This window comes from Triturus cristatus, chromosome 2_2 (genome assembly GCF_964204655.1).
Source record: "Triturus cristatus chromosome 2_2, aTriCri1.1, whole genome shotgun sequence".
Taxonomy (NCBI): Eukaryota; Metazoa; Chordata; class Amphibia; order Caudata; family Salamandridae; genus Triturus; species Triturus cristatus.
Genome location: NC_140582.1, coordinates 162,040,265 through 162,112,353, shown reverse-complemented (window position 1 = coordinate 162,112,353; position 72,089 = coordinate 162,040,265).

Sequence of the window (72,089 nt, the reverse complement as noted above, 5' to 3'; positions counted from 1 at the left end):
ACTTACAATGGGAAGTGTGGTGCACTGAAAATATATTTGTAAGTGCCCCCCAGAACTGGTTTGGACTGGGCTCAGAGCTCTGGGCCAGGGGAGGACAAAGAAACCTACTGACATAAGTACTGGGGCTGTGACCCCATGTTTTTGGACCTTGTTGAGAACTGGAAGAAGAGGACTGCTGGGCACCAGGAGGAACCACCGTAGTACTAGGATCCCTCTAAACTATGGAGTTATTGCCCTGCTCTGAGGACCCCACTTGCTGGCCTGCCTGCACTTGGTTGGTGTAACCCAGAACTCTACGCACAGCACGTGGTGAAGCACTCTGGGCTCTGGTGGGATGCTCCACTTTGGAGGAGCCCTGGGACGTTTGTTTATTGCTCGCAGTGATTTCCTGAAGGAGCGTGTGCAGTGTGGTACTTTTACCCACAGGGATTGAGCAACGCGAGGGGAGAGCCACAGCAACAAAGGCGCTCTCCCTCATGTGTTCCAGGCTCCCCTATTACTCTGCGGCAGCCGGGGTGCTGCTATGTGGCCCCGGGCTACCAAACCCTGCAGAGTATGGTGTCTGCACACCAGAACCGCATGGAAGGCGCTTCTAATTTTATTTTTCTGAACCCAAGGAGTGGGCCCCTACAGCAGGCGCGGAAGGTGTCTGTGCCGTGAGGAGGAGCAAAGATTGGAGGACCGACGGAGAAGCTGCCGGAAGTCAGGCAAAGACTACACTACACCTGGTTGTGGGCTAAGCCCACTGCCACAAGAGGAGTGAGGCAGACGGAGACTTCACTCCATGGAGAAAGGCCAGCCCCTTTCCCCAGCGAGGGAGTGAGGTTCTGTAGCGATCCGAACCCGTGTATTCGGTATCGTAGTACTGACACGATTTTGGTACCAATGAACCGTAAATGATCCATTATATGCATGACAGTGTTTTCGCTGCGCAACTAGCATGAATTCACTGAGAAATAGGGCATTCTGTTGTTAAGTCATGGCATCCATTTTAGTTACGGCATCCATTTTGTTTCTTGCCCTCACATAGTCAATGAACGAGCGATGACCCCGGCAGAATCACCTTGTTAAGGACACGTAAGCTCGATCCCCGAGAAAGGCTGACGCTGCATGACTAGGCAAAATCAAGCTGCCTCCCTTGCCTGAGGCCAGTCCTGCTATACTGGTTCTCGTGTCCATTGTCCTGAATGAGAGGCCGAAGACGGTAGCCATGCCCGTTTATGAGCCATAAACACCTCTTATCCTACTTTTCAATCCTTTGCACCTGGCTCTGCTCCTCTCCTTCTGGGCTTTTACAATGGGGAGGTTACGATTTTTATGATGGGGAGGATCGGGCAAAGAATGGAAAACTGACAAGGGGACCTGATCGAATACCGAAAACCTACGACTAATTATTGTTTGATGTCTATTTATTGTTTGTTTGGGATACCGGGTTGGGCATGAGAAATATTCGTGTAATGTTGCCTAAAGACATTTTTCGTGTATTTAAGGAACAACCCACTTAATGCAATTTGAACAGTCTCGTAGATTCTGCCTTGGTGTGGTTCCTATGACTTCTGTGTCCCTGCAGTAAATAAACCTTGGTCTTTGACGCCACCATCGAGAAGCCCGCGTCTCTGTTTATTTGTGCACCGAGACAGGAGGAACTCAGGGGTCTTTGGGTGTTGTTTCCCTGACACCTCTGACCTTTTAAAAGTCCAGAACCTCAAATTGGCGCCCAACGTGGGGCGACGTCATCCGGTACCGGTCCAAAGCCTGAAAAGTTCGAGGAGTTTCGTGTGAAGATTCCGGAGGGAGGTACCCCCCTTCATCGATCCCTGTATGTCGTAAAAGTGGCCCGACGATCTCTTCCACGAGGGTTCCCGTTCCTAGACGGCTGCAGAGGACCGCTGCCCTGACTGTCGCCCTGTCTTGGACCCGAGGTGCAGACCTTAGTACGGCGAGACATAGACGGGTTCTCCTTGGTGACGTCTTCCACATCTCAGTTAAGTATTAAGTGGGTTACGCTCAGTTTGGTTGTTCTCTTGTTGCTCTGGTTTAATTCGTAGATTATCATTGGTTGCTCTTGTTTAGATAATCTTTGTTTTGGTATTGGTTCATTTTGATAGGCCTAAGTTCTCTGCGCATTTTGGTTGGAATTTGTCTTTGTTTGTCATGACTAACAGTAGTAATTGTTTCCTGTCCTGGTTACGTTGCAACGGGGATTCCCGGTTGGAGGATTCATGTTCGGTTCCTCCGATTGGAACTCCTACACATGAGCTCTATTGTAAACATGGTGTAGGTCCTATCGCCTATAATGAAGTATGGGTCCGTTATACCAGAAAAGATGGTGTCCTTAGTTGGCCACCGCATGGTAGCTTCGAAAGCGAAATTCTAGACAATCTAGAAATGAAGTTGTTTAAAAGAAAAGCCCGGCCGGCAATGTTTGATTCTTTTCGCGTATGGCGTAAAGAAGCCAAACAGAGAGAAATTAGGAAGACGAAGAAAGAACAGAAAGAGAAAGGGTTGACTTTAATGGAGTCCGCTAGGCAGCTGCATGTCAACGAGACTGAGAAAGCAATGGAGATGGCGAATAGAAAATATAATTTGGCGATTGATAAATGTTACCCTGTCTTGCCATCTTGCCCTGCTAAGCCGATAGAGGACCCTGAAAAGGATCCTCTGTTGTCTTATCTGTTGAGATCACCTCCACCGTATGCACAGGGTATTACAGCACCACAGTTACTACCTGTTGTACAGCCAGCTGCTGGTCAGCCTGGAATAGTAGCTCCTGTCCTCCTTCCCGTGGTTAATGTTCCATCGGCACCCCCTCTTCCTGGGTCGCCTGTTCCGCCTTTGCCTGCCGTTTCGCAAACTGCTTTACCTGCTACTCCCACCCTTACTATTTCATCTGCTAACATTCTAACTCCGCTTTCCGTTCGTCGGAAAATCACCGACTCTGTAACTAATATCTTAACTCCTCTCTACAGATCTTCAATTGGGACCCCCGTTTCTGACTCTATACAGAGACGTAGCCAGCTTCCTGGTCCCCAGGAACGAGAAATGTTAGATTCGACAGCTCTTAGGTGGATGTCGAAAGCTGCGAAGTATGATGCACAAAGAGTGTTAGATACCTTTATGCAATGGAATGAACCAACTCAACGTTATGTTTTTGACGTGATGTGTTCTCTTGTGCGTGAGGAATGCGATGATGATGACTCAGATTCTGTCCGCTCTGATCTGATAGATGTTCAGCAGAAATTTGCCGCATGAATGGTGATAGGTTCAGAAGTAAGGGAAGCGATAGAACTGGTTTTAGCCCATAGGGATGATTCCCCTCTTCGAGCACCAAGGGACCCTGATGGTTCACCGATTACTAGGAAAAGACGAGGTCAATATCCGATGAGGGAAGTTCCACCGATATGGCGTGATGCAGTTCAAGCTGATGCGGTTAATGGTATTGCAGCTGCTCCGCCACAATTCCAGAGAGTGTGGATACACATCCCTTGGAAGCGGGCCGAAGTATTAGCAGTAAAACAGGCGCTGCCGGACCCGCGTAAAAATCCTGCTGGTTATTATAAAGAGTTAACGCAGACAGTTCAAGCGTGTGTCATGAATTTGGCAGACATTGAAATGCTATTTGGCAATGTAGTGCCACAGCCTATATGGGCCAAGATTCGGCAAGAGAACCACCCAGTCGCCCTAGGAGGTGATTGGCCAGCTATTGTAGCGGCAGATGCGCAACAAGTTGGCGGTGCTAAACCTGAACCTCTGATTGCTGCCTTACCTGGCAGAATAATTAATCTAATGAAAACGCTGATGCCAGCGTTACGGGTAAATTGGGACTTTTTCACTAGATTTGAAGAGACCTTCGTAGACCACAGTGGGCAAGATATGAGTACTGAGGGAGGTCAGAGGTTGTTTGTCGACAGGTTCGTGTTTAATTTACTACCTGAGCTTAGTAACAAGTTAAAAGATTCTGAAAGTGCATGGGCAGTGTTGACGACAGCACAGATACTTGCAACTGCTCAGTATTACGAGAATAGAGAGAAAGAAGAGAAGGAAAAGTCAGAAAAGAAGACAAAAGATTTGAAGACTAAAGTTCTTTTGCAACAGGCGTATCCGCCTCGCTCGAATCAGTCAGATCCACAGCAGCGACCCCAGTTTCAGCAACAGCCACAATTCCAGAAAGGGACGTCCCAAAGATTTAATTATGGTTTTTCCCAACAACAGTTAGCATGGAATCAGTGTGCCTATTGTAAAAAGGAGGGTCACTATAAGAACGAGTGTCCAGTACTGCACGCACAGACCAGTGGTGTCCCAGCTCAGAGAGGTAGTGGTGGGTTTATGCAAGCTCCTAGAGGTAGAGGACGTGGTACTATGACACCACAGGCCGATCGCCATCAAATTATTTCGATCAGCGAAATGTACAACCTACACAACCAGGTAGATCTCCACAGTATCATGTTGAAGATTACTATGAACATAATGAAGAGATTCAGAGAAGCGAGTACTAGGACAGCCACAGGCAAAGAGAGGGAGTAGTATCAGTTCCAGTTGATCAGAATGGACCTTATGTCGCAGTAGTTACATCAGGCGTGGTCGAACCGTTTCTGTTGGATACTGGTGCGGCAAAAAGTTCAATTATGCATGCGAAACTCCCTGGCGCACCTTTGTCTGGCTTAACGAACACTTCAGTAGGTTTCTCAGGCGCCCCTGTTCACAATCCTGTTTCTAGTCCTTTGTCAATTTCTGTTGGGCCATGCGAACTAGAAGCACCCCTTATCCTAACAACCGGTTGTAATGAGAATCTGCTTGGTTTAGATCTGTTGAAACGCCTGCATGCGACACTGTACTGTTCTCCTTCGGGAGTACAGCTCACATTAGGCAAAAGAGTCATCTCTCCAATGTATATGTCGATGGATAAGCTCCCACCGGAGCTGCGTTCTCTCCCTGATACTCTTTGGGCGACTGGTCCTAATGATGTAGGTCTTTTGGAAATTCCCCCTTATGTGGTAAGCCTGAAAGCAAATGTTAGATTCCCACGAATCCCACAGTATCGGATTTCGAATGAAGGTGAACGTGCACTTTTGCTGATTGTGAAAGACTTAATACAGAAAGATGTGATAGAGGAAACTAGAGGAAATGTCTGCAATAGTCCTGTTCTGCCGATTTTGAAACGCACTGACCCTTCCAAACCTCCAGTCTACAGATTTGTGATTGACCTCAGAGAGGTTAACAAAATAGTGATTCCACAGTTTCCTGTGGTACCAGATATCACTGCATTATTGACGTTGATTCCTGCCTCAGCCTCATGGTTTACAGTGATCGACTTGAAGAATGCCCTTTTCAGCATTCCGATAGCCGAAGAAAGTAGAGACATTTTTGGTTTCTCCTTAGGAGGTCGCAGTTTCAGATTCAAACGTGCTCCAAAAGGTTATTGTGAGAGCCCTTCAATTTACAGCCAAGCATTAAAGAGTCAATTAGATGCTCTTGTACTTCCTCCTGGTGTTGCTCTGATCCAATATGTAGATGATCTTTTATTGGCCGCTGATGACAAGGAAACTTGCAAAACAGCTACAATTTCTTTATTACGTCATTTGTCAGACTTACACCACAAGGTTTCACCTTCTAAACTGCAATATTGTTGCCAAGAAGTGACCTACTTAGGTCATCTTTTGTCAAAGGAGGGAAGAAGGTTGACCCCAGAGAGAATCAAAGCAATTTCGCAGATGACTGTACCAAGCACACAGAGAGAAGTACGTGCGTTTTTGGGTATTACGTCATACTGCAGGCAATGGATCCCAAATTTTTCTCTCATGGCAAAACCATTGGTAGCCCTGACTGGAAAAGGTGTTCCGAGCCCTTTGCCATGGTCTGATGAATGTCAACAGAGTTTCTCCGACTTGCGTGATGCACTGTGTTCAGCTCCTGTGTTGGGTACTCCTGACTACAGTAAACCGTTTACTTTATATGTCCATGAAAGAGAAGGTTGTGCGTTGAGTGTTTTAACGCAACAATTTGGTGACAAACAGCGGCCTTGTGCATATTTCTCATCCACATTAGATCCGGTAGCCAGAGCGTTGCCAAGTTGTTTGAGAGCTACAGCAGCAGCTGCAGTGTCTATTCGACAGTCTGCTGGACTAGTCATGAACAATATGCTAGTAGTCATGGTTCCACATGCTGTGGATACACTCATGAATCGAACGAAAACTCAGCACCTCACCAGTGCTAGACTATCAGGCTATGAGCTGACGCTTTTGGCAAGTCACATTCAGATCAAGCGATGCAGCATATTGAATCCAGCAACGCTGTTGCCGACTACTCAGGAGTCGAGTGATTCAGAGCCCCATGACTGTTGTTTCAAAACTGAGGAAGAGACAAAAGGTAGGATTGATTTAAAAGATACTCCGTTACTAGATCCAGATGGCACTTTGTACGTCGATGGGTCATGTTTTAAACTACAGAATGGTGATGTGACGGCCGCGTATGAAGTTACGACTTTGAGTACGATTGTTGAGACCGCAAGAGTAAGTCAGAATTCTGCCCAAGCTGCAGAATTAATTGCACTAACAAGAGCGTGCGTTTTAGCTGAGGGAAAGAGAGTGAATGTGTTTACTGATAGCCAATACGCTTTCGGTGTAGCACATAGCTTTGGACGTCTGTGGAAAGAAAGAGGTTTTCTCACGTCCCATGGGAGTAAGATCCAACATGGACAGTTAGTGAGTGATCTGTTGGAATCTCTGATCCTACCGAATGAAGTTGCGATTGTGAAGTGCAGTGCACATCGAAAGATTACGGATGATGTTGGCCATGGGAATGTGTTCGCTGATGAGGTCGCCAAAGAGACGGCCAAGAACATGAGGAGCCGAATGTACGTTGCAACGTCTGCAAGATGGATTGCTGAATCAGGAATGTGTGAGAATACGATTGAAAGTGTGAAGGCAATCCAGAATGAAGCAACTGAAAATGAGAAGGATGAATGGAAGGAGAAAACGGGTAAAATGGATTCAAGTGGATGTTGGGTTGATTTGTCTGAACAGCAGCATTGGATGTTACCTGATGCGTATGTGCTTGCAGTAGTCACGATGGCGCATGGAGCGGCGCAAATCAGTTCGAAAGGGATTTGTAAAATGTTAGCTCCAGTATGGAAGAATGATGGAATTACTAAGTGTGCGGAAAGAGTGGTGAAAAATTGCATGATATGCCTGATGCATAATCCTGGCAAGGGAACCCCAACCCCAACTGGTCATTTTGCTCCCTTTGAAGTGATTCAGTTGGATTTTATCCACATGGATAGGTGTAACAATCTTAAGTATGTCCTAGGGGTAGTCTGTGCTTTTTCAAGATGGATTGAGGCATATCCATTAAAGGATAACACTGCTATGTCCACTGCCAAAATCCTCCTCAAAGAGTACTTCCCCAGGTATGGTATGCCACGGATTGTTTGGTCCGACAATGGAAGTGAGTTTGTAGGGAAAGTTATGAAGAGTGTGTGTGCGGGTCTGGGTATCACCCAGAAATTCCACAGTGCGAATCACCCACAGTCAGCAGGTTTGGTTGAAGGGTACAATGGTACCTTGAAGATAAAACTTGCTAAAATTCAAGCTTCCACCGGTCTATCTTGGCCAGATGCACTGCCTTTAGCTCTACTGTCCACCAGAGCGACTGTACACTCTCGAGTAGGGCTTAGCCCATATGAGATTGTGTTCTCTCGTCCTGCTAATGTTTGGGGGGTCCCTAGGCCAAAGGAATTCAAACAGATCGAATATCCAATGTTGATTGATTATCTTTATGACCTGACTGCTAAACTAAGCCTTATTCATCAACAGGTATTCGAAACCTTGCCTAAACTGCCAGAGAGTCCAGGCCACACGTTGAAACCCGGTGATCAAGTGGTGGTGCGGAATTTTGAACGAACCCGGAACCTCCAGCCAAGATTCGTGGGCCCGTTCCAGGTGCTCTTGACAACGAGAACTGCTGTACGCCTAGCTGGAAGGAAGAATTGGGTGCACGCTAGCCATACGAAGCGTGTCCCTCTCCCACTCCCCTATGACAACTGGGTTAGACAGGGATTTGGTGTATCCGAGACAGAACCTGTTCCTAGGCTCATCCCTTTCAGTGATGCAGAGTACATAACGTACCCACGAACTGAAACGCAGAACTCTGACACCTCAGCAGGAACCGCTCCTTTGAACCCTGGACAGAGTGTTGTACAAAGTGAAACTTTGTCACCTATGGAGTCGAACATTTCTGCACCTGTAGACCAGCTATTTCAAGATCAGACAAGACCCGGGAAGTACAGATATAATCTACGTTCTCATGCTATGAACTAATGATATTGCATAATTACCTTTCTGTTTGAAAACTGTCTTGATCTTATCACATTCTATTCAGTCAGGAAGTTTGCTCTAATTTTTTATCTTTTTTTCGTTTTTGTTGTTTTCTCACCTTGCCATCTGGGTTACCGTAGGGTCGTAACGTGTGCCTTGTTTTAATTTGCAGGGAACCAGACACAAGGTCGGTTTCTTCTGTTTATTTTGGGAACTCCCAGGGTAGGCAGAGGCAATTTTTAGCAGGTACAAACCATCCGTTGCGAACGGTTGTAGAAGATGGAGCTTCCTGAACTACGACGGGCTAACGTCATTAATGCTCGCAAGACAAAACTATATGACATATTGTATAGCAAATGTTTTCTAATGCAATGTGCTCTGACACTTCTGATTGTTTTAATAACTTTGGTAGGCGGAATTATTTTTGGTATTCAATTGATCTTTACACCTGTTACATCTACAGTATCTCCCCATGTTCCCGTTTCTCCGACTGTTGTTTTTCTTCATTCTTTCCATCCTTTTCCTGCCCACGAGCAAGCTCGACGCTCCGAGTTTATAAATAACACTTTCATTCAGCTCTTGCACCAACATCAACTAGTGGTTAACACAACGAACTGCTGGGTGTGTGGCTTGATACCACATACCATGGATAAGGGCATCCCTTATCTGGTTCTGCCCTTTAGTTATAATGGATCATTCTGGGCATTTCAGACCATGTTCGCTTATGCCCTAGAGACCTATCCCCCACGACCTCCGCGTTCCACTAGGTATAACTCCGCTAATAGATCCTTGGTAAAATGAATTACTGACATGGTTAGAGACGTCAATAACACTCCGTTCATTCCCAAGGATGAATTGCGAGTTTACATGGGTTGGAACGTTACGGAATATGGCATTACTTTGGGTGAGAACAAACGTAAAAGCTCGACTCTGATCTGGGTCGTACCCCACCAAGGTCAGGTCTGTTTGCAAGGAAATGGGAGGAATCCAAAAGCTCGACTAGGGAAGAGTGACTGTATCGAAACATACGTTTTCCCGTCACAGTCTTCCCCTGCATTTTTAGCTGCTAAGGGCACCTATTTTGTTTGCAAAGACAGAGCATATACATGGCTGCCTGCTGATTTTTCAGGCTCATGTTATATCGCTCAACTGTTACCTCCGACATACACTGCTGCACCGGATTATCACAAAACAAGAGTTGTGAGAGGTGTTTTCAGTGAGGAGGATACTGCTGGCCAAGAAGCAGGAGACTTCTTCAAAGGTTTCCTTCCGTTCTGGGGGCCTATGGCCAACAGTAGAAACTTACGTCAACTAACACGGGTAGTTGAATCCACTATTACCGAAACTGCGGGTGCCCTTAGTAACCTGACAGCTGAGCTTCAAGCGGATCGCCTCATGACATTACAGAACCGTATGGTCCTTGATGTGTTACTTGCAGATCGAGGTGGGGTATGTAAGATGATCCAATCGAGTTGCTGTGTTTTTATCCCAGATAATGCGCCAACGGTATACAAGGCCATCTCTAAGTTACACAAAATCTCTGACTCTATTCATGTAGAGGAAGGTGACTGGTCATTAATGGGATGGTTCTGGAGTCTGTTATCTGCGTGGGGATGAAAGGTTCTGATAGTCACTGGTGTTGCGTTGGTATTTTTATTTTCGTGCTGTCTCATTGTTCAGTGTGGTCCTGCCTTATGTAGCCTTTGTGTTTCGACATGCGTAAGAAGACCACCTGTTTTTGGAGATACGCCACGAGATAGAGTAATGCTCCAGCAACATATCAGTGACCTGATGAACATAGAAATGGACTCTGACATAGAGTAAGTTATTGCCTATGTAAGGGCAAAAGGACGGTCTGAGGTTCTGTAGCGATCCGAACCCGTGTATTCGGTATCGTAGTACTGACACGATTTTGGTACCAATGAACCGTAAATGATCCATTATATGCATGACAGTGTTTTCGCTGCGCAACTAGCATGAATTCACTGAGAAATAGGGCAGTCTGTTGTTAAGTCATGGCATCCATTTTAGTTACGGCATCCATTTTGTTTCTTGCCCTCACATAGTCAATGAACGAGCGATGACCCCGGCAGAATCACCTTGTTAAGGACACGTAAGCTCGAGCCCCGAGAAAGGCTGACGCTGCATGACTAGGCAAAATCAACCTGCCTCCCTTGCCTGAGGCCAGTCCTGCTATACTGGTTCTCGTGTCCATTGTCCTGACTGAGAGGCCGAAGACGGTAGCCATGCCCGTTTATGAGCCTTAAACACCTCTTATCCTACTTTTCAATCCTTTGCACCTGGCTCTGCTCCTCTCCTTCTGGGCTTTTACAATGGGGAGGTTACGATTTTTATGATGGGGAGGATCGGGCAAAGAATGGAAAACTGACAAGGGGACCTGATCGAATACCGAAAACCTACGACTAATTATTGTTTGATGTCTATTTATTGTTTGTTTGGGATACCGGGTTGGGCATGAGAAATATTTGTGTAATGTTGCCTAAAGACATTTTTCGTGTATTTAAGGAACAACCCACTTAATGCAATTTGAACAGTCTCGTAGATTCTGCCTTGGTGTGGTTCCTATGACTTCTGTGTCCCTGCAGTAAATAAACCTTGGTCTTTGACGCCACCATCGAGAAGCCCGCGTCTCTGTTTATTTGTGCACCGAGACAGGAGGAACTCAGGGGTCTTTGGGTGTTGTTTCCCTGACACCTCTGGACTTTTAAAAGTCCAGAACCTCAGGAGGTTCAGTCGTCCCCAAGAAGGCCAGAGAGGAACAAGGAGACCAGAGAGGCCCAGGTGAGTAGGGCCTGCGAGGAACACTGTTTTCATAGTATTGTCACCGCTGCACCGCAGGGTCGCAGGCAGCTGCATTCCTTCTACAACATTGGGGGCATTCTCCATTTATGGAGACAGGGTGAGCTTCACCCGCCCCCTTGCTTGGCATGTTGGGCTCCAGGGCAGAGTGAGGTCTCAACGTAGGCCCCTAAATGAAGCATGCTGCATTCCTTATGGTAGGCGGGCAGGAGCCCAGGAGCCTACGCAGGGGAAATCAGTGACAGTGGGCATACAGTCACTAAGGTGTGCACCAGGCCAGTGGTTATTCTAGCGCAGAGTGGACTATGGTTATACAGGGCTGTGTTAGTCCCGGATGTAATTAGGCTGTGGATATGACATCACCTGCGAGGCATACAAAGAGTAGCATGCTTCAAGTGTTTACTGAAGTGCACTGCTAACCACGTGTTGCATAATGTGTTGCACTCAGTAAAAGCCTACCAGTAGTTACTGGTCAGCCTGATGATGTTATGGCAGTGGCCCGATTGGCCTAGTGATTTATGTAATCCCTGAGAGGTCACTACAAGTGCCTGGTGGCACAGTGTATATATGTGATTAGTTTCTAATGTGTTTATGGATAATACAAAAGGCTATTTTTATAGAACCTTGTGTGGAGTTTCTTTTGTGGTGTGCCCAGTGTGTGGCTGCTCTGTGAGTGTGTTGCACAAACGTTTTACATATTGCCTCTGGGATAAGCCTGACTACCCTGCCTTGGGGTGAGCAGGTGTTATCTTCAGCGTGTAACTCCCTTTCCCTGACTAGAGTGGGGGTTTCTGCCTGGCTTAGGCGCATGCCCTAGCCAACCAGAAATCCCATTTCTAACAAAGTCAATATGCAGAGTGAAACTTGCAGGAAAAGTGTGTAGGGCTTTGCTGGCCAAAATGGGAGATGTATGAGATAACAGAGAAATAACAGAAATCCAATTCCAGAATTATTCGATGCAGGAAAAGTATCAGAAGAAAGAGATATACTGAAAAACGAATTGCAGCATGTGGGAAGACTGGGATGAACAAAATGGTAAATGATTGGTTGATGAGGCAACAAGATTGATTAGCAAGAAGAAATAAAGTAAAATAAATGGAAATGCAAAAGGTGATCAGATGGAGAGAAATAATTATCATTAATTTAGAGAAATAGCACAACGTAATGAAGTAAACAGCTAAACAGTGCAGAAACTCTAAAAAATATCAAGGAATCTTATAGCAGATTTGCCAGTTGAAGGTTACATAATGTCCTTTCACACTGTTACTTACTACTACACTACAAATGTTTACCATCAAAAAGTATCAAACTTTGAAGTTTCCTACTTCTTAGTATTCACAAATGTAAGTTGTTACTAGTAACTCTACTGCTAGTAATTCTACTATTAGTAACTGTACTATTAATAACTTCACTACTAGTAAAGTTAGTAGTAGTAACTTACCCTTTCAAATGCTCAAAATCATCTGCAGTTGCTGGGAACAGCAATGTTTTGTCTTCTCGGAAAATATAAACAACCTGGCAGTTTTGAGCTGTGGGAACTTTTTTATTCAGGTATGATTTTAAACATAACAAATTGAATTTAAAATTTGCTCCACTTTTTACATTTCCTTTTAAATTAGTTTTTTTATTTTTTTTATTTGGCTTTCTGAATGTTTTACTGTTCAAACTAGCATAGTGCCTTTTTTACTTTTAGGGTTTTATGCTTTTACGTATATGTTAAGCATTGTATTTAGATAGCTTTTTATTCATCTCACGTCCAAGGAGCGGGTGTCAAATGGTTACAACTCGGCCCGGTTCAGGAAGGCCATTTAATATGCTTACGTTCTTCAGTTGCCTGATCTTCCTAAACATGCTAACATTTGATACACATTCATTTGCATGGATAAAATTCTTCAAACTCAGTATTGCTTACACTGCCACTTTGTGGGCACTCAATCAAATACTTTAAACATTCTGTACAAGGGCTAAGTTCATCATGCAAGATGTTCTTATTTGTTTTGGCCACTCTGCCACAGTTCTAACACAATAGAATAAAATAATAGTGGCCTGAGGTGGCTTCAGCACTGTAATTTGGGTGAGGTTATTTTATATAAGATATCAAGCATTTGTTTAGACAGAGGAGTATGTTGCTGGGACTGAGAGGTGGATACATGCTGGAATTCCAGCTCAGCTTATTCCTCATGTGAGGGATGCTGTCCAGCTCTACCCCAAGACCGGCAGCCTGATGATATAACCCATAGGTAATGGGGAGTTAGATCACCCTACACGGATTTGGCAGATTCACTCACCCTAGACATGATAGGCTAGGATGTGCCAGGTAGGAGTACAATATATTACAGTACCTGTATGCAAGCATATATTGTCTGCAATCAGCAAAATGGTTGAACTGTTTATTTTGTCACCATTATTGTTCATCACAATATTCTGTTTTCTTCTACTGATTATTGCAGTGCAATTATTTTACTCAAGAATCACAATGCTTCAATACATGTTGAGATGCTTTACTGTGTGTTTCTGTTGTACCTCTTTGGTTATGCATAAGTTACTAAGTGAAAGGCTTCTAGATCTGACACTACAATTATCTTGGGGAGTCAGGGTTGTTATCTTCGGAGGTTGCTTATCTATTTGACACCCTGTAAAGTTAGGGGTAGAGATGGTGCTGTGTGAGCTAGCATGTCTTCAGCCAGAATATCCAGACAGTGTGCGGGGAAGCAATCTTGCACATTCTGATGGGTATGTTGTCCAAATGATATACAGTTTTACTTGGAATAGTATAAGCCGTGCTAAAGTAGTTCCATCCATACTCTTTCAGTAATGACCTTCATTTCATTTGTCTGAAACCACACATATACATATTACACACATGAGCAGGCCAGGTGTTGAGAACTAAAGCACCTGATGTGTCATTGCTTAAAGTCCAATCAAATCTAATCTATATATGTAATGTGCAGGGAATCAGACATAAGCAAAAGGCTGGACATTTCATAATATATCAGTGTGTTTAAATGTAGTAGAGTAAGTTCATACTAGTGTATCATTTGTTCACAACTCTGTGACGGATTTGGTATTTTTTCCAGTCTGATTCGAAATATAGGAAATCTAAGATGCTCTCTGAAGAATAAGCCAAAACTGTCACTAAGGAAAGTGATGTTGATTACAGCTACTGCTCAAGAGTAGCATTTCATTATTAAAAACATATTACTTTTACATGCCTTAGTAGCGACATTATATATAGATGAGTGACATTCATTCATATATATAAACAACACTTTTAACACTTTAGTTTAATTACATTTTTTAAAGCAGGGGTGGACAGCCTTCATAAATACAGTGGATTTGACATTAAACCAATATGAATTCCTTCTTATCTTATGTCTGCACAGGAGGGAGCATAAAGTAATTTATATCATATATTAGTTAATTGTATTCAAGGGACACATTCAATACTGCATATAGTTTATTAATATTCAATAGCTAAAGCTTACTTTGTCTGATTAAACCTTTTCTGGAAAAAAGTTCAAGGAGTCAAATTTTACAACATCTCGAGCCCCATGCCACTGATTTGCCCTGATTACATCTTTGAATTGATCCCAGAGCATACATGAAGTGTTCTGTGTTAATGTCTTTTTCTCTGGAAGGTACACCGATTAGGTTGTAACCACAATGCTCTTTTATTACAAAGGCGTTTCTCCTATCAGATGCAAATGATAGGTGACACCTGGATAGGAAGCAGCTTTAGAGCTTTAGACTTCCCAGTCATGCAGACATGAAACACATTAGGAGTACTTTTGTAAAAAAAACAGTTATTGAGTAAGCACAGAGGAGGGGACTGCTCATGACCCTGCCCACCCCCGGTAAATGGGAAACAATCTTTACTTCACGGATTTTACACCCCAATACAATCACAACGCGGACGTTACAACGACTGTGTTGTTACCATGCAGTGCCATTACAACGGAAGTCGTTACAATGACGTGCGCTAGATGGCGCTCTAGACTAAGGACTAGTATGATTTACTATTCCAACACCTTCCCTACTGTTGCACACACTGGAGTTGGAATAATAGATCATACTATTCCTAAGTCCAGCACGCAATCTAGCTTCGTAGGAACGACTTACGTTTTAATGGCACTGCGCGGTAACAACGGAGTCGTTGTAACGACTGTGTTGTGATTGTATTGCGGTGTAAAATACGCATATTAAAGATATATATTCCTGGTGAACAGGCCCTGCACAAGGGGCTAAGGGATTCCCCATGTCGATTATTGAGAGTGGGGGGCTTGTTGTGATTGTTTCCAGTAAACATCAATTGCTGCAAAAAGTGTGTAGGTTTACCCTTATAAGCTTTAGGTTTTCTTTTACTAGGGATAGACCAGGAATAGACATAGACCAGGAGTTACATTACATAATATCTACTGGCAGACATAAAAGTACCATCCTGAGGAACCATGTTCAGTACACTTTCAGAACTGGTGGAGAAACAGAAATAACTCTGAAGAACTGGACATAGCCCCACTTGCAGCTAGGACAAAGAACTGAAGTTCAACTGTAAGTTAGCTGATCCCGTGTGTAGCTACATTCTGAGGCATTATAGAGTAAGTACTTTAACTAAATAGTGTTTGTGACAGGATCTGACCTCTAACCTGAAGGTATCTTCTCCAGAACATATTTCTACACCCAAGCGCTGTTTCTAAGGTCCAGGCTTTAAATGCTACCCCTGAAAAATTAGGAATCTGCTAAATATTGGCTTTTTACACCTCTGTAGTATCTTGAGAAAACTCAACTGAATATCTGTGCAAAATTCAACCTTCACGCTCCAAGAAATCTTCCTTATTTTGCAGAGCGATTATTCCCACAATAAAAACAGGCTAAGCCAGTGATCTTTCAAAAGGAATGTTGACTAATGGAAGACATTGTTGAATACAGCCGGTTGCCTTGGCACGGTGGAGGGTTTGAAAACATTAATGATATTTTTTGGGAAAATGTGGAGCAGAAAATGGTGGCAAAAATATGTGGGTGGATAGAGGACTACTGTTGTAATTTGTAAACACTTGCTCAGGTACAACTAGCTTTCTTGCAGCACAGGAGGCTTCTGACTCCATTGTTGCTGAACGCTCTGACTGACTCTTACATGGTGTGTGCATTTAACTGCATTTCATCATGTTGGTGCAGTCATTGTAGCTAGTTTCTGGTGTTTGACAATCAATGTCTGACCTTGTCCATTTCTTCTAGTTTGCACCTTTTACACCATTAAATTATAAAGACTCATATTTGATTATTTGAAATACATTCTAATTCGATTTTGTTGTCATTCTGTTTTAGGCCTTAACTCTATTAGTTTCATGAAAAATAATTTGTTTAATATACCTTATTACTGCTTAATTTTTGGCAATATAATATAACAATTTCAAAACATTGAGACATTGTGTCATGCGGCATAGCTAACAGGCATTTCTTGGCGGCATACATTTTTATAATGTGGGTTTTTGCTGACATGATTTTTGAATATCACTTTTTTAGGGTGGTCAGCCACCACAAAACAAATATATAAATATATATATATTTAACAATCTTTATTTTTTTGTAAGAAATGTATCTTATAATGTCTGTATTCTGATTTGTACATATTATTTATGAATCTTATGAAAAATCAGTAGTATTAATTGTGTAACATTTAAAAAAATATCAAGTTAATGTATTGTTTATTGTAAATTGTATAGTAACATTCAAATGCAATAAGTTCATTTTTTCTTCATCTGCGGTGTGACAATTCTCACATTGATTGACACTGGGATACATAGCTGAAGCTGTGAGTTATGATTTAATATGGCACATGCTTCCATATTCAAAACCACAGTTGTGTTGACTGTGTCATGAGGTACAGATTTCGAATTTCTCACCATATATTAAGAATGTGAGTTGGATGTTGACATCCACAGGGAACCATAACAAAGATAGTGAATAGGAAGGGTGAAAAAGATTCAAGTTATATTCATAAAGTATAGTACATGCAGACAAAAAAATAAGCTATGTTTGGGCACTCATTTATGAAATTCAGAGTAACTTTGCATGGTGGTTGGAGTGATGAAAGTATTCACACATATTCATATGTATATGACATGTATCGTCAGCAGGAGAGACTATTTCAGTTGCATTAAGTGTGCTACATCTACAGGGTCATGTGGAGAAAGTTGCATCAAAGACAGAACAGTATACCATGCAATGACTGTGGGTGCCTATGATGTCTACAGGACACTGGCAGTAAAGCTATACTTCCTATAATTGTAGAAAGGTCGTTGCCTAATGCCTGCCACATAGTGCAGGGAAATGCACAGTATGACATTTTGACATCGCGTACGGTGTTGCAGCCAGCAGCACCGTCTGTAATGTTAAATGCCCTGGATGCGCCCGCCAGTGTGGTGGGCGCATCGTAATTGCAGTGGTGGGACCTCCACATGTCTAGCGAGTGGTCAGAAACACCGCAACGATGGTGGGCGGATGCAGGTCCACCTGCCATCGTAATGAGCCCCTAGGTTTTTTGTCCAATAACAAAACAAGGAATATGTTGTAGTCACTCATTGTTATACTGATAACAGTTTTCTTGCTTTCTAAACCATCACTTATACATTTTACCTAGTAAGCCTTATATTGTATAGGTTGTTTGACCAAACTTTCTCAAAGAATGTAGCTGTGCTCAGTGGACTGGTGCATTAATATGTTAACATGTTATTTAAACTTATACATTTGTTATAAAACTAGAAAAAAAAGGTAATAACTCAGGCTTCACAAAGATCATTCTCTAAGTTGCAATTATAAGATTTAGAAGAAACTCATCAAAAGTGATTCAAATATTCTAAACTAAATATGTTGTAGTTTAATTATAACTGAATTCTTTGTTGCATGTAATAAATACAATTAGTAAGTTTAAAGTTTAATATCTTTGTTGTTGAAATAATAATGATTTTAAGTTAACAACTTTTATGTACCTTACCTAAATGTAACATAGATCTATCTGCAAAACGCAAGAGGTATGAAAGGAAACAAAGATTGTTCCACTTGGAGGAAGTGAGCAGACATTTTATGAGGATAAGATCTCATCTGAGTGAAAGATGAGGATAAAACTAGAAAGAACATGAAAGTATAACTATGAAAGCAAACACCATGAAAGAAGAAGTTGGGACAAAAGGATCATGTAGAAGGAAGCTTGAATGCCAAAATGCAACCCACTTCCACAAAATATTCAAGTGCAGCAAATCAGTCTGAAACAAATGAACAGAAAGTTATTTTAGAGAAACGTTTGAAAGCACTTGGACTCCTCTGAATGGATATATGAAAACTACAGAAGAGAAACCATATTTAGTAAAACAATTACTGTTTTTAGAAGGACATGATTGTTTCGGATTTGGAAATGTACATACTACATATGCATCCTGGTTAAGATAAAATAGTAAAGTATTGCATTTTGATGTGCATACACATAACTCATAGATAGCTTTAAATGTATTTAAATATCCCCATTGCATTAAAATGTTGTAAAGCTAATGGTGGTTTTGTCTTCATTTTGAAATGATTTCACAGCATGTGTGTTTTATGAACTTTTATTTACTAATATAATATTGATTAAGCATTTAGGCAAAATATGTAGCTCACAGTACACACACTATTTTAAAGGAGTATATAGTACTTGAAACAAATTACTATAAAAAAGACAAAAAATATGAGTTAATTGTCTACACAATTTAAGCACAATAAAACCCTGCACTTATACTTATTATAAAACTGTGTGGAAAAGGAATTACATAAAACAATACTAAAATTCATGTTATCTATATGTGTTATTTGTAACATGATTTCAATCTATCTTGGTTTTAGTTTGCCTAGGTTAATGAGACAATTATGATACATGGAAAAAATACAGCTGATTTATAAAATTCTGAACATTTTATTTGGTCAATGATGCCAAATATTTTCCATTATGAGCTTAACATGACACTTGACATATTACATATGTATAAGATTGTCAAATCTTTGCTTGATCCAATATTGGTAGTCCATCCCTACTTGTTATCCCAGGGACCATTTGAAAATGAAACTACATAATAGAAAAAAATATTTTATTGAGCCAACCTATTGACAGTGAGTGAGAATAACTAATAAATATAAACCACCAAAGTTTAAATTAAACATACTAAAAATAAGACCTCCGTATTCGGGGGCATGATTTGCAAATACAATAGAGTCAACTCTGCCTATATATAATACTAATTGGATGGTGTTAATTTAAGCTATATCCTCATAGGTTACACTTTGTAGGTGGACATATTAGAATTCAATGAAGCTTCCTTAATATAATTTGCAAGGAGTTCATTCATATTGTATGAAGAGTCTTTGTGCATGAAATAGTGTAAATCATAGTGCCCTTGGTGGGTGTATGATCTAAATGTTCACTTATGGATAAACAAACATAAAAGACATCAGCTTCATTTAGAATATTTGCATTATTCTGAAAATGTGTTTGGCAAGCAATACTTAACAAAGTACATAGAAAATGCTATTTAGTTTAAAGAACAAGCAAAGCTAGCTCTTTGGTTCATAATAGTTGTTTTTAAATATATATGTAAACTATTTTTAGCAGCCTTTATTTAAATATTATATATCTCATATGACCTGCATGGAAAAATTGAATTCCCCCTAATATAAAACAGCATATCCCAGACCACAAGGTCAACGGCCTTTTCAACATAGAGCATCAAAATCATGGATCTGTATGATTTTCAAAAACATTCAAAGTTTCAATTAAGGAATTTCTTATAGTATACAGTAGTCTCTTAGGAATAAAACTGTATCAAAATGAATAAATCTGTAAATAACCTTGTTGAACCTACTGGTAAATATTTTAATGAATATTTTACACTCTGGGGCTGATTCTGATCCGTGTCGGACAGCTCTCCGAGAGCTGTTTGTAGCCTTGCCTTGCGACCGACTCGTACCCGACTCGTACCCGTAGCCGGTCCGTCTGGGCGAGGAAGAACGATGCGCATAACTGACAAAAATCCGACTGACACGTAGGCTGTGATTTAAGCTTCATTCTCCGTCCAAGCTGTATCTCCGAACACCGAACCGAGTCGCCCGGAAGCAGTTTCCACAGCAGTTTCCGGCCGGACAAGTATAATGTGCAAATCATATGCGCTGGACGGGTCGCCACGTTCAGTACGTCACAGCATCCGGAAAAGAAGCATATCAGGTACGATTCGTGCCAGAACACAATCCACGGCTACGAGACGGACCAGCTTGCAATGGGTACGAGACGGAGCAACAAGCAGCGTGTATGAGACTAACACATCATGAATCCCATCGCGCAGGTCATACCAGTACTGTACATCTATGACCGGATCAGGAACAGACACGGAAGGCGCAGACGGTAAGTCAGACACCCACCACACAAAAAAAATGACACGGACCCGCAAAATGTCACACACACCCAGGGGATCCATATCCTGACCACTAGCAACAGGCCACCATAGGGGTTGCATGGCCAGCACCACTACCACCCCCACTCATAGGGCTTATGTTGCCCATCACTCCTGCTACCCCTACCCATAGGGGACCTGTTGCCCATCACTCTTGCCACCCCCACCCATAGCAGGAAATTAGCCTTATATGCAGATGATCTCGTTGTGTGCTCTTCTAATGTGGATACTACCTTATATGAACTTATACTTGAAACTCAAAACTATGGGAAACTATCGGGCTATGAAATAAATAAAGATAAGACTGAGGTTATGGCTTGGAACACTGTTAACCATCTGCGACAGAAGTCAGATATCTCGGAATTACAATAACGTATGATCCCACGAAAATTACAAAGGTTAATCTTGATAGAGTTTCAAAGGAAGTTGACTCTTTGTTAAAAAGATGGCAGAACATCCCTTTATCCCACTATGGCCGGGTCAATTTGGTTAAAATGTGTATTCTACCGAAGTACGCCTATCTCTTTAATAATATCCCTTTAGAATTCCCAAGAGCCGAGATTCTTAAAATTCAGAGTAGGATTTCGTCTTTTATTTGGTCAGGAAAAGGGATTAGGCTGTCCTGGATAAAACTTAGGCGCAAACTAAAATAGGGTGGTATGGGTTTACCAGACTTTCAGCTTTACTGTTGGGCCTATCAGCTGAAAAATGTCAGGATGCTTCTGCACTCACCGGATACTTCAATGATGGGTAAAATGTTTAAAGCTATGCTGGTAGGTTCAGAGGAACATGGTTTCATGTATAAATTTGGTTCGCCAAAATTCTATAAAAAGGTCCGGTTGAAGATGCTACGTATGGCGGCCAAGCTTTGGTCAGATTGTCGAACATGTTTGGGGCTTTCTTATTACAGCGAATGGGCTCCGGTGTGGGACTCACCGGGAACTCCCGAGTGCCTCTCGGATGCTTTAGCTCAGCCCCTGATAGCAGCAGGAGTCCTCCATTGGGAAGAATTGGTAGTGGATAGTGAATGTCTCCCCTGGGAGGGCTGGCATCATATCACAAAAGGAACGCTGTCTAGATTCAAATATTACCAGCTCTCCTCTTGGTGTAGTTCTCAAAACTGGTTGTTTTGTGAGGAAAACTCCATGGAGAGTGATCTGCAAACTCAGAGTCCAAGGAAGAAAGAAGTTGCTTTATGGTACAACTATTTTCTGGCTGCAGTACAACGGGGGTCGGAAAAGCCTTTCCAGGTCTGGGGGAATTACTTGCCAAGCGAGGATTGGAAAGAGCTATGGCAAGTATCTAATGATCTGCTTTATTCCGTGGTTAAATCTTCTGCACTCAGAAGGAATCATTTTTTCACACTCCACAGGATATACTGGACCCCTTTTAAAATTTCTAAATTGAAGGATGGAGGAGAAGCTAACTGCTGGAGGTGTGGATTTCAGAAGGCGGATGATGTACACATTTTTGCATCCTGCCCTAAGATATTTGAATTCTGGTCAGATGTGGGTAAGACTATTTCCAGGGTCATGGGGGCGGAAGTGAAGGTAAGCCCAATTCTTTTTCTTTTTGGTTTTGTGCCTAAGTTGGGTGACTCTCGAGATTACCTTCAACCCCAACATAAATTGATATTCTATTTGAGATGTGTTTGCTGTGGCGTCAGGAATCCCCTCCTAGCTGGAATGCTTGGTGGAACTCTGTCAAGTATTACCGAGCTATAGATCAGATCTTTTTGGAACTGTTTGGATGGCCTCTCCTGAGTGCTTCTGGGTCAACTAAGGTCTGTACTTTCTATTGGTATTTTCCAATGATTAACACCTCTGGGTCAGCTCAAGTTGAGTATAAACGGGTACCCCCCTGTTTGGAATACTCCAGCCGAAGACTAAGTACCACCAAATAGTCATCTGTGCCAGTGGTGGGACAGGTCGAGAGGCGACAGTTGCTATGGAGGTCATATGAGGAAAAAAAAAACAACAGTATCCTCTGAGTCACAATCGTAGCTCATGGGTAAAGCAAACTTTGCAGCTGACAAGTGCACTTGTCCATCCCCTGCAAACAACATATCCCGGACCCAAGAAGACCCCACATCATACAAATCAGACATATGAGTCTCTGCGAACACAACTCCCTGTACATGAGCACATCACAGTCTGCTGTGCATGAAACACAGCTGCCTGAAGTTCACAGTTGCATACACCATTGTGCACTGTCAAGTAATCACACACCAATATGTCACACAGATCTTGTCTCTCATAGTCACATCTCAGATGTCCTGCTGACCCTCAAACTCATGAACACCCCCGTTGTCCAGAAAAGGAAGCCACACCACAATGACACAGAGGCAGACACCTGAAGGCACATGTCACTAAGCACAACCTTTAAGTTCATACACAGGAGTGGGATTACAGAATGTTTCTAACTGACCTTGAGTAGGCATGACTTCCCAGGTCTACGTGAAACAGTGTTTAGCCCTGGACAGTAGTCAGGTGGCTAAGCAAGTGTGACACACTTGATATACATACTCCTGAGGCACACAAATTGGAGTTCCCTCTGCATGGGTGTGTTTGAAATACCCCAGGCACATGTGGCGAGTCAGACCAGCAATTGTAACACATATCAAGGGCACACACAGATCACATGTCAGATCTCAGGCATTGTGTAAACATTTGACCCACCCATGAAACCCACAACAGAGTCACGGTAACAGATGCTGTCCGGAAGCTGAAGCATAGCTGACTGCAGGGAAACAGTGTCGTAGTGACACAAGCAACCGACTGTAGGGTCCACAGCTGTGGATCAGATGAGGAGGGTGCATCACACAATTGAGGGACATGAGTACTGGACTACAAGACCTATGTAATGTGGAAGTGTGACCAGGCCAAAAGACTGCAAATTGCATGTCAAATATAGTACACAGATTAGGCATGGACTTAACCACTCCTTGCTGCTATCTGGCCTTCAGCTGCCCATCCAAGTCCGGGAAGACCACCGTCAGGATCCTGAGCATGTGGGGGGGTCAGGGTCCTGTGTCCGCCCCTCCTGCGAGGAGCCGAAAGCTTCAGCTGGACCCTTGCGATCCTCCGTGTCAAGCCCCGAAGGTCCTGCCACCTCTTCTGGCAGTTGCGGATCCGGCGCTTGTATACTCCCACCGATCGAACTGCCTGGGCGATGGTCAGCCATATCACCTGCTTCTGGTGGGCATCAACCTGTGAGGATGAAAGAGCAAAAAGTCCATTAACACACATGGCCCATATTTGTGCTGCACATAGTTGGATATACATGTCGTCATCAGAAATGAAAATGAGTTACACAGGTAGTGTACCCCTGGAAATGGACAAATGCCCTGCATGTCTGACATGTTAACACTGCCTGGGAAGTTTAAGCTTGCACAAATGCACTTTAGCTGCAGAACACCTGTTCATTACATGTACCTACACACTTTGGGGGATGAAAGTACTCAGTGAGTACGCTTGCCACTGGTGTACACACTGCTAGTACTGCTAGTCAGACAACATGCACAATTAGAAAGGCAGTGGACTGCATACTCACCTGTTCCCCTGGCTTCCCATACAGCTTGCTGTACTGTGGAAGGAGCCCGTCCAGCAGGGCCTGGTTCTCCTCCTCAGTGAAGTCTGGGGCCCTCTCCAGAGTACCTGCCATAGCAGTAGCCAGAGGATGCAGAGACAGCAGCAGTGGTATCAGAGATGTGGTCCAGTAGCATGTAGTGCAGGCAAGTGAGCTCCCTGGGGGCCAGCCTGCCTTATATATGTGCTGCAGAGGCAGAATCTGTGCCATGTGTCCCAAGTGATTGGTCCAACACGGTTGCATTCTATGAATCTGGCCAATCCATGGAAATGTACGACTTGTACACATCTTCCACATCTTTCAAATCTTCACTTTCATTAAACCCTAGGAATTGCAACATTGTTGTGGGCATCCAACTGAATTTCCAGCGCAAGACTCGTACAAGTTTTGAATCCGCATCCCTCTCCATGACAGTCCAGAGCCAATGGGTGCGCACGGCTCGGTCAACTGACTGTACAACGCATAGTTTGAAAATACATAGGCTCCCGTCTCCATACGATTCAATGGCCAAGGCGTACGCCGGTCTTGGTCCATGCCTGCCCGACGCGTATGCATGATAGTCACCTGCGTCGGTTCTCATTGCAGTCAATGGCTAAGCGTACGCACGGCTCGGTCCTGAACTGTGCAATGCGTACGCATAGTCACCTGCGTCAGTTCTCATTGCAGTCAATGGCTAAGCGTACGCACAGCTCGGTCCTGAACTGTGCAATGCGTACGCATAGTCACCCGCGTCGGTTCGCATTGCAGTCAATGGCTAAGCGTATGCATGGCTCGGTCCTGAACTGTGCAATGCGTACGCATAGTCACCCGCGTCCGTTCTCATTGCAGTCAATGGCTAAGCGTATGCACGGCTCGGTACTGAACTGTGCAATGCGTATGCATAGTCACCCACGTCGGTTGACATTGGTGTAACTTTTTGACGGCTTCCACACACAATTACTTGCCAGGGACTCCGGTGCACACCTACCACACTACAGCATGTGCCACCCTGTGTCCCATGGCATGTTAGGCTGCATTACCTGTGTATTTTGGTGGGCAAAAATTTGGTTGGTTGTGTGGCACTTGTGTGCAGCCACTCCCAGGCTGTGCACGTGTTCAAGGGGACAGAATCCTTTGTGTGTTGTGCAGATTACCACTGTGATGTGCAACTGTACTGTTATGCTCATGAGTCATGGACACAGTTGCAGGTTGGATATGTCTAGGACATGTCACATACACCCTGAGTCCTGGGTTGATGGTATGTACTTCACAGTGAGACCTATAGCCCAAATTCTGATGTACACCCACAGTCTGTGTGCATGTTGTGTCTCAGATGTGGATGATCAAATGTGCCCAATGGGGGACAGTCTCAACATCCATGTGGTTTGTGGATCAACATTGAGGGTGTGTGTGTGTCTACGAGACATCCATGTAGGGCCTGCAGAGACAACAGTGGCCACTACCTGTGGGACTCACAGTTGTTTTGTGGCGTGTACATGATACGCCATGTCATGCCAGTATCCATGTGGCAATACAGGGACCCTGGGTATCTGCTTGCCAAAGAGCTGTGATGCCTGGGAGACATCAGGCTTCACTTGTCACTGTGGTGTGTGTTTGTAACGTGACAGCAGTACATAGGTACTGTGACACAGCCCAATGATTGGCCATTGCACTACATGGAACATATGGAGACATGTGGACTTGAGATTGGGCCTGGGCAAAAATTTCATTCTGTTCGCGGAAATTGCGATAATTTGACATTTTTGCGTTCCGTGGAGAGCGCGAAAATGTCAAAATTTCCGCTTTCCGCAGCTTGTTTCTCGCGCGCGCGCGATCGCATTACCTGAATCCCTGCGTTCGCCGACAAGTTTTCTTGATCCGGTCGCGTTCTCCATGAGATGTTGGATTGTTTTTAGCCATTTGCGCTGTCTCGCGACAGTTCGCACCCGCAGTGATGTCATGTGTCGCGCGATCACATCTTTCTTCTCGCGATCATGCACCACGAGACAACTCAAAACAAGATGGCCGTGCCCGCGAGCAACCACATGGGTAAGTTGGCGACCCGCAACCATGCAGAAAATCTAGCGAACATGCGGGAAAAAAAATTCCGCATCTTCACGATATTTCCGCTTGTTTGCGATAATTTTAAACATTTTCGCGATAATTTGCAAAAGTGGATTTCGCAAATTCCGCCCACCCCTACTTGAGATGTGAGGTGATGTGCATGTAGGTGACATATGTGTCCATACGAAACATCACACACCTCAGTACATTGTGTAATGTCATGATGTACCATGTGATATTTTGCTTGGTCATAGCCGCATGGGTGGATGAATCGACAATCTTCCTTTGTTCCTCTCTGTACTGCAGGGTAACAGCTGTCCATAGACCGTTCCCAGACCTTGAAACAATGCAGGAACGCGACTGCATCTGATGGTACCGCTTCACCAGGCCACTGATTGAGGAGTTGGTGGAGCAGTTGGTGCCACATCTGCTACCTTGCCGGACATACCTTACAGCAGCCCTGCACTTCTTTACTACTGGTACCTCCCAGTACACTGTGGCTACTGCTGGTGGTATGTCGCAAACTATGTTCAGTTGTGTGCTACGCGATGTCTTGGAGGGGATGTTGCATTTCCTTGACCTGTACATCAAGTTTCCTAGCCCAGGTCAACTCAGTGAAATAAAGGATGCTTTTTATACACTGGGGAGGATGCCGAATGTCATCGGATCTATTGATAGTACACATGTGGCCCTGGTACCACCACGGGCACATGAGCAGGCATACCAGAACAGGAAACATTTCTACTCCATCAATGGTCTGGGGGTATGTCTTGCAGACATGTGTATCACACATGTGTGTGCATGTTTCCCCAGTTCTGCGCACGATGCCTACATCATGAGGAGTAGTCGCATTGCAACGCTGATGTCACAGATGCCAGACCAGCGTGCCTGGCTTGTCGGTGTGTAGACTGCTTACCATTGTGTGTGTTTGGCTATGTTGTAGTCCACCCTCTTTCAGAACTCAGCTAATTGTTCAATTGTTTGTATGTAGGTGACTCGGGATACCCCAACATGCTGTGTTTGCTGACACCCCTCAGGAACCCTGTGACACCAGCTGAGATGCGCTACAATGAGTCACAAGAACAGAGCAGGAGGGTGATTGAGTGGACATTTGGTCTCCTAAAAAGCCGCTTCCGCTGCCTGGACAAGACCGGAGGGGCCCTCCCATATGACCCTGCAAAGGTGTGCAAAATTATCCTTGTATGCTGCATGCTACACAACATGGCAGTGCGGAAGAAATTGCCTCTCATCCAGGATGACGATGACCTACCTCCGCCACCTGTGGAGGATCCAAGCCTGGACCACGATGTCAGTGATGATGATGATGAGGGTGACGTCCGCACACAGCTCATCAACAACTTCTTCATCTGATGGTGAGTTTACAGGGTTGTTCTGTCAATGTATTGAGTTAGCCTGAAATGTGTTGGGGCTGCTCTGTTGCTGTTTGAGTGTGTCTGTGTGCCACTTGACTGGATGCATGCAGTGATGTGTCCTTTCAGGTGGTCTGTACTCCACAATATTGTAAAACTGCTAACCTTTTACTGTGTAGGTTTATTTTGACATGTTTTGTGCATGTGTATTGCTTTTATATCCTGTTCTGCTGTGCTTTTGACTGTGTCTTGTGTCTGTCCTTCCCAGGGTACTTTGCCTGTTGTTTGGTCAACAATGACCCCCGACACACAGAATCCAACACAGTGACCAGTGTGGAAGTTGTCAATTCCCATCAACTGATGTGCCACACACCCCTGGACTTCAATTCTCCAACGCTTTGTGACAGTGTGTCCACTGTAACGTACAATTACCTTGCAACTATTGTGGAATAAACATGTTGCTGATGTGTAATGAACCTTTGCTATGCTTTGTTAGATGTATTGTCTGTCTTCCCACATCTGAATGACATTTGCTTACCTCACCTGTGGGATTGTTATCACTGACTGTGGATAGGTGTGGTGTCTGTGCATTCCAATGTATTGCAGGTCAACATCATTGTGTGGGATGAGTTACATGGCCATGGCGAGTATGTGTTGTGGTGCCATAGTAGTGTGTCTCCCTCACATGTGTCACATCACCATGACTTACATAACGGTGATCACATTGTTGTAGTATTTGGCATGCACTGTGTTGTTTATCAGGTCAACATCTCCATGACACATGACAAATTGGAATCAAAACAGAGGCAAGTATAGTGTACTGGTGAGTTTATTTGGAAACATGTGTGAGGATAGTGCACAGGATGGTGGGTGCTGTACATTGGGTTTTGAATCCAAAGTTCACAGTAGAGTTGGAAGTATTGGTAGCTGAAATGTCCAGAGTAAAGTCCACAGTCATCTGCTACATTGGCCCAACATGAACCCTCCATGTCATGTAGGTGAGTTGTGTTAGATACGACAAGGTGAACGGTTTGTGCACAAAGAACAATGTCCAGAACAGGTTTAGAGGCCCTGGGGGATGTGCATGGACATCTGTGTCTCACTTGTACTTCTTCGGAGGACCCCTCTTCTTCTTGGGGGGGATGCTCAGGTGCAGGCATCTGCGGTGCAGAGGACTCTCCACCAGAGTCATCCACCCACCCTGTGGCACTGGCAGATGGTGCGGCAACAGATGTTGTGGCCACACAGCGAGGTGTGGACATGTTGGTGCTTATCTGGCGGAGGCATTGGAGTATGTCCTGATGCACCACAGTAAGTGCATCCCACTCTGCCTCCATGCGGGCATGATGGGCAGCCTGCTCCTGTTGAATGTCCTTGTGGATGCCCACTACCTGGCTGAATCCTCTGGTCCTATCCTAGTACGCATCTATGATGCGTGCCAGTTGGGGGTCATCATGCAGTCCAGATTCCTCTGCAAGGCATGCCCTCTGCCTACCACCCCTCCCAGCAACCCTATCCACACAGGCAGGGCCTTCGTCGGCATGCACAAGTGACACTGGGCCCCCTTGGGTGTTGTTGCTGGTAGTGTTGTCCGTAGCTTCATGGGGGTCCTGTGTCCCTGTGCTGTTGGTGTTCTGTGGCCTTGTTCTGTCCGTGTTGGCTGGGGTGCCCTGTCTGTTGCCAGATGCTGGAGGCGTGGGTACAGGGGGTGCAGATGTTGGTACAGCTGGTGCTGCATGATGACGCACACCAGGGGTGCCAGGTTGTTCGTCGTCATCCGAAGAGGACAGAGACGGATCCACACCAGAGAGCTGAGGGTCCACCAGAGTCTGGGACAGGGACTTCTCTTAATTTGGTGCTGTGTCCCCAGCACCACCTGTGTTTTGAAGAGACACACAATGTAAGTTATGTTTCTACAGGTATCAATGGTTCACATACATGTCATTTTCTACAGTACGTCAGGATGCGTGCCTGTACACTGCTTTGTCCAACGTTGTCACTGACAAAGATTGATATTGCCGTTGCACATTGCCCAGCCAAAATGAAACTTTTCAATGTGCATGTCAAAGTGTGTGCATGCCCAGCTCATGTGTAGATTTGGCTGTACATGGCCATTACTACTCAAGGACCGTTACATTGCTGACACAGGTGTGTCATCCCTGTACACATTTGAGCTTTAACAAGGTCACACGTGCAATTCCACTGAGGAGATGTTGTAAGATTGTGGCATGGGTGGCAGCAGATTTTGCTAGTCTTTGTGTGTCACATTGGTGTATTGTTCCGACATGGTCCCAGTCCGGTTTGCCTGTGATCTCTTGGGAGAAAAAGTTGTTTTACAGTGTTCCTAGTTCCCATCTCATCTCATACAAGTGATGGTGTCACCATCGTTAATGTAAAGGGGGGGCCGCTCGGCCCTCCCGCCCACATGGCGGTGCGGCGACCCCCCCTCCCCCGGCCTCTCGGTGTTGGGGGTGCGTCGCGGGTCGATGACGCACGTGGCGCGCCCCCACCTCCGATAGGCTGATGCCTCCACTGTGACCCGGAAGCAGCTTTTCAGCTTCCGGGGCAGGGGGGCGGGTCGGCTGGAGGGGCGGGCCGGCTGGGACGGCGACCCCTGGTGCAGCTGCACTTTAAAAGGCACGGGGAGCGAGCTGTGCGCCCTCTTGCCCCTGGCTCGCTCCCCGCATCTCCCGTGTGCCCCACGCTCGGGTCGTGCTAATTATTCATCTTTATTGTTCCTCTGCAGGTTTTAGGCTCGGGAAACGGACGATCAGTCTCACGTGCGGAGTGGAGAGCGCGTGTTCCTGCATCAGGCGTCTACCAGCCTGCATCGTCGGAACTTCAGTCCAGAGCATAGCGATCAGCATGAGGACATTGGGGCGGAGCAGAGACCTCGGCAGCGTGTGTCCGTGTCGTGTCCCTGCCTTCGTTGGTGCCAGGAGAGTGTTGAGTGCTTCAAGTCCTCATAAAACACAGCGGTAAGGTGTGGAGGGGTTGCCGGTCGAGCAGCAAGCTTACAGGCGGGAGATCGTCGGCCCGCCTGCAACAAGGCTTTGTCTGTTTCACGTGTTGGACCAGATTAGTATTTTCCCTGGTGGGGGCGAAGCAGGACCCAGCAGGGCAGCCACTGGAGGGGAGACCAATGTGATAGTGCTAGAGGCTGGGCTGATTTTTAAGAGTTTCTGGTTCCGGGTTTGCTTAGTGTTTGTATGTGGGGGAAATGGTGCATTAAGACTACTGTGATTATATCCATACTGTTGAAGCAAGGAGCCCTAATTGATTAGTAGGTCTTGTGGGTCTGGGGTCACAGTTTCTGGCCAAGACAAGCGTTTCCGGTTGCAAGTTGGTTGATCACACAAAGTCTATTGCAAGCTATTAAAATATTGTTTTTCTAGGAAGCTTGACTGTGGGTTTTTTTCCAGTTGCAGACAACAAAACACATGCACAGCAACAAGCTGCGGACTCATCGGTGGTAAGGGGAGTGAGGCGGGCCTGCATTTCATTGCTTCTGGGGGGCCGCGGGGCTTGAGACCTTCCTACAAGGGGTTGGCGCTCGCCCACACGCTAAGACTAGCTTGGTGTGTTTTGCGGTCACAGTTGCATGGTGCTTACGGCCATCTTCACATCCTCCATCTGAAAGAAGGTACAATTGCCGGTGCTTGGCTAGGATTAGATTGCATTACGATTGGGGAATATGCCGGGGGCACGAGTTAATAAGAGTTCCCGCATGGAGCAAATGACGCAGGCTATGATGCGCAGGATGACGGCGATTTATAGGCGCTTGGGTAAGGTTGATGAGTTGGGTAGGAATGTGGCAGAGATTAATCAGAGGTTGGACGGGCCTCCTGGTCCACAAGGCAGGCCAAAAAGGATAGTCAATCCACCACAGCCTAGAGGTGATTTTGTTACCCCTCCTAAGAAGGGCAAGTCCAAGAAAACTGCACGCACAACGCCTAAGAATACACCTGAGGGGGAGGGTATGCCAGAGGGAGTGCCTAAGGATGCTGCCGTTATGCCCCCATTGGCACCGGCGGGGCCAGCTCCCCTTATACCAGCATTGCCGGTGGCCCCAGTCGGGGTCATTCTCCCTGCCACCCCTGTGAACATTGCCCCCGCCGGGGTCCCAACCCCCCCGAATAATGTTGTCCCGGTGGAATTGGCATCACAGATAGCAGCTGTTTTACCATGGTTACAGTTGGGGGGGTATTGCCATCCTCGCAGGATCATTCAGCAGAAGCCTTGAAACTGGTTGAGATGATTAAGATGGCCAGGGCGGGGGAAGGGGCACCATTGGCACCAATTACTCCCCCAACAGGTTCCGCCAGACGGCAAAGAAGGATGGGGCGACGTCGCAAGGCATTGACAGTGGTAAGGAGGTGGCTTTGCCTTTACTTAAAGATGGTGCTATGCCCTCAAGGAAGGAGAATTTGGGGCAACGTGTGTCTCAGGCTGTGAAAGAGATGATCTGGGCGGGCAAATATATCAACATTTTCTCCTTGCTGCTCAATATTAGGGAACTTGAATACGCCAAGTCACAAAAGGAATGGATGTTTCCCAGTGAGTGGAAAACAGAATTGGTTAAGTTCAGAGTAGAGGAGACATTCGTTAACTGGATGAGGGCCTTTTCCGTGTTTAGTGCCATTACAGCTGAAAGGTCGCCCAATTTACAAGCCGAAATGGCCTGCTACCAGAGCAGGATTGCCATGTGGAGCGAGACACAAGTGGGGAATGGGTGGAAGGAATATGACATTTCATTCAGGAAAGCTAAGGAATTCAATCCCTCTCTAGCATGGGATGTAGTGGATTCCTTGTCATGGTACAATCAGATATCTGGAGAGGCAGCAGCGATGGGGGCAACCGGTTCACAGAAAATATACCCGGCCAAGCCGCAACAGCCCTTTCGGCATGCGCAAGGAAGTGAGGTACCAGGAAAGGGCAAGGGTTGGGGGGATAGAAAGGGCGTATGTTGGGATTTCAACAAACGGTCCTGCACTAGGGCAGCGGGCACATGTAAGTTCAAACACGCCTGTTCCTTGTGTGGGCAACCCTTGCACCGAGACCTCCTGCAGATTTAAGGGTGGCAACCAGGGCTCCAGGGGGAGAAGGAAACCTGAATAGACTAGAGGAGGGTTTAATATCGCACACTCCTATTGATGTCATGGCAATGATTCCGTGGCTGAACAGACACCCAGATCACGCAGCGGCTAAATTACTTCAGGAGGGATTTTCTTGGGGTTTCAGGATACCGGCAGGAGGGTACACAGGTAAGACTGAGTGCAGGAATCAACTGTCTGTAAAGCATAACCCAGGGGTGGTGGCTGCAAAAATTGAAAAAGAATTACGCCTGGGTAGGTTAGCAGGGCCTTTTGACGAGGTGCCAGTGCCCAACTTTGTTTGTTCCCCACTTGGTGTGGTCCCTAAAAAAAGAGAAAGGCGAATATAGACTCATTCATAATCTCTCAGCCCCAAGGGGGGCATCCTTGAATGATGCTATACATGATAATATCTGCAGTGTAAAATATGCCTCTTTTGACCAAGCGGTGGTGTTGCTTAGGGGCCTGGGTCCAGGGGCATTGATGGCCAAGTCTGACATAGAGTCGGCATTTCATCTTCTCCCCGTGCATCAGGGGGATCACCACCTTTTGGGGTTTAAGTTTGATGGGAAGTATTACATGGACAAATGCATGCCCATGGGTTGTTCGATCTTGTGTGCCTATTTCGAGACGTTCAGTTCCTTTTTGGAATGGGTAATGAGGCAGGCAACCGGGCATCAGCAGGTCATGCACTACCTGGATGACTTTCTCTTCCTGGGCGCGGCTGGGTCCCAGAAGTGTGCACGGGCATTGCAGGAATTTTGCGTGCTCATGCGGGCTTTTGGGGTCCCACTGGCACCGGGGAAGACAGTGGGGCCAGCTACTTGCTTAGAATTTCTGGGCATTGAAATAGACTCAGTTGAGGGTTGTTTCAGGCTCCCAAAGGAGAAGGTGTCTAAATTCAAGGCGGCACTACGCGCGTGCCTGGCCAAAGAGAAGGTCTCGTTACAACAGCTTCAGGAAACAGTGGGCCAGTTGAATTTCGCATTGAGGGTGATACCAATGATTCGCCCCTTTTCTCTCTCAATTGCGCAGGCTATGAAGGGCCTGCGAGAAAAACACCACCGCACTAGACTGTCGCTTGAGGTACGCCAGGACATGCAGATATGGATGGCATTCCTGGAGGACTTCAACGGCAGGGTTGTGTGGTCCGGCCCCCCCACTACTTCAGCAGAGTTAGGTTTATGGACTGACGCTGCTGGGAGTGTTGGGTTTGGTGCCATCCTTGGAAACAAGTGGGTCACCCACAGGTGGCCGGACGAATGGGTGTACAGTGGGTTGACAACCAACATTGGTTTTCTGGAGTTGTTCCCCATTTGGGTTGCATTAATGGTCTGGCCAGAACTTCTGCGTAACAAATCAGTGATATTCTGGTCAGACAACACGACGGTGGTGGAGTGCATCAATCAGCAAGCGGCACGCTGTAGGTTCATACTCCGCCTCTTGAAGGAGATTGTGTTGAGATGCTTGCAATTGAATGTTGTATTCAGGGCAAAACATGTACCGGGTGTCCTTAATAATGCAGCTGATGCACTCTCTCGCCAAAAAATGCAGGTATTCAGGGAACATCTTCCATCAGCAGAGCCTACACCGACACACTTCCCGTCAGCACTCTGGCAGATTGGTGCCCCAAATTACAGGACCTCGTGGCGGCTAGCTTAGCCCCCAAGACAAGGACAGCGTATGAAGGGGCGTTTGGTTCATATTGCACTTTCTTGGGGCGTAACTGGGAATCCAAATGGGCTCTGGAGAATAGCTTTACAGATTACCTGGGTAGATTGCATCAGGAGGGTCGCTCAGTGGCCACAGCTAACAGGCATAGGTCAGCTGTCTCCTACGCACAGGCAAAGGGAGTAAAAGATACAACTAACATCTTTGCGGTGCGGAAGGGTCTGAGGGGTTGGCGCCGCTTACAGGGCAGCACGGCTGACACTAGGAAACCAATAGGCTTGGGGAGGCTGACGGCATTACTGCCTGCATTGCATGACATCTGTAGCTCAGGCTGGGAGATACAATTGTTTAAAGCAGCTTTCACATTAGCCTTTTATGGAGCGTTGAGGCTGAGCGAGTTGGTGGCAGCCTCTAAGGCAGATAGGCAGGGGGGTATCCAATTCCTGAACACAACAATACAGGGAGACACATTGTGGGTGACAATTTTGAGATCGAAAACTGATCAGGAGGCGTGGGGGGAGACTGTGGTACTGCACAGGGCGAGGGCCAATCCTTGCTGCCCGGTACACCATGTGGAGACTTTCATCAGGCAGAGAGGTGGATTGTTGGGTGGGTCGCTCTTAGTACACGCGGACGGCACCCCTTTAACCAAATACCAGTTCAGAAGAGTCATGGAGTTGACTATTACCAGGGTGGGCCTTGACCCGAAAGAATTTGGCACGCACTCATTTAGGATAGGCGCAGCCACTGAGGCAATCACAAGGGGTCTGCATGTGAACAGTGTTAAAAGAATTGGGAGATGGTCACCCAATTCCAATTGCTACAAACGGTATTTGCGGGTACACATGTTGTGAAAAGTACCTAGATTTTTCTGACGTTGGACTGTTTTTCTGCTTTGCAGTTTCTTCGCTCTGTGACGCAGGCGGAGAACTCGTTTCGGGCCATCATCAAGAGTTATCGGCGACTCATCGCGGCGTGAACAGTCAGGACCACAGGACGCGGTCAGGCAGGGTTTGGGTTGTTGGTCATTCATATGTTAATTGTGCTAAACATGTCTTTTTTACAGGCACGGGTAGAAGGGAGCTAGAGCACATAGGTTTGTCCATCTCTTTCTTTGGGAGGGGGGGTCTCTGCCTGAGTCAGTTTCGGGTATTCTTTGCAGAGTTAGTCGCTCAACATGCAGCCCCACTGGCGGTGGTGATTCTTCATCTGGGGGGGAATGACCTTGCTAGACTGAGTAGGAGGGTCCTCCTGGAAGAGATCATTTCAGCAGTGGGTTGGGTAAGGAGGGTGTGCCCTGACTGCACTGTAGTCTTGTCCCAGCTGATACCGCGGCTGCAGTGGCGTGGGGGTGATTCTGTCAGGGCATTGAATCACTCGGTAAAGAGGATCAATACCAAGTTAGAAAAACTTTTCCGAACCACGCACTTACAGACCATCCCACATGGGACTATTTGGGGGGATGAATTGTACTTACAGGATGGGGTCCATTTGACTGAGGCAGGGAATACAATATGGTGTGATAATATCCTAGAATGGTTGAAGGGCTTTGTGAGGTAGGGATGACCTTTAGGCAGGAGTTGTGGGGGGGCCAGATCGTCGGGAAACAATGCTGGCCTGTGGCGGTAAGGTCATGATCGGTGAGCAGCAATTTAAGGTCCTGGGGGGCGTCACCATCCACGGAGGGGGCGGCCCAGGGGGAGGGGCCACTGGTCCCTCCTAGAACTTCAGGGGCAGGAATATCCGCTAGCTGCTAAAAATGCGGGGGAGGGAGTCACGCTTTCCTTAGGCTGGTAGCCACCCCCCACATACATCATGACGTCAGCATATGACGCAGAGTGTAAGGGCCCTCCTTGTTGGTTAAATGGAGTTCAGGATGCCGACGGGGTAGGCGGTCCCCTGTCGCGCATGCGCACCTGTGAGTAAGGGCGTGGTTAGTAGGACTTGACACCGGTTAGCGACCTTGCCGTCCGGCCAGAAATGTTAGAATGCAAAATTCAGGCAGGATGTTAGATTCGGATAGGAAACACGCTGTATTAGACGTTTGTTAAGGTTAACCTTTGATATGTGTCTTCAATACTGTAAATCTAATGTCATGAATTTTGCGTTTTCGTAACATAGTTGATGTAATGTTGCTATTCATCCTTTATTGTTTTGTATAATAAATACGGCCGGGGGGTCCCTGACCCCCCGCCTTCCAAAGACAACTTGCCTATGTCAATCCTTCAAGGTGGTGTAGAAAGCTGGGAGGGGAGGGTAGCCAGTCACGGACCATGTGTAAAGGGGGGCCGCTCGGCCCTACTGCCCACATGGCGGTGCGGCGCCCCCCCTCCCCCGGCCTTTTGGTGTTGGGGGTGCGTCGCGGGTCGATGACGCACGCGGTGCGCCCCCACCTCCGATAGGCTGATGCCTCCCCCTTGACCCGGAAGCAGATTTTCAGCTTCTGGGGCAGGGGGGCGGGTCGGCCGGGGGGCGGGCCGGCTGGGCCGGCGACCCCAGGTGCAGCTGCACTTTAAAAGGCACGGGGAGCGAGCTGGGTGCCCTCTTGTCCTTGGCTCGCTCCCCGCATCTCCCGTGTGCCCCACGCTCGGGCATGCTAATTTATCCCCACCCACCAGCCCCAAAAAACAAGCTACTGAACAATGCTAATCAGGGGTGCTATGTAAGTTTGACTTAGGCCTTTTTCCCATTTGAGCTAGGATTGGTTGTGATCAAGTATGGATGTTGTGTGTACTTAGGCCTTTTTCCCGTTATATAGCTGTGATTATGTGGTATTAAAAGGGCAATATTGTGGGTACTTAGGCCTTTTTCCCGTTGTATAGCTGTGATTATGTTGTCATTAAAAGGGTAATATTGTGTGTACTTAGGCCTTTTTCCCATTAGTACAGCATGCTTTGTATTACTATGGTCTGGTTTTAGTTTAGTGTAGTTGACCATTAGCGAGTTCTTTTATCTAGGTTCATCGTCGTATTTATTAGGGTTGGTCAGGCGGTAAGGTCATGATCGGTGAGCAGCAATTTAAGGTCCTAGGGGGGGCGTCACCATCCACGGAGGGGGCGGCCCAGGGGGAGGGGCCACTGGTCCCTCCTAGAACTTCAGGGGCAGGAATATCCGCTAGCTGCTAAAAATACGGGGGAGGGAGTCACGCTTTCCTTAGGCTGGTAGCCACCCCGCACATACATGATGACGTCAGCATATGACGCAGAGTGTAAGGGCCCTCCTTGTTGGTTAAATGGAGTTCAGGATGCCGACGGGGTAGGCAGTCCCCTGTCGCGCATGCGCACCTGTGAGTAAGGGCGTGGTTAGTAGGACTTGACACCGGTTAGCGACCTTGCCGTCCGGCCAGAAATGTTAGAATGCAAAATTCAGGCAGGATGTTAGATTCGGATAGGAAACACGCTGTATTAGACGTTTGTTAAGGTTAGCCTTTGATATTTGTCTTCAATACTGTAAATCTAATGTCATGAATTTTGCGTTTTCATAACATAGTTGATGTAATGTTGCTATTCATCCTTTATTGTTTTGTATAATAAATACGGCCGGGGGTTCCCTGACCCCCGCCTTCCAAAGACAACTTGCCTATGTCAATCCTTCAAGGTGGTGTGGAAAGCTGGGAAGGGAGGGTAGCCAGTCACGGACCATGTGAGTCTGGTGCTGAGTTTTGTACGTGCATATGTGATTTGACTTGTCAATGTTCTCCATGGTGACATGGATTGGGCAAGGTAGCACTCTGGCTTTTCAATGCTCATGACAGTGAGAGCCGGTAGTGTGTGTGTTGCAGTTTGGCTGCTGTGAGTATCATATCTCCTCCAATGCAGTCCAGGTTAGACCTTGTGTCTACAGTGTCTATGTCAGTGAGTGGTGTGTGTGTGAAGGATGCATATGTGTCAGCACGATGTAGGAGTGGAATGCAGCTCACTACAGCACCGAGTGTGAATAAGACTATGCTATTGTGTCGGCTATATTGGTGTGTCCATTCCATTCACTGTTAGATGTCCCCTGTCAATGATGTATATGTGAGTTCCTGTGTGTTTTGTGCAATGTACTATATATGGCTCTCCACACTTGTCATCTGCAAGACACACCTCCACAGCCAGGCAAGGGGGTACCCAGGGACACTGCATCCCCAGACAGTGAGTTTGAACATATGGTTGCAATGGCTGTCTGTGCGACCGTGTTTGGTTTGGCCAGTGCATATGTGTCATTTCCATCCACATAATTTATCAGGACCATGTGTCAGACATCTTGCCCGGGCATTATCTTTGTGAGTGACTGGTACCACATGTGGAATGTGTTTTAGCATAGTAGGTGTGTGTGTGGCCTGCATCGGTTTTATTTGTTTCCAAGTCAGGACCTCCTTCTCCCCAGACCAGTTATCCCGTCATGAAGCGTGCCAACATTGCAGTGGGTGCTGGTTAACTTTCAGGATGTCAGTCAGTGCAGTCCTGGGGGCGATTCACAGAATTAACTTAAGACAAAATCCTAAACTTCCGGCCCGGAGGCGGGGCTTATGGCCCGGAGGCAGAGCTTCCGGCCCGGAGGTGGGGATTCCGGCCAGTGGCGGAGATTTAGCCATGGCCAAAATCTCCACCTCCGGCCCGGAAGCTCCGCCTCCGGGCTTGAATTTCCAGCCCAAGTGCGGACGTAGAGTTAGTAGTCATAAATCCATTCTGTGAATACCAAAAGTAGGAAGTGCATTCTGTGAATACCAAAAGTAGTAAGTTTAGGATTTTGTCTTAAGTTAATTCTGTGAATCGGGCCCTTTGTGTTTGTTTGTGCATAGTTCCCAGCAGGGCCTTGTGCTCCCCACAACAGAGCCCAGTGTCAGACATCTTGTCAGTCCATTCCCACTCCCTGTGAGGCGAGCATGGTTCAGTGTGAGCTTGCTGGGCCATGTGGGTAGGTGGGGAATGTCTGTGACTGCAACTCCCATCATGCTCTCGGCTACACCCCCCTTCCCAGCATGCCCATACTTCCTTCCTTTTGACTCTGCTTCCCTGTGAGGGAGTGTGACAGCAATGGCAAGATGGCTGAATGTGAAATCCTGGTGTTTGTTTGGCTACAAGTCCAAAGAGAGCCCCTGTGCTTCACACAGCAGCACCCAGTGCGGTGTATCTTTGGGTGATATTTCACTACAGTGTGAGTCAATGCATTCTACACGGTGAGTTGTGTGGAGTTTGTGCTGAGGGGTGTGCGTGTCTCCACATGCTGGTAAGTATGGTCAGAGCCATCAGTCCTCCTTCCCACCCGGCCATGCATCCCACCATGAAATGTGCTTCCATTGGAGGGTATGCAAGTTGTCTTTCAGAATGTCAGTCAGTGGTGTCCTGCTTCTGATTTTCTCACAACCTCTACCAGGGCCTTGTGCTCCCCACCGCAGGACCCAGTGTCAGCCATCTTGTCAGTAAGTTTCCACTCCCTGTGATGTGGGCATGGTTCAGAGAGGTCTTGATGGGCCAATTTGGAGGGGGAACATTATCTGTGACAACAAACCCCATCATGCTTTTGGATACACTCACTTCAACTGCATACCCACTATTCCTCCCTTTCAGTAGGCTGCACTGTGAGGTAGTGTGTTTGTGGTGGCAAACTGTCTGACAGCGTTTATTTGGCTTTGTGCCACTGCCTTGCTCTATTTGTTGGTAGGATTGCACATGTCATGACACAGTTACAAGTCACTATGAGATAGCAGGTATTGTGTTTGTCTGACTAGCATACACATCTTGGGATGATTATCTATTGGTTACTGTGGCTTTGCTAACGGTGCATGGTTTCACTGTCCCCTTGCCACACAATATTGAGTATGTTGGTTGTATACTCACCAGGCTCTGGTATATCTGCTAGACCATGGACACTCTCTGGTGGTAGGATGTCCCGCACCTTCTCCTCCCAGAACCTGAAGTGTACTGGTTTGGCAGGAGGGCCACCGCCAGTGCGCTGACTCAAGGCGTGATCTTCTGCACTTCTAACTAACTATCTGTGAATTTTGGATTCTTCTTTGGGGGCATGATGATGGGTGGTGGTGGTGAGTGATTTGTGTGTGAGGGTGCAGGTACAGGTGAGGGTGGGTGAGTGTTGGCTTTGCTAGCTGTATGAGTGGGTGCTTTTGGTGAGGTGCTAATGGTGTGAAAGTTGTGTGATGGGTGAGTTGTGAGTGTCTCTGTGGTTGCTGTGTGATGGTGTTTTCTGCTGGCTACTGTCTTCTATTTGCAAAGGATCATGGAAGTAATTGATGTCCTTTATATAGGTGCAGTTGTGGGTGTGTCTTTGTTCCAAGTTTTTAAAAAATATTTATTGACTTTGTCATTGCTTGTTTTGTCCTTTTTTTGTATTTTTTTCTTTGGGTTTTCTAGGTATGAAGGAGACGTTCTTCTGACCAAGACGGACGCGGATGTTGGCTTGTGCGGGCTTCTCCGGGTCGTTCACGTGGACTTTGTTCTGTGTTTCATACGCGTCAGTCGCGGAGGTCTCTATTGCTTCAGGTCCCTGTTTTCTGTGCGTTTCGGTCATTCAGCTTGGGCTCTGTGTGAATCAGTCTGGGTTTACACGCATTGCATCGTACTGTGCGGATCGGACATCGTGGGTACGTGTCAGTCGGGTTCCTTCCTGGTACGTGTCGTCGGTGCAAATCGCGTCCGTCTTCCGGGCGAATCAAGGTTTTCCCTACGGCTCGGTCGTACGGCTTGTATTCCGTACATGTCGGTTGTAATTCACACGCGTTACATCGTACTGCACGGGTCGTACGGCGCCGGTCCGTGTCGGTCGGTCTCTGTTCCGGGTCTGTGTCGGTCTGTACGTTTTGCGGCCTGAATTGGAATCGACCCCTCTGTGTTTAGAAGAGAGATAGGTTTTCAGAAACAAACAATAGTCTCATAAAAAAGAAAGGAATTGCCTCATTAGCAAACATAAAATTCACAAATTTTAATAAGTGGCTCCTTTTTTTTTAAAATCTTTATTTTCAAATTTTCTTTCACATCAATCAAATAGAATGAGAGGTTCACTGTTTAAGAGCATATCACATAGCAATCATCACATGTATACATTTTAACAAATAGGACTTAGACACAATGGCAAACATGATATCACAGCAATTGTGCAGTTTGTCTTCTTACCCTCAGTTTGTCTTCTTTTTACCACTTCGGACCTTCACAGACTGGCGCTACCCCACCCCTGCTTTACATCATTCCATAAATCCAAAAACCAGCAGTGCAATATTGAGTTAATATCCTAGATGTGCGTCTAAGAAGGAGATAGTAAAATGTTCGGAGACATGTCCCATCACCCCACTCCCTCTGGAACTATGCCCTTTGCTACTTGGGATGCGGTGGATTGGCGCATGGTTTCAATATGTTCCTTATACGGGCCCCAAATGTCCTCAGGACGTGATGAACTAGGCATAAGGTTAGCATAGGTCTCGCAGTTAACGTTGCAGTAAGCCAAGCTTCGCAGCCACCCCTTGAGGATTGGGGCAGTTCGCTGGCACCATAATAGGGCTATTTCCCACTTAGCTAGCAGGAACCCGAGGGCAGCACATTTCCTGATCTTTTTAGGGAAATTAACAGTGTACCCCAAGAGTGCTATCTCTGGTGTGGGGATAAGCCTCATGGCTATCATTGCACCCAGTGTGTTATGCATTTGTTCCCAATATGTCTGTATCTTGAGACAAGTCCACGTGAGATGTGCGAAGTCTGCGTGGGGAGCTGAGTATTTCAGGCAATTGTGGGGTCTGGCAGGTGCTATTTTATGTGCCATGGCTGGGGTATGATAAAGTCAACGGAGGAATTTAAAGTGTATAAATTTGTGTCTGCTGTTGATTGATATTTCCCTTGTCAACCTGCAGCACTTTGCCCATTGTTCGTCCGTGATAGGTCGTGTTCCCATGCGGCGCGTACCCCCTTGTCCTTCACCGGTCGCAGACTAGAACATGACTTGAATATTTTGGAGACGAGGTGAGTTCCCGCCTCACTCTCTACTATCAACGTAAGTGTAGCAAAAGATTCATTTTCAATGGGGTAAGTAGTCAATGTGGCTCATAGAGCCAAACGAATCCATCGCAGTACGAAGTTATCCATAAAGGAGCTGTCATTAAACCAGGTGTCATCAGCTACGGAAACAATATGGCCGTTTGGGAGTAAATCGCCTGCCTTTGTAATGTTGAATTGGGCTAATGTGCGCTGCACAAGTGTTTCTCCTGTAATAGGCAGCCAGGGAGGGTTGGGGAAAGGCAGAGCAGGAGAATACAGTGTGGTGGCATTTAATAATTGCCATAGTCTGTCCCATGCCCAGCTAGTAGTGGAGACTGCTTGCATGTCGTGTGGGTCTCTAGGGATGCCCTTTGGCAGCACAGTGGACAATTTTCCGGGGAGCACAAGGTCTGCTTCTGGCCTTAGAAATGGAATTCTCGCATCTGGATGAAACCACGTATATGCGTAACTACTCTGGCCACTAAGTAATATAATTGGAGATCAGGAAATCCATATAAACCTCTATCATATGGGAGCGTGAGAATTTTCCAGCGGACATGAGATTGCTTCCCTCCCCACACTAATCGAATGAGATGCACGCATAGCGTTGAAAACAAATTCTTAGTGAGGGGTATGGGAATATAATTAAAAAGGTACAAAAATTTGGGGAGCACTATCATTTTGAGTATAGCGACCTTGACCGCCATAGATAATGGAAGATGTATCCAGCGGTCAACCTGCGTTTCTAAGGTGCTGACAACACGTCCATAGTTCAAGCTAATAATGTTTGCATTGTCTGAGTGCACCTGGATGCCTAGATATTTGAATGAATCATGGCACCATTCAAGGGGGAACTCGCAATCCCATTGACTTGTGCTAGATGTTAATGGAAAGATTACAGATTTGTGCCAGTTAATGCCCAGTCCAGAAAAGCGGCCAAATCTAAGTATTTCTTTAATGATTGGTTCAAGATTTTCTTGTGGATGTCGTACATAAAGAACGGTGTCATCAGCATAAAGTGAAACTAAAAGGGGTCCTGTGTTAAATTGCAATCCCCTGTGTAGATGTCGCTCCTGGACATGCCGGATCAGCAGATCCATAGCCAATATAAATAGGAGCGGGGATAGCGGGCATCCCTGCTGAATGCCACTTGTCAACGAAAAGGGTTGGGATAGTGTGCCATTTAAACGGAGTCTTGTTGTGGGTCTGCTGTATAATAGAGCAGTAGTAGCCACAAAGCATGTCGGCATTCCCATTCGGCGCATGACCGAAAGGAAAAAAGGCCATTCTAATGAATCAAAGGCCTTTTCGGCATCTAATAGCGCAGCTGCGGCCGGGACTTTTGGGTCGATTCTATGTATTACAGCGAATAGGCTCCTGAGGTTCAGGGATGTGGAACGGTGTGGAACGAAGCCGTACAGTGCTGGGGAAATAATGAATTCCATTAATTGTGATAGCCGGCTGGCGAGTACCTAAGCCAATATTATATAGTCCAGATTTAAGAGCGAGAGGGGCCTCTAAGAGCTCGCTGGTGATGGGTTTTTGCCCGGTTTGGGGAGAAGAATAATGACCGCTTCTCAGAGTGTGGGGGGCAGAATTTGTCTCTCAAGTGCCTCTGCGCACACTTATATTAACTGTGGCACAAGGATATCTTTATAAGCCTTATAGAATTCACCGGTAAATCCATCCAGTCCTGGGGCCGAAGAGCCCCGGAGGGCCTCTATCGCACCAAGAACCTCTGTTTCAGATATGGGCTCCACCAAGAAATCTTGCATGCATTTTTCCAAATAAACTATTGTGATTTTAGATAAATAGTCTTCCTGGTCTGTGAGGTTACTCTCTGTTTTAGAACTGTATAAGGTCTTAAAATAAAACAAAACCGTGTCACAAATCTCTGGGGTGGAGAAGAGCAGCTGATTAGAAGGTGAACGCAGCTCGGTGAGGTATGCCTTGCTGTATGGGGGCGAGCATTTGTGCCAACACTCTACCAGGTCTCTCACCTTCACCGTATCTTCTGGCTGATTGGTATTTGCCTAAATATAATAGTTCCCGGTCTGCGGTCTCTCGGAATTTAACTAAAAGGGCGAACCGTTGCCTCCCACAATATCGCCCAGGTGTCGACCGATGTGGTGTTAATGGTGAAATAATCTTCTATGGCTTCACGAACCTCAGCATTAAAAACCTCATCCTGGAGTATCACCAGGGAGTGGTCCGAATATGTTTGTGGTAGTGTCTCCAAGGCCTGGAACCTGCCAGCAAGCCCCGGGGAGATCAGTCAGTAATCTATCCTAGTCCATGTGTTATGGTAGCCCGAGTAATGTGTATATTGAGTGCAAGTGGGATTATGTTTTTGCCAAATGTCTAACAATGAGAGTTGCCTGCAAATATCGTCATTGTGCCTGCGGCTTGGAATTAGGGGAAGAGGAGGTGCTATCCAATTTTGGAACCAATAGCAAATTGAAGTCTCCCCCCATTATGATTAGGATAGGTTCTAATGTCGCTAAATGTGTATGTAAGGAGTGAAAAAAGTCGGGGAAGTCTATATTCGGTCCATAGATACATATCAGAGCCATATAATGACCCATGAGCATGCCCGTCACAATGATAAAACGGCCCTCCCCACCCTCCACTACGGTGCCAAGGCTGAAAGGTATTCTCTTGTGAATAAGGAGGGCAACGCCCCTAGCATAACCGCTATATTTAGTGAAGTATCTGTGTGCTCCCCAGCTAGCTGCCATGCGGGCCATGTCTGTTTTGAGCAAATGCGTTTCCTGTAAGCAGGCAATGTCAACATTATGGCGCGTTAAATAATTGAGCACTTGTCGCCGCTTGCGGTTGTGATTGATGCCTAAAACATTCCAGGACATTAGAGACAAACCAGAGGGTCCCGTTGTATTACCCAATTGTGCCATAATAAGTGTGCATTAAGGAGGTCATGAAGTAATTGCTAATTAAGAAAGTACACTGTGACAGTGACCATTGCCGTGCATAATGAAAAAAACGTACACAGTGCGAAAGTCCCTCCCCCCCTCCCTCCACCCAGCCTCACTCCAACCCAATGAAGGCAATACCGGAAAGTAACATTCAACTTGAAGAACCAAATGAATTTACGAATAAATGAAGAACCCCAAGAAGGGCACTTCCATAACAACTGAAACAAGAACAAGGTGTACACCTTGAGGGGTGGCAACGCCACGTCGGCCAGACCAACAACTGAAAACAGTACAGTAATATAATTTGCAGTATCCCATGTTTACTACATAATCAGGATGGAGAAATAGTGTCGCTATGTTATGAAAAGAGTTCACCACTAGCATCGGAGCTGCTGTGTAGTGGGGAAGGGCCTCTACTTCCTGCCCTCACCCCATTATTGGACTGCTTGTAGGTGTGGTAAAATTCCTGCGCCTCTGTAGGATTGTCGAATATGCGGGAGCGCCCCCCCACATCCACTTTCAATCTGGTCGGGTATAGCATTCCATATTTAAATCCTAAGGGCCCGATTCAAAGAATGAACTTAAGACTAAATCCTAAACTTACTACTTTGTGGTATTCACAGAATGCACTTACTACTTTTGGTATCCACAGACTGCACTTACTACTTTTGGTATTCACAGAATGGATTTACGACTACTAACTTTACGTACGCACTCGGGCCGGAAATTCCGGCCCGGAGGCGGAGCTTCCGGTCCGGAGGCGGGGCTTCTGGCCCAGAGGTGGGGCTTCCGGGCCGGAGGCGGAGCTTCTGGCCCGGAGGTGGGGATTCCGGCCGGTGGCGGAGATTTAGCCATGGCTGAAATCTCCACCTCTGGGCCGGAAGCTCCGCCTCCGGCCTGGAAGCTCCGCCTCCGGCCCAGAAGCTCCGCTTCCAGCACGGAAGCCCCGCCTCCGGGCCGTAAGCTCCACCTCCGGGTCGGAATTTCCGGCCCGAGTGCGGACGTAAAGTTAGTAGTCGTAAATCCATTCTGTGAATACCAAAAGTAGTAAGTGCAGTCTGTGAATACCAAAAGTAGTAAGTACATTCTGTGAATACCACAACGTAGTAAGCCAAGCAAGGTGGCTTTACGTGGCCTTGTAGATTTGTCAAAAGCCATGTGCACCATGACAACATCACAAAAAGTGATGTTCCCGTGGTGCATAGGGCTTGTAAATAAGCCCGCTTGTGTCTTGCAATATGTTTGGTAAAGGGGACCTGTTCCACAAAGTCATTTACACATTGACTTCAGTAATACAGACCACCTTCACTTTCTTAACCCTAGTCTTTTTTATACTAGCGAAGTTCACTTAACTGAAAAAAGGGTTAGTTTGATTCCTTAATATGTAGAAGATCCAAAAACCCAGAATCTGATGTTACTTTTTTTCAGTTACAAATGTCTTACTATCCAGGTTTTATTTCAACTTTATCAGCCTCTCCTTCTCTGATAGAAGGCAAAGTCCCATATTCTCAGTAAACACAACAACATCATCAGCATAGGCTGATAGCTTTATCATAATTTCATTATTGAAGACACTTTTTTAATGGAGTTTATTGAAAATGCTACATCAAATATCATGACAATGCAGTACATATGTCTGGATTTATAAACACCAATTCAGTTGCCCCAATTCAATTGAAGACACTTTAATAGATTCTGCCTCTATCAAGTGGCAAAACAGGGTTCCAAACATGATGCAAAAAGCAGTGATGAGATGGCACACTCCTGGTGTGTACCTATTCTCACCATTATTGAGTTTGATGTTACCCCGATAAAGACAATTGGTGCTTCCGACATGGAGGATAACATTTGCACATAAGCGAGCATTAGTATTTGGAAAACAACCCATCTCATAACTTGGAATGCGGCACTTATATCAGCAAATGCCTCACTCTGCACTCACACAGGCACAGCTTTCAACCTGCAGACCACTTACCCTGCACTCACAAAAGACAAATTTAATCCTGCAGTTTCACAGTTGCACGCCTCAAAATGCACGGCGGCTATGCTTGACTCACACAACTACACTACACACACATAGTTATGCCGCTCACTTGTCGTAAATAAATTATTACGAGTTTCAGAATTTCAAGATATCAATACAATTATACATGAAGCAAAAGGCTGAGTCCGTGGTATCAGGTTCAAAAGGGCTTTATTCAAATAACTCGAGTTATAGGGAGAATAGTTCCATCACTACAAGGGATCAGAACCAGGGTTCTCAAAAAGGTATTCTCAAACTTTATTCACAGAGTACAGTATATATATGTTTGTAATAATATACGTAAGCAAGAGCGCTTCAGGCGGAGCAAGAGAGAATGAGATAAGAGCATGTAGGCGTGTAAGTAGGCGTGAAGGTGGGCGTCCACTTGATGATAACAGGTAAGTGTCATAGGTGGGTGGATGCCTAGAGGGGGTTGCGTGACCAGCTGGAACTTTACTGGAACTTTGCCTTTTTTGTGCTCAACTCGAGCATGACGTGTAAAGGGTTGCTATGCAACCGGGGAGTCTGTAGTCTAGAAGTGAGACCTTCAGTGTCAGGGTGACCAGCACATCTCGTATTGTCTGATATCTAAAGTTTGGAGCAGGGACTGAGTCGTGACATAGGTTGCCCATCACCAAGGGCCAATGTGGCATTTATTTCTTCGTTTACTGCTGAAGTCTTGCACGGGGGCTATGGGCTTTTCACTGACGTGAGCTTTGTAATCACACAAAAAGAGACAGAAAGGCTAGGCTTCTCCTTTGCAGATGTCATGTTTATCCCTCCTTCTCCAGGCAGGAATGTGGTTTCGGTAGGAGTAAGCAGATAACCGTGCTCAATACTGTCTCGGACAGGGCCCCTTTGGCTGAGGCCCAAGTGTGCAAGGCCAAGGATACGCAGCTACAGCTTTCAGAGCGTTCTGAGGCCTGAAGCCTTTTTTCGGCTCTGGCTGGGCCACAATAATGGAAATGCAGGAAAACATGATGCAAAACGTGTAGGCCTCAGAGCAGATTTGTCGTTTCTCTCATGGGAGACTGGATTATGGCAGGCCACGTTATAGCATGAGCATCATAATAGACAGGCCACGGAGGGGAAATACGTAGGTGACATGTATGTGCACATGAGTGTGGGGGAACACACGGGGACACATAGGCCTCATGATATTTTATTTTCCTCATTCCCTCCTTGTCCCCTAGTGGACCCTTACGTCATATCTATTCTCATTAGACAGTCAATCTGTTATTGCAGCATTATTTTTCCATTTTCAATGCTTTGTAAATGGGGATGTGGGACACATGCAGTAGCACACAGGCCGCAAATGGCCGGGCCACACTGCAGACATAGGCAACAACTGAATATCATCAGTAGTATTAGTCCACAGACCGTCAACACTTTCCATCCCCATGCTGATATTATTTCCCAGAGCCAACTGGACCAAGTCCACGTGCCTGGGTCTTGGTGTATGCTTTGGGCAATCTTGTGGAGTCTTGTTATTGCTTTGTATACAGACGGTGCGTTATTAGGTATGAAAACGCAGAAGCTGGAACCGATGACCCTACAGGCCCCGCCCCTATCTGCTAGGATGACGTCAAGAACAAGACGATTCTGAAGAACGACCATTCTCATAGCAGACTGTTCCTCGGTCAAGTTCCCCAGGGCTGATGCAGTCTCATTAGCAACTGTTTCTAGAATCCTTGTTAGTCTGCGGATAAGTTTACTATTCTGGACGGGACCTATGAAGAAAAAGAATCCTTTGTTGAAATGTGTATATTGTTCCCAAGCTGTTTCAGTCTGGTCAATGCCAGAGGCATCGAGCCCTCGTCTGTGCTAGTTGAAGATTTTGATGATAGTTCGATGGGGCCAAGAAAACGGGTGGTAGGAGAAATGATATATAGCACGTCCCACCCCAGTCTAAGGGCAGTTGTACATAGGCTGTCTGGCCACAAATAAAGTAGGTGTGTCGTGATGCTCTGAAGTAAGACTTTCCTTTGTCTTTGAACACTAGTATAGTGTTACACTCGCTGTGCCCCAACTGTACAGAGCCTTCTTTTCTGACACACAAGTTCCCTTTTACTGGCAGGACTGTGATTGAGGATGGACCTAAATTGTGTATGGGCTTGACATTCAACACTATAAAGTCAAGGGTCGCATTTCCTTGCAGATACTCTTCATTTTCTAGATCGGTACCTTTCCTTTGGGGAAGACCTTCTTCATTTTGGGAAACATGCTGTATTCATGACTTTGTTCAAATTACCCCATACCCAGTCACCCCTACATTCCTTGTCTTGACATTCTTTGGCATCACCATTGATGGATGTCATTAAGGCAAACCATGCTCCGCAAGAACCATTATGGGAGAATGGAAAAGGGAAAAGAGGCAACACTCCCTTCACCTTCTGATACGGGGGAAGTCGGCCACAGACCCAGCAGTCTGTAGCATTGCTAGTCTGATGCGAATGGTGCAGCATCTGGATAAAAGTAGAAGTGATTCAGCAAAGAAGTGCATCTAGTGGGCTTGTGAATGGAACAAAAAATTACCCTCAATACATCTATTGGGCAGGAGACATGTCAGTGATAGATCACAGTGTTGGTAAAATATAAACAATGGAACAGCATTCCAGCCCAAAAAAACACAATACGTTGATTAATTTATCATCCAGCGTTGATCCAAATAAGTGATGAGGCATTTTTGTCACCTACTATACGACCACCCAAATTCGCCTTGTCAAACTTAAAAAAAGCCGATAGATGCCAAAATATGATACGTGAAGCTTTTTCAAGCCCTATGGATCATAAGAACAAAATTGAAATGGATCAATTCAGTCCAATATCGGAAACAGGAATTATTATACACAACCTTAAACCGACTTTAATCCTGGAGATAATTGATATTGAGAGTGCACTCACTATAAATGGACAAAGTTAGGCAGAGCAAGCTGACTCTATAAACAAACCCCTTAACTCAGCTGACCTGTCATTAATAGCTAAATATGACGAAAAGTTCTTGGTAGAAGCACAAGTAATAGAGGATCCAAAAGAGTCCGAAACAGGATTATGGGGTTGCCTTCTTATACCATGGATACTATAACTAATGTTTTTAACTATCACTCAGCTAAATTCAACATTCTTAATTTAATGAATCTGGTAGTAAAGGCAAAATCTGATAGAGATTATCAATTGATCACCTGTACCTGTGCCCACATGTTAGATAAAATCTCAGAGTTACCAAGTATAGTCGGTTCTTTGGTGGCGTAAGTCAAGACTATGTTGGTGTAGAACACAAAGGAGCGAATAGGCACGATAGAGCACGGTCACTGCCAGTGCCATGACACCAAAGCATCGACAGTGCCAACACTTAGCCAATATACAAAGAATGGGATTGGAAAAAAGTGAAAAAACACTACAAAAGGATCCCACAGGCATAAAGATCAGCGACAGAACATAATACCATCTATAATGAAAGACGAAAGAAGTGAAAACACTTCGTAAGGGAAGACATTTTATTAAGCGGTCTACAAAAACCTCCTGATCCTATTGAATAAAATGAACCCATAGAGTCATCATCAGCACAAGCAGACAAAGATATTTAAGTTACCAATAATATAGACTTATCTTCCAAACTGATACAACAATGGCTAATTAAAAGAGCAAGGAAAAGATTAAGAAAAGCACATAACAGAATAAATAAAATTAATAAAACAACTAATACAAGTTCATTGCATAAACCAAGAGAAAACTATCCAATTTTTTTAAATGGTCGGAAATACATCAGTGCGAAGTGAAAGATGGACTGACAGCAAGTTAAAGTAGACCAGATGTGTCACTTTCTTCTTCAGATGATGCTGTTAATAAGTCAATAATAACTCATTCCATAGATGCATTAAATTTCCCAGCATCAGGACTAGGCCTTGGACAACGGCTTCTACCAGGAAGTGGAGACCTCCAGATATCATTGCAAGATACGGACAGGAGAAGTCAAAACAACAACACAGTTTTACAGTAAAACAAATCAACAAATATAAAGCCTCCGTCAACCTCACGATCTGGGAAAAGTTTAGATCTAGTAAAAAAAGTTACCCTGGAAAACAAACTGTGTTTTAAGTGCATTGCTACAGAGTATAACATATCAGGAGGCAGGAAGATACAAGGCTTATCGTCATTACTTATAAATTGTGAACACACAAAAAATGCAATGACAATGGGAGATAACAGTTTCGGTTAGTCTGTGAAATTAATATTTATTCCACGGTATGTTTCAAGGGACACATACGATATTTTAAATCGTAATAACATTCTTGGACCGCTAAACTCAATTCCAGAGCTTAAAGATCTAACATCGCATGATTTAGGCTCAGTCAAGTTTAACCAAGATCCAAGGAATGCCACACAAGAGGTGTCCTGTACTGCTTGGCATAGTGAAGAGGTAATTAATAAAATCCTAGAAAATGGACCACAATTTGTGAAATGGGGCATCGAACAAAGGAAATGTAATGATAAACAATATCCAACCCTATTAATTCCTGCGTTAAAGAGAACTGTTCAGTAAAACCCCTTGACAAGTGAAATACGTGGAGGGCATATTAATGTTTTTAAAAGAGCAATAGGTCCATCTTTAATCCTGTAGTAACTTCTGGCATCAAACTTACAAGCTGTAACTCCGGTTTAAGAGTGTGTGAAGAACTAAAGAAAATCCAGTTTTTAGTGATGATTAAGCTTGGCTTCTGACAATTCTTACTAATGAGAAAGCTAAAAGGAGTCAATGATGGTTAAATAGCTTGACTTCTACAAACAAATTCATTAAAATGTGCTCATGGAATGAGTGTAGCCTGATAAGATTGCTAGAAGATCAAGATACAGTAACTTGTATACAGAATGTCAAAGTGCTAATGCTTCTGAAAACTTGAAAAATGTGTAAAGAACCCATAATTGGTTATCAGGAGTATGCACATTTTTCATCCCATTCGTCAGCCTATGGTCGAGCAAGAGGTGGGCTATCTACTTATGTGTTGTTGGATCTTGATATCAAGCTCTATGAAATCGATTTCCAATTAACGCGGCTCTTATATATTTTAAAACAGACTTTTAAAAAAACGATAATATTCTTAAATGCACAAAGAGATCAGACAAGAGTTCTCAATTTACTGAGCTTTTGGGAAATAGTTAGATTCTTGAACCATCAATACCCTGCCATTACCTTAATTATCTCAGGAGACGTCAATATGCATTTTCTTTCTAAAAACTGAGCAGATAAACCAAGTACAACTTTAATACAGATGTGTTGTTTGGCTAAATAAATTCGATCTTATACTACTACAGTCAATCAACATAATATTGAGTTTGCTCCAACATTTAAAAATTCACAGCAACATTCTTCTATTGATTACACCATTATCTCAAAGGATATTGTATATTCCTTCTCTGTATACGGCTCAGAGGACCGTTGGTGTGTTGTGTTGGAGTGGCTGCCTGAGCGGCCTGAGCAGGTTGAGCAGCGCCGAGCCGAGCAGGGCATTGAAGTTGAAGCAGCGTCGGTATCGGAACACTGGAGCGAGCCGCTCGTGACCTGTCTGTGCTTGCTTGCGACCTGTCTGTGTTCAGTGCCCTCAGTGCCTCTGTCTGTGATCTGTACCTGCACCAGATCAACTGCGCAACCCCGTGACCCCGCATCCCTACGGCCCCGCACGCAGGAGGAGGCAGAGGTGGCGGACGGGCTGAGGTCAGTGGCGGTCAAAGGCAGCGGCAGTGGACTGCGGAGGCAGCGGTGGCGGTGTGCATAATGAAACGCCCTTGAAGCTTGAAGCTTAAGGTAGGCAGACATTGAGCACTGGCAGATGAACTCTGAACTCTGGCACATTCTGGCACATTTACCAAACAGGCACTAAGCACTGAGCATTGAACACTGTTGTGACTTGCAGTAACTCGAGCCGCCTAAAGAGTTAAGTGGTCGAGGCAAAGAGTCCTGTCCAAAGATCCTCTAGTGGAAGAAGCCAGTGACCGCGTCCCGGCGCTCTGCTCACAGCTTTTGCTACAGCTACAGCCACAAGGATGGGTGAAAAGTAAGAAGTGGGAGTCAGGAGCTGAGCAGGTGGCATCGTGGTTCTGTGGCTTTTTGGATCTCTGAGGATCTTTGTGGGCCTATGGCCTAGTGGACCTGTGGACCTGTGCCCCAGCAGTTTCCAGCACTCCCCAGTAAATGTCAGTTGAGAGCTAAGAGCACTGACTTCCCCTCTCACATTTCCCTCACGCTGCCTGGTAAGTCGTAATCATTTACATAAGGCATGAGGTGGTGGGAGCTGGAGAAATTGCAGAAGAGCAGAGAACTGGACTCCTTATCCTTCTCATTCCCGGCCCAGTGGGATTGCAATGGACTATCATGGACCATAATAGAATATAATTTGAGTATCTTGTAATGCCATCCAGGTGCTTGCGCTCAAACGCATCAGTAAAAACAGCAACAGGCCAGTTAGGGCCATCAGCCAGTTCAATAAGTCGCTATACGAATCACAGTAGTCGACTCAAACTCCCAAAAAACATCCGGCTTGGGAGAAATAGGGATCACCTGTCACATTTGAAAACTTATCCATCAGTGATGTCAATGCTTACAAAAGGAGAAAGGTGCTCCAAGCGTGGTAAGGAGACAAAGGAAGAGAAAAAGGAGGCCCAGGAAGAAGTGGAGATGGACACCGATGTAATATCAGAGAATGAGGAGGGCTTTCAGTCCTTTAATTCAGAGGTTATAGCAGCCCTTTATCCCACTGTAATTATTCAACAGAACAATAATGGTGAAAATATTCAGTTGATGTCATCTACACAGCCACCAGGTGAAATTATTGTTTTAGACACAGGAGGGGAGGATGGTAAGATGGAAACGGATCTGGCGGTAGGCAAAGCAGATGGCCCCCCGAAAGATAACTTCAACAGAAAGGAAATTACACCATTATCTCCATTGGCAGGGCTGGTATCTCTGTTGACAATCCTCAAGCCAATCCAAGAAGTACGAACGGATTTAAGTCAGGACTCTCTCCGTTAAAATTGGTTGCACGGTCGCTAAAGGTACCACATTGTACAGACCTTAGCTCGAGCTCTGAACTGGCGAAAATGGAGGACTACACTCTACAAGATATTGCTAAACAAATGGAAAAGAATGAAGAACTGATGGCGCATATGAGAAAAACAAGCGCCATGGAGATGGATCCAGATTTTGGAGTCTCTCCAGTTTTATTAGCTGGTCAACCACATATGCCCGCCCTGTATAGTACTACCCCCACTAGTTTATCACATGTTCATTCACTAGAAATTTCCGCTGAAGGGACATCAGCAGTATTACTGGATAAGGGGGCAGAGAACATTATGAACTCAATTGAGAATACACGGAGGGGGGAACCTTGGAGATTTTATATACATTGGAGAGAATTCTCGCCTCGCCTTTGTTAGAAAAAAATGATGGTAAATTCTGATCATATATTGGAAGTTCTCTCTCCCATACTAATAGGGGTCCAAGAACTTAATCAGCCCAATCAAGCCATAAATAAATTGTTAAAGGTCCCTGAGGTAGCCAGTCACACATGTCAGATATGTAACGGAATGCCAAAAAGTGGTATTAAAATACAGGATAGGGAAAAGAAGGAAACAAATGAAGGATCTAAAGTTGTCCCGCTCAGAGGTAGCCCAATAGTAAGTTTATCCCCAGCTAAGAAACATCTTGAGAGTGCCCAGCATACTAGCCAAGGGGGAAACTTAAATTTAAAAGTATCTCCGGCTACGCCCCCATTACGGGTTTAACCTATTTTAAAAAAAAGTATCTCAAACAACCCATGCTTACAGTTAATTGAAGAATCAGCAAATACTTTAGATATTTCACCCTTAGGGGAGGTCCCCGTTTTGAGAGAAAGTAATACCAGACTTGGTCGGAGGGGTAAGAAGAAGAACATGATTCGACGCATAACACAACAGAGACAGAAAAAATTGCGGTTCCCTCCCGTAAGTGAGGAGTTAAATAGTACAAAATCACCTCTAAGTAGAAATGTTCCCAGGATTATTGGTCAAAAAACTGGGCAAGATAATGATAATCAGTCGATCTGTTCGAACTTGGCGCTGACTAACCCACAGAGCCAAGAGGGACAGGAAGAAAGTGGGATTCCTAAAGTCAACATAGGCGACAGTGAGAATCAGAACCAGAATCTCCCCCGGAATGTTAACCTGGTTAATTATGAAATAAGTAGAGACCCCACACCTGGAAAACTCACATGAGCCTGTAATAGATCAAGTCTTAGCTACTGGAGGTGCCCCTCTTCTTCCCCGTGGACGGGATACTTTCCCAGTGCGGTTTGATTCCAGCCAGGAGAAAGTCGGGGAGGGGGACTTGATCACAGTTTGTAATAGTAACAGGGTTATGTTAGAGAGGGGCCCAGTCTTAGGGCAGCCTGGTAAAAGGCCAATAGGTAATACATGGCCAGTAGCAGGGCAGGTGAGCAGGACCTTGCTCTTTGTTTCTCTGTTCGAAACTGAATCAATGTTACTGAACAGAAGTGCCCTTCTACAGCTGTTATCAGAGATACAGGACTTGGGTCCGATAACAAGCAAAGACCTTGAGATAGTCTACTTAGATTGGAGGAGCACCCACCCATGTACTAGAGTTACATTTCTGTCAGGGGTAGTTTCATTGTTAGTAATAGCTAATGTAGATTGCTTTAGGAAAAGTGGTATAGATGTGATCTCTAGTGTACCCCCTTCCCCAGTTCCATCTGAAAGTTCAGGAATGGTTCATCAGATGCAAGGGTGTGGGTTCTCTAATAAAAGGGGCGCAAATATCCCTATAAACCTTTAACCTCTTCAGTGCCCATGACGAGATAGTCTCGTCATGGAGCACGGTCGCGCTGTGCCCATGACGAGACTATCTCGTCATGAACCCCACCCACTAATAAAACGCCCGGCACAGGAGGGGGAAAGGGCGTGGCACAGAAGGGGTTAAGAAATTTAAATAACGGTAGGGCGAAATCTAGGAAACAGAGAAATTAGCATTTTAGGTCCCGAAGTCCGAAGGCTCAGTAATCCCAATGTGGATGATGAGGTGGTTAAGTGGAGTTGGGTAGCTGGTACCCTGAATGGGCCAAAAATAACCACTACAAAGCCCAAAGTGTGGGGGTAGCCAATTGGGAAGAATCCTATCCTGAAATGTAGCGGGGTAGGAAAAAGGAGTTGCAAGCTTAAATCATTATTAGAATATGACCCCAAGATAATTGGCCTCTAGGAAACATGGATGGGGGAGGATTTTTAGTTTGAGAACTTTTATGTGTATTGTTGTACAGCAAAAACGTCTGTAAAAGGGCGTGCAAGCGGTGGTATAGCTATTTTACTCAGCTGTGCCATGAGATGGGATCCTGTGATCTATAAGCATCCCTCAAAATGCTGCATTGTCGTGAAGTTGAGGGTTGGTGAAGATAAATTGGGGCAAGCAGTTTCTCTTTTACTGGTAAACGTGTATATCCATCTAGGGAGAGCGTCGAACTCATTGGTCGATTCAATCTGTACTTTTGTGCAAAGGTTAAGTTACAATGAAGAATGCTCACGTATTATGATGGTGGGTGACTTTAACGCCAAATTATCCAACAGTGCAGTTATGTCTTTTTCAAACCTTGAATTGGAGGAGGTATGGTCCATTCCAGATTCTGTATTGCCGGACCATCTAAGATCAGACAAACAAGGCTTGTTACTTCTGCATAATCTCAGAATTTTAGATCTTGTAACGTTAAATGATAGATTTCCAGAGGACTCCCCTGCTGCTTATACCTTTCGGGGTGCTTATGGTCACTCCCTAATTGATTACATGGCGTTATCTTACCGACTATTTAATGTATGCACACAATTTAAGGTATTTTCCACAAACATGAGTGACCACAGTATTTTAGCCGTTAACATAGATATAGAAATTAAGAAGCCTGAACTCTGGAATCAGAGGGATGAAAAGGTCTCATACAATCGTAATAATGGCCGTCCTTGCTGATCAAATAATTTGCTCCCAAATTTTTTAGAGGGTCTTTGAAAATACTGCCTTTATTTGCACCCAAGAAACCCCTGTTCACAGGTTTGAGAGAATCTTGGATGCAATTAGAACCTTTGGAAGAAAGAAGCAAGTAATCAGTTTTGTACCATTAATAACCATATCAAGGCAGATTAAAAAATTGAATCGGGAAATTAACGCTTTAATTAGAGATCAATTTCGTCTGCCCACGATGCAAAGGCAAAGAGAAATTAATAGACTGAAACAAGTACGGAAAAGGAAAATGATATCGGATTGCAGAAGGGTTGAAGCCTCAAAATGGGTTAGACTTCGAGAGGTTGCTCTCTCTGGGGATACTAGGAAGTATTGGACACTGATTGCTAAATTTTGTGATGGGAGAGAGAAGTCAAAACCTATTTTAAACCCAGAAGCAGAATGGTCCTTGTATATTTCCCAGCTTTATGCCCCAAATCCCGCAGTTGGGCAGAATCAAGTGTTTGGCACTGGCCCGACCGCGTGGAGTGATTATGGTGCACCATCATGCTCAGAGATTGAGGGTTACATTAAAGGGGCAAGATATTCCAGCGCAATGGACCCGGATGACGTACCAATAGCCATAATAAAACAGGTTGGTGAAGAGTGGGCGAAATTTCTGCATCCGCTGTTTGTCCATTGTTATACCCATGGAGATATCCCACAATCCTGGAAGGGAAGTATAATGGTCCCACTGTAAAAAAGGGTCCAAAAAATTCCCCTGCCAGTTTTAGACAGATTTCTCTCCTGGATGTGACTGGGAAATTATTTGCAAAGAGCATCCTCACTCATCTGCAAGATTGGGCATTTAGAAATAACTTCATTCCCTTAGAACAAACGGGATTTCGTAAAAATAGTGGCACCTTGGATAATATCACTGCCTTGCAAACCTTTACCGAAAAATATCCAGTAAGTCGGGGAATGCCGTTGTATGCGGCTTTCAGAGATTTCTCTACAGCATTCGACAGGGTAGATCGAGGGAAGTTGTGGAGGAAATTGGTCACCATGGGGATACCAGGGAATCTTTTACGATTAGTTATTGCTCTTCACTCCTCCACTTGGACTCAGGTTTTATTAGGGGGACCGCAAGGCCTCTTGAGAAAAATAGTAACTAATAATGGGTCGAAGCAGGGGTGCCTTTTGGCCCCTTTACTTTTTTCTATTTGTATTAATGATTTGCCAAAGAGAGTGGGGCTCAGTAAAGGGGATTCCCCTAAATTAGGACATATAGGGCCTATTTGTAGGTAGCCTAACATTTACCACTTCATAAATACCGAATTTTACTGATTCGGTATTTATGAAGTGGTAAATGCTATGTAGGTAATCAGTCGGAAAAAATTACCGATTCGGAATTGGTCGGTAATTAAGAATCGGTATTTACCGATTCGGTAATGGTAACTGGCTTCCCATTGATTCCTATGGGCCAGGAGGCCCATAGGAATCAATGGGAAGCCAGTTACCATTACCGAATCGGTAAATACCGATTCGGTAATGGGGGGAGCACAATCAAGGGTGGCAGGGTGTCACAGTGACACCCTGTTGCACCCCTGATTCCTGCATGTGTGCACATGTGGCACACATACATGCCCTAAGGGCATGTATGTCTACCACATTGCACACTTCTAAGGGCCAAAAAATGCTTTTTCTAAGACATTCGTCATTTACCACCAACTTTTAGTTGGTGGTAAATAACGAATCCACACAACACCCACACACTCCCCCTACATCTCATTTCAGGATTCGGTATTTATCGAATCGGTAAAATTACCGATTCGGTAATTTTACCGATTCGGTAAATTACCGAATCCTGAAATGTCCCCCCTACATACCAAAAGCCTGAATACCGGTCGGTAACGGGATTTTTACCGAAAATCGGCCGTTACCGACCGGTATTAGGCTACCTACATATGGCCCTTAGAGCTGAACTGTCTGCGATATGCAGATGACACCATAATAATGGTTTAACCCCAATTGGACTACAAAGACGACTTGCAGAGTTTATCAGGTATACAGAAGAGTATTATGTAAAAATAAATATTTTAAAGAGCAAAGTCATGATTTTTAGTTATCAAGGATGTAACGTCAGAAAGAACTTGCATTGTTTTTTGGGAAAAGAGAAACTGGAAGTAATAAAATGTTATCCATATCTAGGAAAAATATTTACAAACAGGTGCTCAGCTAGCAATCATATGGATCACTGCAAAGGCAAAGCAATTTCACAAGCCTTTGCAACCAACCGTTTGTACACACACTGTGGGAAAAGACACTTCTCACATATCATATCAGTCTATAAAATAAAGATCCCACCCACACTGAGCTATGCCAGCGAAACAATAGATGCACATGAGTGGGACAAATTCGAGAAAGTGGAAGGGCAAATCTGGCGCCAAATATGTAATTTGAATCGCGCTGCACCAATTGCAGCGCTTAGGCTCGAATTTGGTTTACTCTCCACTTATATGCTATCGAAGGCTGCGTGCTTAAGATGGAGTAATGCATTGTTAAATAGCTCAGAGAACCCGATACAGAGGAATTGTTGTAAATATGAAAGAGAAGAGTGCTCTTTTTAGGAATTATCAAAAAGCTCTAACAATGTTCGGCTTAGATAAGGACGAGGCGACAGTTCTCCGAATTAAGAAAACAATTTATGAGGTTTCTCATGAAAGAGATATTAAAATGTGCACAGAGAATAGTAATAATGACTGTATTGTGGGGAGTAGTATTGGCAAAAAACCCCAACCCTATGTTTTGTGGAATCTTAAACATGGAGTAAGTAGGGTGACTCTGCTGCTTAGACTGAATTTACTTACCCTAAGAATTGTAACAGGAGCTTGGGAGGGTATTGCTAGACATGAAAGATATTGTCATTTATGTAATTCCTGTATACAAGACCTAAATCATGTCCTATTCGTTTGTTCTGCATTACAATCAATACGTCGCAGATACCTAAAGAATTGTTTTTTAAAGTATAATATCTTCACAGCAGAAGAGGCCCGGAATTGTTTGCTGTCACCCCATCTGAACTTATGGGCCTCATGTAGGTAGCATACCAGTTACCACTTCTTAAATACCGAGCCGTACCGAATCGGTATTTAAGAATCGGTAAGTTATATGTAGGTAAAAATTCGGTAACAATTACCGAATCGGTAACGTTCGGTAATCAAGAATCGGAAATCACCGATTCGGTAAATACCGAGGTGGTATTTACCGAATCGGAAAATACCGAGGTGGTATTTACCGAATCGGAAAATACCGATTCGGTATTTACCCAATCGGTAAATAATATCACATGACTTGAGGAAATAGCCAATCCTGTGCAACCACACCCCACCCAACCAGGAAGTGGCCACACCCAGGCAGGTGCACATAATTAACAGACCCTGGAGAGGCTTGGAGTGCAGAGGAGAGGCAGGGAGCCAGTGCCTGTTCGTGCAGCAAAAATAACATCATGTCCAGCCAGAGGACACAGAGAGATGGAGGGGAAAGGAGGAGGAAGCTGAAATTCAGCCCCAAGGAACTCCAGGTGCTGGTGGAGGAGGTGGTTAAGCAGCACCAGAAGCTGTTTGGGAGGCAATCCCTGCAAGTGCCTGAAGCTGAAAAGCGCAACATTTGGCTGGCCATCCAGGCGCAGGTCAATGCTGTGGGAGTGACCCACAGGGACATAGAGGTCCTCAGAAAGCGCTGGTATGACCTGAGGATTGTAACCAAGAGGAAGATGGGGGACATCCAGAAGGAGGCCAGCCAGACTGGAGGTGGAACCAACAGGGCACCTGCCCTCACCGAACTGGAGGAGCTGGTGGGGGCCACAATCGAGCAAGAGAGCGTCGTGGGTCTTGGGGATGCTGACAGCTCTGCCAGAGCCGCCACCCAACAAGGTAAGACGAATGCACAGCAATGTAGCCCCCCCTACCCCTATCCCACATCCCCCATTGTGAAAGGAGAATCCCACTCCAGTCCACATGTGTTAGTGCAGACAGGCAATGCATTCTGGGAGATGTAGTCAGGGAAACACCAACCATGAAGTTAATGGCACAGGGCAACAAGGCATGTCACACACATGAGGCACAAGGAGGCAGAGGACATTTTGGAATGTGAAATGATTTATTGTGATGCTTGCAATGCAGCCCTTCGGGGACACTGAGCCGATGTTGCATTTCTGTCCACAGATGTGACATCACGCAGGACAGGTCATGCTGCAGGAGAGAGGGCACACCGGCCACAAAGATCACCTCTGGCCAGCACAAGTTCAGCCCAGGGAGCAGGGCCACAGGCAGCCGCACCACCAACACAGGCAGCCTCGCCTCACCCAGAGCCAGCATCACCGCACCCAGAACCAGCATCACCTCACCCAGAGCCAGCATCACCTCACCCAGAGCCAGCATCACCTCACCCAGAGCCAGCATCGCCACTCATGTTTGAGTCACCGGCCACATCACCGCCTGCAGGTGTGAGAATGAGGAGGCGTCCTGCAGCCAGGCTGCGAGCCTCAGACACCTCGTCTGACGACAGCAGGGGCCCTGAACAAATCACCATGCCCCAGGATGGGAGCCATGCCACTGTGCCCTACACCTCACAGGCAGCACAGACGGGAGCAAGAGGGCGCCGCAGGTCACGTGTCCATAGTCCACCAGCAACCATTGACAGCCATGGTGTCTTCTCGGGGCTCGAGGGCCAAATGTTAAAACAACAGCGCCTGCAAACAAAGGCAGTCATGTCAGTCCAGAGGCACATGCGGGTCATGAAATCTACATTAGTCAACATGGACAATAACATCAGCGCTATGGCAGCGGGCATTCGGGACATGTCCCACTCAATCCAGCAGTTGTGCAGCAAATTAGATGCTGACATAGATGCACGGCGCCGGGAACGGCAGAGGAGGGACACTACCACCAGGGCACTCAACCGTCTGGCAACTGCCACTTCTCTACTCTGCCGGCACTCTGTGTCGATGCAGGAGGGCCTGACACACTGCTGCAGCGACGTGTCTCGGGGATGGTGCAGGTGACAAGTGCACTAGAGGTGCTATTAACTAGTCAGGCGGCGACAACTGCTGCAGGGGATGCAGCGGAGAGCATCGACACCAGCAGCCGGAGCAGCATCACACCCCCTGTTCCAGAAGGACGCAGGAGCAGCAGGCGGCTTGGGGTTGGCTCTAGTGAGGATGCTCAAGCCGTGCCATCCAACACTGCAGCGCGTATGCGCAAACATTGATGCAGCCCTGCGTGGCCACTACCCAATGGGTGACGTAACCCTGGACTTACTCCTTGTATATATGCTATGTTGCCAGATTGGCTTGATCTTGTGTTCATGGCGTAGTGCCGCATTAAAACTACGTCATTACATACCACAACTGGCTGTGTCCCCTTACTTACTCAGAAATAGTTGCATGTGATCACTGCCCGTCTCTCTCTCCCATCTATTGCAGTTGGCACTCTAGCTGCGTTGCCCTCTGGCTGGCCTGACTCATCCTTGTTGTCCTCAAAATGTGTTAGTTCCACATCTGTACCTTTCTTCGTGGCAAGGTTGTGCAGCATTGCACAAGTGGCAATGATCTTGCAGCAGTTGATGGGTGTGTACTGGCGTGCGCCTCCGCTCTTGTGGAGGCAGCGGAACCTGCTTTTCAGTAGTCCAAACGTGCGCTCCACCACGTTGCGTGTAGATTTGTGTGCCACGTTATATCGTCTCTCACTCTGGGTTGATGGGTGTAGGTAGGGAGTGAGGATGAATGACCGGCAGGCATATGCACTGTCGTCTAGGTGAGTAAAAGGGAAACATCAGTCACATGCCTCTATACACTATGATTTGCAGGTTTCAAGGGGCGTCACTGTTACTTACCTAGCAGGTATCCCTCTCCAAATTCTCCGGCACTCAGTCGTGTGTAGATCCCACTGTTCTGGAAGATGTAAGAGTCGTGGGTGCTCCCAGGAAACTTCGCGACAATATCAGTGATGATGTTCCCTGCATCACAGATCACCTGCACATTGATAGAGTGGGTGGACTTTCTGTTCCTGTAGATGTGCTCAGTGTCAGCTGGTGGGCAGATTGGGATGTGTGTGCCATCAATACAGCCAATGACATGGGGGAACTGTGCCATGTGATAAAAGTCAGTTTTAGTTTTCTGCAGTTCAGCCTGTGTGTTTGGGAAGCTGATGTAGTGGTGCATTCTCGGCATCATGGCATCCAGGAACTTCCTGAAGAAACGGGACAGGCAACTCTGGGATACACCACCCACCGCAGCTATCACCACCTGATAACTGCCGGATGCCAGTAGATGTAGGCTGCAGAGCACCTGCACATGTGGTGGTATGGCATGCGCCCTTCTAGTTGGCTGGTCCAGGAGTGGGTGCAGGTCCCTTATCAGGTCCATGATGGTTTGGGGGTGTAGCCTGTACCTTTCATGTATCTCTGCATCAGTCAGTTGGAAGAGTGTGATGCGCTGTCTGTAGATTTGTTCCTCCCGTCTCCATATCCTCAGACCTGCTGCCTGTAGACGTAGGCGCCTTGCAATGACATACAGAGCGGCCATGTTGTCCACGCTGTTTCATTTTGGGATTGCTTATATGCACTGTTGATGGTTACCACCTGCTTTCAATCCGTGTTAATTACCGACTCTTAATTACCGATTTTCATAGATTTCTTAATTACCGATGGTTCCTACATGTCATTTTCCGTTTTACCACTTCATATTTACCACTTCATATTTACAGAATCGGTAAATATGTATTCGGTAAATATGAATCGGTATTTTTGGATTCGGTAATTATGATTCGGTATTTACCGCTTCATATTTACCGAAAAGTTGTTTTTGGACTCCTACATCTCACTTGTCTAAATACCGGTCGGTAACGGCATATTTAACGAAAATCGGCCGTTACCGACCGATATTTGGCGACCTACATGAGGCCCTATGTGTTTTAAAATGTTTAGCTATTTTAAACAATTTTTAAATATATATTAGAGCAGTATCGATCAATTTAATATGTATGTTCTGAGCACTTGCACTTTCTCGACCTTTCAGTCTTAAGGTTAAGGAACAGAAAAGGCTGATTTACTATGTACACAACTGAGCACGTGCACTTTTACTAAGGGTGGGCGACAATTTCCGTTCCGCGCGCGGAAATTGCGAAATTTTGACATTTTACGGAATGCGAAAATGTAGAAACTTCCACTATCCACGGCGGAACGGAAATATGCAGGGCAGGATTCATTCTGGCACGATGCTCCTGTCATTTTAAACCTCAACAGGAAGCACTTACAGATTTAAATAAAGCAGGTGCCCAAGTTGAAGGTCAAATTCAGTAACGCATTAATCGGCACAAAAGATTCGTGAGCACGGTAGAGGCTAGGCAGGTGTGCTTTCTCCCCATATCTACCATCAACAATTTGCTGTAATCCTTGATGGAGGTCTGTGCATCCATGAGTTTTTCAAGCTCAATCCCCGTGTAGTTCCTGACACCATGAGGTTCCGTCTCCTCACCTGGTGCTCTGGTCGGTCTCTGACCCTTTATAAATAAGAGGCATGTGAACTGCATAGAAGCCCCACAGTTAGGCCCCAGCCCACACATCAGCAGTGTGCAACATCTTCCCGCCCTTTCCCCACTATGATGGACAGCTCACTCGAGGGACCCCGGCGCCCATCGGCGCGGAGGCAAAAGTTACAGACACACATGGTCGCTGGAGACAACTCTTCTGGCCCTTTACGCAGCTGTAGTGTAGGAAAAGCACTATACATTTACCCACCGAGGAAGCACTTACTGATTAGCCAGTAGAAAGTACTTCAGTTGAGTAGAGGTATTGCTCAAAATGGACGGTGGCATCTTCTTGGATAAATATGCAGGGTAGGATTCCTTTTGGCATGATGCTCCTGTCACAAAAATTAAACCTCAACAGGAAGCACTTACAGATATAAATAAAGCAGGTGCCCGAGTTGAAGGTCAAATTCAGTAACGCAATAATCAGCACAAAAGATTCGTGAGCACGGTGGAGGCTAGGCAGGTGTGCTTTCGCCCCATATATACCATCAACAATTTGCTGTAATCCTTGATGGAGGTCTGTGCGTCCATGAGTTTCTCGAGCGCAATCCCTGTGTAGTTCCTTACACCAGGAGGTTCTGTCTCCTCATCTGCTGCTCTGGTCGGTCTCTGACCCTTTATAAACAAGAGGCATGTGAACTGCATAGAAGCCCCGCAGTTAGGCTCCAGCCCACACACCAGTGGTGTGCAACGTCTTCCCGCCCTTTCCCCACTATGATGGACAGCTCACTCGAGGGATCCCGGCGCCCATCGGCGCGGTGGCAAAAGTTACAGACACACATGTGTTGTATTCTCACATTTACTCAGTGCCACATGTGTTATCATTTGTTGTACATTCTAGTTCCATTTGGAACCATTCTGTAGAACTTGAGCTGAGACTGTGCCAGTTGCACTGGGGCTGTCAAAGCATCTGTTGTTCCTGTTGCTGTGCTGCATTTATATACAATAAATCTTTAAATCTCACTTGGATGAACAGTTTCTTTCAATGGCGACGAGCGGAGGAACATTTTTCTTAACACAAGGAAGCAGCACAGAAGATTAAGGTCCCTGAACCCATTTTGAATGATTTTTGGAATTTACAGAAGAAGAAAATTTTTAAACCCTAAGGAAAAAGGAACAACAAAACTAAAATTCTGCAAAAGACTATCTCTTAATCAAGGACTTCTTTCACCTGGATATGTAAAAGAAAAACGAGAACAAGACCAAGGAAAACAATACAAAGGATTATCAATACAAAGGAGTATATTTGTGACCAGATCGCAAACCAACTTGAGGGATTTGTTTAAAATAAAGCGGATCCTGTATCCTGAGAATAAACCCGTTTCATGGACACACCAGGTAATTACGATAGTTAAGTACCTGCGAGATTTAAATTGGCAACGCATCCGGCATCTTTTAAAATCGGGCGCATGGTATTCCTGAGCCGATGCTGCACGAGAAATAGAGATTCGGCAGCTTGGAACTGTGGCGCATGATCTCCCCGTGCCGAACCTGCACGAGGAATAAAAATTCTTCCTTCGCATTGGAAATGCGCAATGTACTCTGGGAAGCGCATTGAACACTCGGAACGTACGTGATCAACGTGGATTACGTGCAGACCATTTTCTTGTTGTTAGTTACAGCCTTGGCAACCAACACGCTGAAATAAACCGAATCTCACCACGGACCTTGGAAAATCGGTTGCCTTTATACATCGTTGCTCTACTAATTAGCTTATTTAAGTAAGTGGCAAATCTGTGGATTTAAATATTGGACTGAATTTCGGATAGTTTTAAAGGGAAGGAACGCTGTCACTGTAGACTCTGTGCCCCTTTATGGAGGTTACCCTCGTTCCAGAACAACTTCCGCTAGTTCAAGATGAGGAATTAATTTTCATATTCCTGTTATTATTGGTTCTTTCGTTCTGCTAATAACAATATTTATATTCAGGTTGAACTTCAAAGAGAAAAATAACTAGAAGGTTGTGTTTTAGATTACTGGACAAGAGGGTATTCACGGGCTAACCGACATTTTCACAGGGATCCATATTTATAGTTTAACTAAAAAAGAAATATGCAGTTTGAACCACCAGCAAAGTTTTTGCAAACGAAAGGTGATCCACCTCTTCCATGGGCTAGGTGGAAGGAAGAATTTATTATTTACATGAAAGCCATCGACGAGGAGAGGATGGGAGCAGAAAGAAAAAAAAGTATTTTACTACACTGTTTAGGCTCTGAGGGACAAATGGTTTTAAGAGCTTTACCACAAATAACTATTGCAGAAAATGGAGAAGCAACGAATGTTTACAAAGAAGCTTTGCTTAGGATAGAAAAGAGGTTTAAACCTAGAAGCAATATAGGATTGAATAGGTTTAAGTTCTATACTAGGGTACAAGCAGAAGGTGAGTCGTTTGACGATTTTTTAACAGCTTTACGGAACTTACGTTTACATTGCAATTTTGGTAACATCTCAGATGAAATGATAAGAGACCAGATCATAGTTCATGTGAGATGTAAAGAAACACAAAAACAACTATGGGTGATCCCAAATTATCAGAATCTATTTCGACAGCAAAAGCTTTTGAACAAACGGAAAAATGGATGCATGTCGTAAAGAATAATAGTAGCAAGTTAGATAAAGCGGAAGAGATTGCTGCTGTCAAACGTAAGGATGAAGTTAAAAATGAACCGCATAATTTTAGTTCACTTTCAGCCCAAAACACTAATTTCGATACCTCTAAAAGATTTGATAGAGTGGGGAAGAGTATGGTTTGCTACAGGTGTGGGAACAGAAACCACATGGCTTCATTTGCTGGTTGTCCAGCCATAAAAAGAGAATGTAAGAATTGTGGAAGGATTGGTCATTTCGCAAACATGTGCAAGGATCAGAGAAGGTACTCCACTCAATATCGTCCCAGAGTTTTGTGTACATTACAAGGACCCGAACAGGATGTAACTGATGGAGGTAGTGGAGACATGCCACAAAATTCAGGTTTTGTGGTGTCTGTGTTGGGTAGCATGGCTAACCTTGAGGAGAATGAGGACTTTCCTATTAAAAATCCTACCATGTGTGTGGTTCAGGTTTCTGATGTGGATTTAGAGCTCATGGCTGATTCCGGATCACCATGGACTATTATTTCCAAACAATATTTTGAAGAAAAACTGACTAGGGTTTTCGATGTTAATAAGATTTATCCACCAGACATAAATCCTGTGAGTTATGATGGTTCACGTATAGACATGATGGGGTACTTTAAACCATCATTGTGTTTTAAAATCAGATGGGCTGACATACATCTATATATTGCGGTCAAGGGCATAAACGTATTAGGTTGGAGGGATCAATGGAAGCTTGGAATAATGTTGAATCCAAGACTTAAGGAACCGGTGGTATTAGATGAATCTATAAACAATAATCACGTCTCAGTTACAGGATGTGAGGATATGGAAAGATTCATAAAAGATTCCTACAAAGAAGTTTTTTCTGACTCTTTGGGAAAACTTAAAGAATATTCTCATCAGATTAAACTAAAGAGTAATACCACACCGGTTAGACAAAGAATTAGACCAGTACCAATAAATGTAAGAGATGAGTTAAAAGAGATGTTAAAAGAACTTGTCTCAGAAGGCATCATTGAACCAATTAACTCATCTGAATGGGTTTCTCCCATTGTTTTGGTCCGCAAGCCAGATAAAAAATTGAGGTTGTGCGTGGATTTGAGAGCACTGAATTCAGAAATTATTGTAGATTGTCACCCATTACCAAATATAAATGAAGTGGTGTCATTGTTGGAAGGTGCAAAAGTGTTCTCTACTTTCGACTTAAGGTCGGCGTATCACCAAGTTCCTCTTACAGAGGATTCAAAAATGTTAACAGCATTTATAACTCCACAGGGTTTATATCAATATAATAGGATGCCCTTTGGTTTGGCCTCTGTGCCATCGGTATTTCAAAGAATCATGTTTAACATCTTCAAGGACATTGATGATTTTGTAAAGTGCTTTCAAGATGATATTTTAATTTTTTCTGCTAATAATGAAGCACACTTAAAACATCTGGCGGAAGTCTGTCTTAGATTAAAAAGGAATGGTTTAACTCTTAAAGCTCACAAATGTAACATGTTTAAAAAGAGTGTGGAATATTTAGGTCATACCCTTACTGGGGATGGGGTCATTCCAAAAAAATCTAATGTTGATGGAATTCTAAATGCTCCCGCTCCCAAGACAAAGGAACAATTACTATCTTTCGCAGGAATGTGCAAATATTATTCTAAGTTTGTAGCTAATTTTGCTAATAAAATGGAGCCTTTAAGAAAGTTATTACGTCAGAAAGCCATTTTTGAATGGTCAGAAGAGCAACAACATGCTTTTAACCCCTTCGCTGCCAGGCCTTTTCCCCCTCCTGTGCCAAGCCTTTTTTTGGCTATTTGGGGTAGTGCGCGCTTAGGCCCCTGTAACTTTTTGACCACATTAGGTATCCACGCCAAATTTGCGTTCTTTTCTTCCAACATCATGGGGATTCTAAAGGTACTCAGGGTTTGTGGATTCCCCTGGAGGGGTCACAGAAATGAGCCAAAATACAGCAAAATTTTGTTTTTTTTTGGAAAAGTTGGAAAAACGGGCTGCAAATGAAAGCATCTAGGTTTTTCCCTGAAAATGTTATCAAAAAAGGGTTTGTGGGGTTGAAATCACCATTTTCCCAGCTTTTCGGGAATACCAGACTTTTGTCAGAATCCCAACATTTTTTACACAGTTTTGGCATTTTTCTGGGACATAGCCTATTTTTGCTATTTTTTGTGCTTTTGACCTCCTTCCAGTTAATGGCAGAAATGGGTACAAAAGCGATAATGGATCCTGGAAAGCTATACATTTTCGAGAAGAAGACAAAATTCTGAATTCAGCAAGGGGTCATTTGTGTAGATCCATCAAGGATTTTTTTATAGAAACAAACAGTTAAATATAGGATAAATTGAAAATTAGTTGACAAAAACAGCCTTTTGTGTTAACGTTTTCACCTGTAACTTCTTCTAATTATGACAGCTCTTTGAAAGCAATATACTGTTGCATCCGCTGGATATTACTGGTTGTGGGGATATATAGGACTTGTAGGTTCACCAAGAACCCGACGAGGCCAGAGCCAAAAACTGAGCAGCAACTTGCAATGGTTTTTTATTATGTACCGGGTATATAGTAATTATTCTGTAAAAATGTGTACATGGAAAAATCGGTATGGAAGACACCTATGTATTTCTGAAATGGGAACAAAATTAAGGGTGGGCGTAGTTCGCGAAGTAGCACTTCGCGAAGCTACGCAAAGTGAAGTTCGCACTACGCGAGCTACGCGTAGCACTTCGCGAACTGCGAAGTAACATGTTCGCACTGTGCAAGATGTTGTTTTCAATGATTGCACAGTGCGGACAAGCAACCGGCACTGTGCAATCATTGAAAATGGCATCTTGCACAGTGCGAGCTGTAGTTTTCTGCTGCTCGAGTAGATTTTTACTCGAGCTGCAGCTTTCTCAACGCGAACTGGTAGTTTCTCATCGCGAGCGGTCGCGAGCATACGCGACCCCTCGCAATGAGAAACCTGACCTTCTCGCGTTGGGAATCTCGCCGGGAGGTTTATTTTCCATGCTCGCGATCGCGAACAAGGAAAAAGTCTCGCCAGGATGTCATTTTGCTTGCTCGCGGTCGCCAACTTGACGTTGAGGACCGCGAGCAAGCAAAAAATGACCGCAGCACTACGCAACACTACGCTACGCGTGTTCGCACTGTGCTACGTGCAGTTCGCGTAGCGCGAAGTAGCGCGAACTTCGCAAACTACGCGAGCGTAGCGTAGTGCTTCGCCCAGGCCAAAACAAAATATAGATTTTAGAAACAGTAGATATTTGCACATTTCTGAAATTGGGAATACTCATACTAGCATGAGAATTATCAGTCATTTTTTAGAATGACTTATTTTTTACACAATGTCTTTCATTTGGAAGGCAGAAATGCATCGAAAGTCAATAGATAATAAGAGTTCCTTTACAAATCTGAATTACCCTAAGTCTCCCGATAAAAATGGTACCTCTGCAGGCACCTTGGGAAACCTAGAAAACCTATACATTTTTGAAAACTAGACACCCAGGGGAATCCAGGATGGGGTGACTTGACTGCCTCCCACCAGGGTCTGTTACCCAGAATCCCTTGCAAACCTAAAAAATTGTCAAAAAAAACACATTTTCCCCACATTTCTGTGGTGGAAAGTTCCGGAATCTGCGTGGATCCACAAATTTCCATGCACCCCACGTTCCCCAAAGTCTTACGAGAAAAACGGTATCTCACTTGTGTGGTTCGGCCTAGTGCCTGCGACATGAAACGTCGCAAAACGCATCGTGGTCACACCTCAATTTCGCAGTGAACAATGACCCTTTTTAGGCAAAATGACTAGCTGTAGTTTTTGAGCCCTAGCTCTGCGGGCACCTTGGGAAACCTAGAAAATCTATACATTTTTGAAAACTAGACACCCAGGGGAATCCAGGATGGGGTGACTTGACTGCCTCCCGCCAGGGTCTGTTACCCAGAATCCCTTGCAAACCTAAAAAAGTGTCAAAAAAAACAAATTTTCCCCACATTTCTGTGGTGGAAAGTTCCGGAATCTGCGTGGATCCACAAATTTCCATGCACCCCACATTCCCCAAAGTCTTACGAGAAAATCGGTATCTCACTTGTGTGGTTCGGCCTAGTGCCCGCGACATGAAACGTCGCAAAACGCATCGTGGTCACACCTCAATTTCGCAGTGAACAATGACCATTTTTTGGCAAAATGACTAGCTGTAGTTTTTGAACCCTAGCTCTGCGGGCACCTTGGGAAACGTAACAAACCTATACATTTTTGAAAACTAGACACCCAGGGGAATCCAGGATGGGGTGACTTGGCTGCCTCCCACCAGGGTCTGTTACCCAGAATCCCTTGCAAACCTAAAAAATTGTCAAAAAAAACATATTTTCCCCACATTTCTGTGGTGGAATGTTCCGGAATCTGCGTGGATCCACAAATTTCCACCCACCCCACTTTGCCCAAAGTCTTACGAGAAAAACGGTATCTCACTTGTGTGGTTCGGCCTAGTGCCCGCGACAGGAAACGTCGCAAAACGCATCGTGGTCACACCTCAATTTCGCAGTGAAAAATGACCCTTTTTTGGCAAAATGACTAGCTGTAGTTTTTGAACCCTAGCTCTGCAGGCACCTTGGGAAACCTAGCAAACCTATACATTTTT